The 65,000-nt window shown below is 47.0% G+C and overlaps 5 protein-coding genes across 18 annotated transcripts in view; 3 read left to right on the top strand and 2 right to left on the bottom strand.

The window, feature by feature from the left end:
• Positions 1–6,968, top strand: part of ghitm (growth hormone inducible transmembrane protein) — an 8,959-nt gene extending 1,991 nt beyond the window's left edge. The window contains exons 2-9 of the mRNA XM_079851234.1: positions 2,633–2,766; positions 2,903–3,005; positions 3,418–3,529; positions 4,101–4,242; positions 5,495–5,603; positions 5,966–6,154; positions 6,226–6,397; positions 6,508–6,968. Coding sequence (XP_079707360.1) covers positions 2,647–2,766; positions 2,903–3,005; positions 3,418–3,529; positions 4,101–4,242; positions 5,495–5,603; positions 5,966–6,154; positions 6,226–6,397; positions 6,508–6,592 — 1,032 coding nt within the window. The 5' untranslated portion in view covers positions 2,633–2,646 and the 3' untranslated portion in view covers positions 6,593–6,968. The remainder of the gene's footprint in view (positions 1–2,632; positions 2,767–2,902; positions 3,006–3,417; positions 3,530–4,100; positions 4,243–5,494; positions 5,604–5,965; positions 6,155–6,225; positions 6,398–6,507) is intronic.
• The window catches only part of chst3b (carbohydrate (chondroitin 6) sulfotransferase 3b), a 25,130-nt gene extending 13,736 nt beyond the window's left edge, over positions 1–11,394 (bottom strand). The window contains exon 1 of the mRNA XM_079851233.1: positions 11,339–11,394. The gene's annotated coding sequence lies outside the window, so the exon portion shown is untranslated. The remainder of the gene's footprint in view (positions 1–11,338) is intronic.
• A 5,918-nt stretch (positions 11,395–17,312) lies between these two features.
• Positions 17,313–32,104, top strand: LOC307147232 (cadherin-related family member 1a). Of its 2 annotated transcripts, none has more exons than XM_079851827.1 (17): positions 17,313–17,545; positions 17,947–18,042; positions 18,314–18,459; positions 18,569–18,619; positions 21,675–21,764; positions 21,848–21,934; positions 24,380–24,490; positions 24,663–24,806; positions 24,901–24,979; positions 25,162–25,262; positions 25,360–25,563; positions 28,347–28,499; positions 28,579–28,743; positions 28,940–29,007; positions 29,847–30,075; positions 30,217–30,471; positions 30,717–32,104. In XM_079851827.1, exons 1-17 carry the CDS (start codon positions 17,494–17,496, stop codon positions 31,317–31,319), a joined length of 2,634 nt encoding a protein of 877 aa, XP_079707953.1. In that variant the 5' UTR covers positions 17,313–17,493; the 3' UTR covers positions 31,320–32,104. The 2 variants fall into 2 exon arrangements, with proteins under 2 accessions (XP_079707953.1, XP_079707952.1); XM_079851826.1 differs by having other exon boundaries at positions 17,359–17,545; positions 24,344–24,490.
• Positions 32,105–51,626: 19,522 nt separating this feature from the next.
• lrit1b (leucine-rich repeat, immunoglobulin-like and transmembrane domains 1b) lies at positions 51,627–56,343 on the bottom strand. 13 transcript variants are annotated; one of them, XM_079851928.1, is made up of 5 exons: positions 56,149–56,343; positions 55,338–55,798; positions 54,945–55,250; positions 53,644–54,703; positions 51,627–52,418 (listed from the first exon to the last, which is right to left on the bottom strand). In XM_079851928.1, exons 1-5 carry the CDS (start codon positions 56,256–56,258, stop codon positions 51,995–51,997), a joined length of 2,361 nt encoding a protein of 786 aa, XP_079708054.1. In that variant the 5' UTR covers positions 56,259–56,343; the 3' UTR covers positions 51,627–51,994. The 13 variants fall into 13 exon arrangements, 8 of the variants coding, with proteins under 8 accessions (XP_079708054.1, XP_079708055.1, XP_079708056.1 ...); XR_013819264.1 differs by having other exon boundaries at positions 51,634–52,265; positions 52,981–54,703; XR_013819265.1 differs by having other exon boundaries at positions 51,634–52,469; positions 53,236–54,703.
• Positions 56,344–58,302: 1,959 nt separating this feature from the next.
• rgrb (retinal G protein coupled receptor b) overlaps positions 58,303–65,000 on the top strand; it is an 8,959-nt gene continuing 2,261 nt past the window's right edge. Inside the window, exons 1-4 of the mRNA XM_079851936.1 lie at positions 58,303–58,606; positions 59,320–59,476; positions 59,767–59,888; positions 60,060–60,219. Coding sequence (XP_079708062.1) covers positions 58,531–58,606; positions 59,320–59,476; positions 59,767–59,888; positions 60,060–60,219 — 515 coding nt within the window. The 5' untranslated portion in view covers positions 58,303–58,530. The remainder of the gene's footprint in view (positions 58,607–59,319; positions 59,477–59,766; positions 59,889–60,059; positions 60,220–65,000) is intronic.

The following is a 65,000-nucleotide window of genomic DNA, read 5'->3' as shown; positions in this document are numbered from 1 at the left end:
ATACATTGATTTGAATTTTGCAAAGCACTTTCTGTTTGGAAAGGCAATATGCGGAGTGGGCGTCAACGGTCATGCATATTTAGTGGTTCACACCTGAGGAGACAATGGGGCCTGCATACTTAATTAGCCATTCATTCAGGTGAGTCACTGAGCCACAAGAATGCAAGAGCAACAGTTGGAAGCATCTCAATTCTTTTTTATTTTTCCTCATATTGTGCTTGCAAATTGGCCTATAATATCCAAGGAAAACATGTCTAGTAATTGTGCAGTTAATTCTCATACTGTATTTTCAGTTTTGGAATATTTATCCTCCCCCCAAATTTGTCACTAATAAAACACAATAAAAATTATTTAAAGAAAAGGCTTATATTTACCTTTTAATAGTTTGTTTACATCTACCTTGTAAATATATTTTTTTATTAAAAAGGTTACAATTACAACAACAATTCAAGTGTAATCTTTCTTTGTAAAAACTAAAGTATACATTTTATCATACATATTTCAAAGTTAAGGATTTGATTGATTATTTGATTACTTTATTTTTGACAAAACATACTATATTTAACATTACATTTACATTTACATTTATTCATTTAGCTGACGCTTTTATCCAAAGCGACTTACAATTGCTATATATGTCAGAGGTCGCACGCCTCTGGAGCAACTAGGGGTTAAGTGTCTTGCTCAGGGACACATTGGTGTCTCACAGTGGATTCGAACCCGGGTCTCTCACACCAAAGGCATGTGTCTTATCCATTGCGCCACACCACCCCGCACCACATGAGCAAATATTGGCAAACAAAAGCTTATTTGAGGTGGCAGATATTTTACAGTAAAAATGTATAATCTATCCAAAACTAATCAACGAAATGTTGTCTTTCATATGTCTGTAACATAGGTCTTTCATTTTTTTTATAAGAAATATAAATGTTAATTTGCAGTTTAATACGTTGGTTATACAAATACATTTTATTTCAACATATTTCAGTCGATTTTTACTCAGTATAGCAATACAGTTTGCTAAAACCGAAACATTCATGCACAAACAGAAACGCCTGACTGTAACGTTGTTTTTATGAAATATTAGGGCATATAAATGTTAATTTTCAGTTTAATACGTTGCTTATACAAATAGCCTACATTTTATTTCAACATATTTCTGTCGATTTTTACTCAACTCAGTATAGCAATACAGTTTGCTAAAACATCATCATTCATTCACACAGAGACGCAATTTAAATTTAAACTGTCTTTTTGCGAGCTGTGGTAAACAGCGCGCATCTCTGCCGTTCATTCATTCACAGAAACGCGATTAACTTGAGAAGGAAAAAAAACTTACTACATATTCGGATCCTCTCTCCTGCAATACCCGCACTCTGAGGTAGATTTTCCATTATTATTATTCCTCACAGCGCTGCCAGATGGTGTAAACAGTAGGCTACAATGATATGATTAAACTTGTGTTTTCTCAAGCTGATATGGGGGCGTTCACAGGTTTGCTTGGATTGCCTCAGTAATTTGCGTTTGAATAGCACGCGCTCTCCGTGGGCGGGTTCACATTACATTTGAATGAGCTCTAATTAGCTCGACTGGAATCGCTCTCTTTTAATACAGATTTCACAAGATGAGAATATTTGTTTTTTATATAAATTACCTCATTTAAAAGAAGAGAATTCAAGCTTCATGCCTGTGTGTCTGTATGCCTGTTTGACTGAGTATTCGCTGAGTTACAGTTCATTTTCGGACGCGTTTCAGAATGGTCTTCACTGACAGAGAGAAGGCAGAACTCGCATCACGTTTATTTTTCTTTATTTGGCAAAAAGCACAACACTTTGTTTTTATTGTGAGTATACACAAAAATAATACACATTTAACAGAATCGATTGATGTATGAAACTTGCTTGTAATATCAAAGTCAACAGAGCAAAATTAATTTCTTTTGAACTGAACTGAAAAAAAGCGAGCCTATCGCACCGGCGCGATTGTCGACCTCAGGGGGTTAACCCGGGCCTGATGTCCGCGCGTTTAACCCGGGCCTGATGTCTGTGTGTTTAACCCGGGCCTGATGTGTGTGTGCTTAACCCGGGCCTGATGTCCGCGCGTTTAACCCGGGCCTGATGTGTGTGTGCTTAACCCGGGCCTGATGTCCGCGCGTTTAACCCGGGCCTGATGTGTGTGTGTTTAACCCGGGCCTGATGTCTGTGTGTTTAACCCGGGCCTGATGTGTGTGTGCTTAACCCGGGCCTGATGTCCGCGCGTTTAACCCGGGCCTGATGTCCGCGCGTTTAACCCGGGCCTGATGTCTGTGTGCTTAACCCGGGCCTGATGTCCGCGCGTTTAACCCGGGCCTGATGTGTGTGTGTTTAACCCGGGCCTGATGTCCGCGCGTTTAACCCGGGCCTGATGTGTGTGTGCTTAACCCGGGCCTGATGTCCGCGCGTTTAACCCGGGCCTGATGTCCGCGCGTTTAACCCGGGCCTGATGTCCGCGTGTTTAACCCGGGCCTGATGTCCGCGCGTTTAACCCGGGCCTGATGTCCGCGCGTTTAACCCGGGCCTGATGTCCGCGCGTTTAACCCGGGCCTGATGTCCGCGCGTTTAACCCGGGCCTGATGTGTGTGTGTTTAACACAGGTTAGCGGACAGTGATGCTGGTCTCACGGCTGTCATGCCTGCGCTCGGTCCCTGTGGCCGGGCTCCGGTCAGCCCTTGGTCAGACTCCGTTAGCCCTGCGCAGCTCCTGCCGGCCCCTGATGAGACCCACACAGGTACTGTCCTCACCGAGACTGACATACACACACACACACACACACACACACACACACACACACACACACACACACACACACAGTCCAGAGCCAGTCATGTGGGATCTGTTTTAAATTTTGTGTTGTTCCCGATCAGGGCTATTCCACCAAGACGAGACTGGGGTTCCGGCGGAGCAAGACTTCCAGAGAGCAGTTTCAGGACGCGGCGTTCGAACCCGCTACTGACACCGCTATTAAAAGTGAATTCTGTTCACCTGTTCTTCTATTAGAATTCCTCCACTTTTACTTGTTTTTATTGCCGCTGTTCCCTGGGATAAAACATCTGTCTCAGGAGATCTGATCACAGCTGGAGTCTGTAACACGTTATGACCCTCTCGTCGTTAGGCTCGTTAGAGAGGAGACGCCTGTACAGTTACAGATACAGTTCACACCTGTATTTATAGAGCTTGTGATCGGATCAGCTGAGACGGATGTTAATGCCAGTCTGGGCTGCGTTTCCCAAAAGCATTGTAAGCCTAAGTAGATCGTAGAAGCACTGCCACTAATAAATCTACAATCATCTTTTGAGAAACGAGGCCCTGATCATTCTATAACGAAAGCATCCTTCAAAGCTGTGTGTGCGAGTGTTGCTAGCGTGTCTCTCCTCCACAGTCCACAACATGGGCCGGGTGATCCTGGCCGGAGGAGCCGCTGTGGGACTGGGAGCGTTGTGCTATTACGGCTTCGGGATGTCCAACGAGATGGGAGCCATAGAGAAAGCAGTGTAAGAGTCACTTTCACATTCAGACACTATAAGGGCAGGTTTACATGGTAGCGATGGAGTAAAAATGCTAAAGTTTTTGCTTTGTGTTTTTCATGTACAGAAGACAATATTGTCAAAACGATCTCCTCTCAGACGATCCGCAAAAACGACTCGAAACGCTGTATTGACTGAACGCGTAACACGCATGATGTCACTGGTTTCACAAATTCACGTTTTTGTAGTTTACATGGAGACGATAACGGGATCATTTACTAAAACTTGCAGTTTGAATCCTGTTTTCAAAAGTTTGCTTTTTTAGGCCCCCAAAACGCCGTTGCCGTGTAAATGATTATGCGGCCAAAATAGAAAACATAAACATAACATTAAAAGTTTTCCGTTTTTAGTTGAAAATGATGTCGTGTAGACGGCCCCTAAATGACATGAAGGCCAGAACTGATCTCGCTATGCCAGCAGAAAGATCGGATGAACTTGATGAATGGAGTTCTCGTTGAATCACTGACTGGTGTTTGATTGGTAGCCAGAGCATGAACAGATCTTCCCTTCTCCTGATGAACTGAAGCTGTGTTTACAGGATCTGGCCTCAGTATGTGAAGGACAGGATCCACTCCACATACATGTATTTCTCTGGAAGTGTGTGTGTGACGGCTCTGTCCGCGGTGGCCGTTAGCAGAACGCCGGCGCTCATGGGACTCATGATGAGGGGCTCCTGGATGGTACGCAACAGATCTTATGAATTCAACTTTTTATTCTTTGCCTTTTAAAGTTTCATGAAATCCCTGTTTTAGCCTGGTTGTTCACACCTCCGAGATGGAAAAAGTCTCAAAAAATGTGGAAAAGTGGGAGAGTAGAGGGAGACAACAACCAATAAAACACAGACCTGCAACACTCATTATACAGACACATGAATATTAAAATATGACCTCTGAGAAAGAAAAAAACTGAGTTGAGGGTTAAAACTCTAACCCTATATAACAAGGAGAAACAGAAGATCATTTAAAAGGTCTAATAATAATATTTTCGTTACATTTACGAGCACTGCAGTCTCTGAACAAACGCGTCAGTCTAACAGAAGAAGAAAGGCATAGTTATTTTTTTGTCTGTTCTTTGAATTGTCGGTCTACATCATTGTGTGTGTGTATCAGAGTAACCCACCGTGGCGTCGCGTTCATGATCAGGCGTACGGCTGGATCAGTGTCATACATTTCATTTGATGAAGACGTGCGCGCACACGGTGCTGGTTCATGTTTAGAGCACTAGAGTATATGAAATCTGAAGCGTGCTCGCTCCGGTCCGGATATGAACGATATGATCCGCATTATGAGCGTTGTTGAACCCATCGCGGCGTTACGCGCAGAAACCGCTGTCATGCATGCCGTGCGCGTGTTGTTTGAATTCTCTGCTGTAATGTGATGATCTCATGCGTAATCCAGCGCAGTGATTGGATTGAACGAGCTCTTTCTCATGAATAAATGCAGAGATTATCTCGAGGGTCAGCTGAAGTACCTTCGGAGCGTGTGATTGGCTGAATGTGAGGTAGAATCGTGCCACAGCCAATCACACGCTCCGAAGGCTCGCTTCTACCTCACATTCCCTGACGTCGCCTTGACTTTGCTTTTCAACCCGGAAGAACGAAATTGCTCAGGAAAACGCAAAAATAACCAATTTCCACTTATTGATAACATTTATGAGTGCTTTGTGTTTTCAGTGATGTGCAACCTGTACATCTCTGTTCACATCTCAAAAAAATTACCCTTAAATACATTTCACATGACATCAGTTCTTACTGTCAAGTGTACTCTTATTATGCTATACCTGTTGAAGTATTATAATGAGCCAGCTTGTAGTTTAATATTCATATTGAGAGGAATATTGAAAATTGAAGTGGCGTTTCCTGTATTTTGCTGAAGGGTTAGATTGATAGAACTTCTTGATCAGTGCTGTGACTAACGCATTAATGGTCCGCAGGCTATCGGTGCGACGTTCGCTGCTATGATCGGCGCAGGAATGTTGGTGAGGTCGATCTCGTACGAGAACAGTCCCCTGCCCAAACACCTGGCCTGGGCCCTGCATGCAGGTACAGTGAGCAGAACGGGCCCCTAGAGGGCGCTGTAGTCTGTGTTCAGATCAGTGCTTTCCTTTAGTCGAGCACTGCAGAACATTTCAATACGAGCTCTCACATGAAGTCCTCACTCCTGTGTGGACGAACAGCGCAGCTCTTGTGTCACATGACCCTCCTGAAGTGGTATTGAAGTGTATTCCTTGTATGCCTGTGTCACATGACTCTAATGAAGTGTACTGAAGTGTATGTCACATGACTCTAATGAAGTGTACTGAAGTGTATGTCACATGACTCTAATGAAGTGTACTGAAGAGTATTCCAGTGTGTGTGTCACATGACGCTCCTGAACTGGTTCTGAAGTGTATCCCTGTGTGCAGGAGTGATGGGGGCCGTCGTGGCCCCGCTGACGCTGCTGGGCGGACCCCTGGTGATGCGAGCCGCCTGGTACACCGCAGGCATTGTGGGAGGTTTGTCGACGGTGGCCATGTGCGCTCCCAGCGAGAAGTTCCTGAGCATGGGCGGGCCGCTGGCCGTGGGCTTCGGGCTCGTGTTCGCCTCGTCTCTGGGTACGGCTCTCTCGCGCTGGACTTGTGTTTCCCATGAGCCCGCAGGATCTGACCTCTGCTGTTCTCCACAGGCTCCATGTTCCTGCCGCCCAGCTCCGCGCTCGGGGCCGGGCTCTACTCCGTGGCCGTGTACGGAGGACTGCTGCTGTTCAGCATGTTTCTGCTGTACGACACGCAGAAGGTCATCAAGCGCGCCGAGACACACCCTCTTTATGGCGTTCAGAAATATGACCCCATTAATGCGTGAGTGTTTTCTGTGGAAAGAGGAAGAAAACGTCTCTTTCATGACGTCACACAGTATGACTGTCCACACGCTGTGAACTACGCCACGCTCACGTGTTTTTCTCTTGCAGATGCATGGGCATTTACATGGACACGCTCAACATCTTCATGCGGATGGTGATGATTCTGGCCAACGGCGGAAACAGAAGGAAGTAGTTTATCGAGACAAGACGACATGAGATTGGCCTGGAGAAGAAGATGTAGCTAAAAGTGTTGCTCATTTATTTTGCATTCATTTGTTTAAAAGCAGAAAAAAACCTTTGGATTGTTTTCAGCTGAATTGCATGTCAGGCGTCGGACAGTGATTTAATGTTTCTTCACAGATGCGGGTTAATGCAGATCTTCTTACTCAGTTCCACATTTGGTGTAATTATAACAACAAATATTTTTGTCTATTTATTTGCCAGACTAGCTGACAGCAGACTAGAGAATGGGTTAGCTAGCCCCAACCCTAATGCTCGTCTCACTGATTCTTGTGTTCTAAGAGTTTGGCACTCGGGGTTCAATAAACTTTATTTGCATTTACATTTTACATCTTAATTGTTCAGCGTATTGCTTTGCAACAGACATCAAGCACCACTTTATAAGACAATGTACAATTTGTGTACAAATCTACCCATGAGAATGTCTGTGTCAGAAAATTCAAGAGTTTTAGTGTCAGTACTACATTAAACTACCATATATAATGTTGATTATAATGTATAATAATGCAGTGGGTGAATATTAGTGGTCCTGATAATGCCAAATGTCTGATGTTCCCAGTAAAAGTGGCCGACGTTAGTTGAAATATCTGGTCAGTGAAATAATAATCCTGTAATTTCGACATCAGAATCATCAATATTTCTATTCTGGTGTCACCACAGGGTTTCCAGCACCAACTCCAAGCCTATTCATTTACACACCCAATGTAATACCAAATTTAGCATTTTAATCAATTTGCAGTGCATTACATTAGTATGTGTTTTAACTTTTACCATATGTTTTGGAGTATCGCAATAATATGGTGCCATGAGTTGAGCATCGTGATGTGTGTGGTATCGTTACACCCCTAGTGAGATCTGAAGACATTAGAAATATCACTGAACTTTATAGCAGAATGATGTTGAATCCCCAAACTTCAGATATGATTTCTAACACTAATCTCATGTTAGCTTGCCCTTTCATTGGTTTCTTTGAGACAAATTCAGTGTTTTCTGATCATTTTACCTATCGATTATGACCATTAATCCAGATTATGATGGTATTTTTGGGTCAGATCCGCACAGCGGTGATAGTGAAGGCATGTCCGTGATGTTTGTGAGAGGATCTGCGCATCGACACATTCGTGTTTTATCTGCTCTGACCAGCGGCAGATGACCGTGAGATTAGCGATTAATCCTCCGCCATCTGTGTTCTGATTAAATCCTGAGAGGAGGCCATTGCCAGCGGATGGGAACATCAGCACTGGTTACAGGTGCAACTTACTTTAAAAAAATAAAAGATTAGGAAATATTCAATAGTGATTGCAAGTCACATTCACTGCCAAAACACTTAAACCCCATTAATATGAAGTTATTGTCAGTATCCATAGGTCTGCAAAAAGAAAAAAAGAGTAGCCTCAGAAACAGAAGCTTTGGCATCTGGTGGATTCCTGTGATCATGTGATCGTGCAGTTTCTGTGACAGACCAGCAGAGGGAGTTAGACAATATCAGCTGTTAACACACACTGCTCTCACACACACTGCAGATCCTGCTCTACTCTCTACGACTCTCTCTGATCAACGGTGAGTGTTATAACCACTGTCCACAAGTGTGGCATACAGCTTCAGTGCATCCGGAGAGCATTCACAACACTTCACTTTTTCCACATTTTGTTGTTACAGCCTTATTCCAAAATGGGTTAAATTCATTATTTTTCTCACAATTCTACAAACAATACCCCATAATGACAACGTGAAAGAAGTTTGTTTTGAAATCTTTGCAAATTTATAAAAAAAAATCACATTTTTTTAAATCACATGCACAAGTATTCACAGCCTTTGCCATGACACTCAGAATTGAGCTCAGGTTCATCCAGTTTCCACTGATCATCCTTGAGATGGGTTTCTACAACTGGATTGGAGTCCACCTGTGGTAAATTCAAATGATTGGACATGATTTGGAAAGGTACACAACTGTCTATATAATGTCAGAGCACAAACCAAGCCATGAAGTCCAAGGAATTGTCTATAGACCTCTGAGACAGAATTGTATTGAGGCACAGATCTGGGGAAGGGTACAGACACATTTCTGCAGCGTTGAAGGTCCCCATGAGCACAGTGGCCTCCATCATCCGTAAATGGAAGAAGTGTGGAACCACCAGGACTCTTCCTAGAGCTGAGCGATCGGGGGAGAAGGGCCTCAGTCGGGGAGGAGACCCAGAACCCGATGGTCACTCTGACAGAGCTCCAGCGTTTCTCTGTGATGTCCCGTACTCATAAGTGAGCGGATGTTAAAAAGACCAAAGTTGACAGTAGTGTTACTGATTTTGACAGCCGTGTTAGCCGACCTAGCTAGGCGGACCAACACACTATGATCAGCGCGGCGGCCGGTGTTCCTCGGTGGACGTCGAGTAGTGGACCAGAAGGACTTTATGGAGTTGATTTATCATACCCTCCTGAGACCCAGAAAAAAAAAGTTTGTTGAATTTAGTTTTTTTCCATGTCATCACATTGTTTAGAGCACAAGAAACAAATGGTAAAAAAAACATTTTGCTATGTCCTCTGTAGTGGATGCCAGGACTAAGTTGTTTAAAAAATAAATTGACATGAAATGATGGGATTTTTTTTTCAATCACCAATAAATTTTGGGGTTTCAGGATTTTTTTTTACCAAAATTTGTATAAAGATGATTCTCAACTATGTTATGAAAAATATAACGGAATTAATTGATACACCATCTTTATGCAATATGTGGGTAAAATGGCCATAAATTAATATTCCCATTCAATGCAATGTATCTATACACTGTATCTAATTTGCACATTAATGTGTTCTTGGAGCAACATTTAATTAAATAAGAAGTGTAATAATTGGAGTAATAATTGGCAACATTTTAATAATAAAATCTAATATTTCATAGGAATATTGATGTATAATTTATTTCCATATTCACTTGTTGTGTCTCACAAAATGCCTGATAAACATGATGTAAGTCCTGATGTCCTCTACAGTGGACACGTTAGAAATCAATGCCCTGTTCTGTAGCAGAAAGTATTTTTCTTATTTGAAACCCCTTAACATTTTCCTGAGATGTTGTTTTATGAAATACAATTTGAAAAGTAGTCCAATTTAAATTATAATTACAATATATTATCATATTTCCATAAGAATGCTACATTTGATCACTAAATAAATGTCAGACATTTTTAAAGACCAAGGAGAAGTTGTTTTCATGGTGAAACCTCCAAACATTTGGTCTCTCTGAAAAGCCCTGATTGTGCTCTTTACAGGACACCCAGGTGTGTCATGTGACATGTATGACGTCAGAGAAATTCACTAAAATATAATGTCCACTACAGTGGACAAAAGTCTATTCTTGGGTCCCAGGAGGATATTGAAAGTTCCGACGAGAGCCATGGTGAATGCATTTCCGACGAGGCAAGTATAAAATGTCCGTGTGTGAAAGCAGAGCTGGTGATGGTGGATCGTGTAGATATAGACGGAAGCTCAGCCGTAGAACACTGGAACAGTGCAGTCGATGAGAAACCAAAGACAGGACAGGCGAGCACAAGCCACACATCGCTAATCCACATAGTTAAAGGAATCCCGGGAGCAGCGGCGGCGTTCACTCATCCCGGGACTTCTTGATCTCTGGAGAGATCTGAACATGGCTGTGCACCGACGCTCCCCATCCATCCTGATGGAGCTTGAGAGTTCTGCGAAGAAGAGTGGCAGAAACTGCCCAGGTACAGGTGTGCCACGCATCTTACTCACTAACCCTTCTCAGAAAGCTGTAGTTGGTGCCAAAGATGCTTCAACAAAGTATTGAGCAAAGGCTGGGAATACTTATGTACATGGGATTTTCTTTTTTTTCTTTTTTTTTATAAATTTGTAAAGATTTCAAACAAACTTCTCTCACATTGTCATTATGAGGTATTGTTTGTAGAATTTATTGTAGAATCCATTTTGGAATAAGGCTGTAACAAAATGTGGAAATAATGAAGTGCTGTGAATATTTCCAGATGCACTGTATATATACACCTGAATAACAGAAATATTAACACCAACTATTAACTTAACGCTGCTAAGAAATATCTAGTATGTTTCCCAGTGTGTTGTCACAAACAATAAAGACCTTTAAGTAAATGTAATGTTTTAGAGAAACCAGAAGAAATAAACAGAACAATGCATTTACATGAGAATGAATTGAAATAAAACCAGTCCAGTAAATGAAAGCAATATTCATACAGATGGTCTGTAAAGTAAGGGAAATCAATAGAAAAAGAATAACAATGAAAATAAATAAATAAAAACTTAACTGATCAGTTAAGGTTGTATATGAATAAGGAGTAAGTATAGAATTACTATAATGAAAGTTGGAATAATCAGTGTTTAGGATGATGACACAAAAACCCTAACTCTCACACAAAAAATAGAAAATAGTCCTTCAGGAGCTCTTCAAATAATCCAAGAAAAACGCGATATCCCACAGAGTCACATCCTTGTACTCTGGATATATGATAATCCACAAGCTAACAGTGAGAACTATATAAGTAGAGCCTTAACAACTCATACAGATTCAACACCACAAAATATAAAGTAACATTTAAGGAGAAAACATCTACAAAAAGAAAAGAAATCTAGCATTAGCTAGAGAGCCCACACATACATTATATACATCAAATGAAAACAAATGCACAACATAAGGAGAAACAAAACTTACATGATTGAACTGGAAACAACATTTCTCAATCAGGACTCTAATGAGTGTTGCTGGAGGTGCTAGGATAAAACCAGGATATAACCAGGATATAACCATGCTTCCCTCTTCCAAACAAACTTACTTCTTCTATGCTACTACTAATTTAAATACAAGAGGTTCTAACGCTCATGCTCCCCCTAGTGGTGAGTATGATAAAAAAAAGGGTAATGGCTAACACTGTTAGTGTTTCTTTAGAAATAGTAAATTACACAATGTTCAAATACAAAAGTAGCACAAAGGGTAATTAGAAATGGCACAGAAACAAAAATCACAAATCACAAATAAAACAAACAAAATTTCACTACAAACTCCAAAGCATGATGATCACAAAAATAAAACCACTACAAATTCTTCCCCACTAAGTTAACCATATATAAGAAGATGGGAACTCCACTGTCGTATGAGTCCAGAAGAAAACAGAACAGAGAGAAAACACACAAAACCAAACACACAATAACGTCAGTCACGCTGCCACTTCAACACACACGGCTCAATTAAATATTACACTAATCTCTTCAGACACCAGTGGTCTCAATAAAAGTCAATGACAATCATGCAGCATCTGTAAAAAAAATCTAAAATAATAATAATAATTTAATACAATTCATTAAAAATAAAAAATACACAAAAAAATGACAATTTAATTTTTTTAAATCTCACATGCTTCAGTAAATTAATTAAAATCAGTACCTGTATTTTTAAATAACCCTGCCTAGATCACGTCAAGCTTTATTTCTACAGCTCTGAGTGTTTCACAGCAGCTTTACAGAGACAACAGGAAAATAATCCAACAAAGGGTTTCTGCTGTACAGCGGATCTAGAAGATGATAGCATCAGTCCAGCTTTAGTTCAGTGATGGTTCATTTCTGTTGTAAAAATCATTAGTTATTAATTTAGTTCATTTATTATATATATATGTATATATATATATATATATATATATATATATATATATATATATATATATATATATATATATATATGATGTCATCATCCAGCTCAGTTCAGTCTCATATAATGGTGTTGTCAGGATACAGGCACGGAGACAGAGGTAAGTGAATCCAAACACAGCTTTATTCAAGTTAACAATAGTGCAAGGTGAGTATTTGGTGAGTTCAGGTGCAGATACAATGAAGATCACTCGGTGCTGGGCAGACAGCAGGTAAGCATGTTAACTTCAGGTTGAGTTGATATCAAGCCGTCACAGTTCAGTAATACTTGTCTTTTCTCTTTCAGATGCAGGCGATAGCAAGCAAGCTCAGAGGAAACACTGGAAGCTCGGGAGAACACAGGATCACAGGTAACATGGAATCGAACAGGATTTCTGGAGACATCAGAACAATGACACAGAGGTTAGTGTTTCACAGGTAAGTATACGTTACGTCTCGGAATCTTGATGCATCAGAGGCTCAGGAGACAACGGCTAATGGTCTGTTCCTGTTGGAGGCTTGACAAAGAACTGAGGCTGTGGTGAGTATTTTATAGAGTTTGCTGATGAGGCTGCTGATTGTGAACAGGTGCAGGTGATTATACTCAGGGGAGAGTAATTGCAGGTGCACCAAAGAGGATCCCGGGGAATGCAGTGCAGAGATAGACGGTGAACGTGACATAGCCCCCCCCCCCCTTCCGCTAGGCGCGACCCTTCGGGCGGCCATGGCGGAGAAGACCCTTCGGGCGGCCATGGCGGATATGTTTTTTCAGGTGGCCATGGTGGCACTGGGAACCTCGTCGGAGAGACCTCCGCGGTTCCTCTAGCAGGTATACTGCACCCCCCCCAAAATTTTAATGGGGAACTTGACAGTCACAAAGATTGGCTTTCGGCGTTCGGGACTGGACTCCTTGTACTCAGGGCTGGACAGGACTGGTGCAGGATCAGCGGGCTCTGGCGCAGGATCAACGGGCTCTGAGCTGGGCAGGACCAGTGGATTGGAAAACTCGGGGCTGGACGGGACCAGCATATCAGGAAACTCAGGGCTGGACGGAACCAGCAGGGAAAACGCCCTTGGGAAGACTGGCTCTGGCTCTTGCTCGAAGACCAGCTCTGGCTCGACAGGGCAGGCGACTTTAGTCGGAACTGGACTCGGAACTGGACTCGGAACTGGTTCTGGCTCATCTGGGCCAACGACTGGCTCTGGCTCGGGGGACATGACGCTCTCAGTCGCAGGCTTGGCTGGACTGGCGTGAAGTGCAGGCTCGGCTGGACTGAGGGTGGAAACATGTGGTTCAGGAGAGGATGGAGCTGAGGTAGCCGACAGGGAGGCATGTGCGGCCCAGACACACATAATAGCAGCAACATACAGGGAAAGGGTAGCATCTTCAATTTCGACAGAACAGACATGCAGGACAGACTGCTCAGGGGTGGCCTCCAGAATTTGGGGAATGCAGGAAGTCTTCTTCCTCCTCCGTTTACGAGAGCGAGGGGGCGCTGCAGCGAATGATGGCTCTGGGTCGGCGAGATTGACGTGAAGCACTGGTTTGACTGGGCAGAGGACTGGTTCGGTGGGTTTAGTGAAACGTGGAGCAGACCTGCGAGCTCTCCGGACGGACATCAGAGCGGGGTCAAATAACTTGGACGTTAAGTCGGCACTATTAGAAACTAGTTTTCGGGCTCTGGGCCAGATGATCCCCTCGTCTGGTCCAGGACGAACACGGAGTTCCTGCTCAGTGGGTTTAGCTGAGCTGATGAGATGAGGATCTGGCTGGACGTGAAGGTCTGGCTGGACGTGGAGATCAGGCTGGACGTGGAGATCAGGCTGGACGTGGAGATCAGGCTGGACGTCTCCCACAGTGAGTGAGGAACCACACACCCACAGCGTGCGGTCAATGAATTTGACGAGAGGTAGGTCGAGATCATCCAACAGCAGCATCTGGGCGAGTGGATCGTCTAACCCGCTCCAGAACTGCTGTTGAAGTCCTCATCCCAGCTCCCATCCTGGTAAATGTGAAGGAACACTTCAGCAAATTCCTCCAGAGTTCTACCATTCTGGTCGAACATAGTGGATTCCGTGGGGTTCGCGGAAGCACTGTCTGCGGGCTGTGTGGGATCCATAGCGGTCAAGGTCAAGCCTTCTGTCAGGATACAGGCACGGAGACAGAGGTAAGTGAATCCAAACACAGCTTTATTCAAGTTAACAATAGTGCAAGGTGTGTATTTGGTGAGTTCAGGTGCAGATACAATGAAGATCACTCGGTGCTGGGCAGACAGCAGGTAAGCATGTTAACTTCAGGTTGAGTTGATATCAAGCCGTCACAGTTCAGTAATACTTGTCTTTTCTCTTTCAGATGCAGTCGATAGCAAGCAAGCTCAGAGGAAACACTGGAAGCTCGGGAGAACACAGGATCACAGGTAACATGGAATCGAACAGGATTTCTGGAGACATCAGAACAATGACACAGAGGTTAGTGTTTCACAGGTAAGTATACGTTACGTCTCGGAATCTTGATGCATCAGAGGCTCAGGAGACAACGGCTAATGGTCTGTTCCTGTTGGAGGCTTGACAAAGAACTGAGGCTGTGGTGAGTATTTTATAGAGTTTGCTGATGAGGCTGCTGATTGTGAACAGGTGCAGGTGATTATACTCAGGGGAGAGTAATTGCAGGTGCACCAAAGAGGATCCCGGGGAATGCAGTGCAGAGATAGACGGTGAACGTGACAGGTGTCAGTGCAGATCAATAATAATGTTGAATATTAAGAAATCTGCCCTAAAGACAGCAAATGCACACAGTAAAACTGAGCCGCTTTCGTGCAGCTCTCACAGTCACTGCTATTAAAGTGATGAATACTAGCATACTACTCTTATTTTCTTTCCTATATATTTCTATGGCAACAATGATAAGAATAGTATGTTAGTATGCGGTTCTTAATTCAGAAAGCCTGAAGAGTTAGGTTTCCTCTTCAGTGTCTCGACTGATGGGGTTTGTAGTCCGACACCAGAGTAATGTAGTCTCTAAGCCTAACTCCATTACAGATTATTACATCTCTGAATTCTGACTGGATAAAAACATGAACACATTTAATGAATAATATTACTAGACAGAAGATTAGTTTATTCCAAATATTGATGTTATGTTTGATGTTGATGTTTGATTGATGTTATGAGTAGGATGTCTTTTATTAAATTGCTGTTTCGGCCATTTTAATAAACCATGAGCCATGTTTAAAAAAGAAATAGTCATTCTGCAGAAGGAAGGATTTAAGAACACAGATGGATATAAACTGATCAGATAAAGAGCACAATATTCCTCAGTGAGCTTCGGATGGTCCGGAGAAGAGAAACTGTGGCCTGATTATTCTAATATAGTAACTAAAGGCAGCCCTATGATTCTATATTTTAGGGCATCAGAAAGCATCTCCACCAGTCCCACACTTGCACACGTCGCTGAAACAGTGAATCAGATCAGTGTGTTCAGAGTAAAGCTGGAGAGGTCGTATCTTTCAATGACTCTTCATCATGTAAGAAGAGTTTCGTCTGTGTTCGTCTGTAATGTTTCGTTATAAGCACAAGATTCTGTTCTTCCTGCAACACTCTTTATATAGCGGAGCAATTCTCGTGATGTTCTGCGTGACGTGTGTGTGAACACACACCAAACCCTGATGAACGTCACCTTCACCCTAGAATAGCTCAGTGACAGATGTGTGTATCAGGAGCCGATGCTAATGTTCGTATAGCAGAATGATGATGTATTAAAGGTTCTGTCCTTCCATTTCATTTGGTTCTGAAGTTACAGAACAAACTTTCTGAATCAGAACCCTGTGATATGTCCAGGAGGGGGAAGGGCTTTTGTAATATCCTAAAAAAAACTAACCCCTAACCCCTAACCCTTAACCATAACCCTAACCTTAAACTTAACCCCTAACCCTTAACCATAACCCTAACCTTAAACTTAACCCTTAACCCTTAACCATAACCCTAACCTTAAACTTAACCCTTAACCCTAACCCCTAACCCCTAACCCCTAACTCTGTCCAGGAGAAGAGCAGGTGTTGTGGTTCCTGGCCTTCAATGAATAACTTCAGTGTTAAGTTCAAAATGTGGCTAAACTCTGAACGAATGAAGTGTGTGTGTGTGTGTGTGTGTGTGTGTGTGTGTGTGTGTGTGTGTGTGTGTGTGTGTGTGTTAGGGTCAGACCCGCGGGTGTGTGTTAGGTTCAGACCCATGGGTGTGTGTGTGTGTGTGTGTGTGTGTGTGTGTGTGTGTGTGTGTGTTAGGGTCAGATCCGCGGGTGTGTGTGTGTGTGTGTGTGTGTGTGTGTGTGTGTTTTAGGGTCAGACCCTTGTGTGTGTGTGTGTGTGTGTGTGTGTGTGTGTGTGTGTGTGTGTGTGTGTGTGTGTGTGTGTGTTAGGGTCAGATCCGTGTGTGTGTGTGTGTGTGTGTGTGTGTGTGTGTGTGTGTGTGTGTGTGTGTTAGGGTCAGATCCGCGGGTGTGTGTGTGTTAGGTTCAGACCCACGGGTGTGTGTATGTGTGTGTGTGTGTGTGTGTTAGGCTCAGATCCGTGTGTGTGTGTGTGTGTGTGTGTGTGTGTGTGTGTGTGTGTGTGTGTGTGTGTGTGTGTGTGTGTGTGTGTGTGTGTGTGTGCATGTGTGTGTGTTAGGGTCAGACCCGCGGGTGTGTGTGTGTTAGGTTCAGACCCACGGGTGTGTGTATGTGTGTGTGTGTGTGTGTTAGGGTCAGACCCGCGGGTGTGTGTGTGTTAGGTTCAGACCCACGGGTGTGTGTATGTGTGTGTGTGTGTGTGTGTTAGGGTCAGATCCGCGGGTGTGTGTGTGTGTTAGGGTCAGACCCTTGTGTGTGTGTGTGTGTGTGTGTGTGTGTGTGTGTGTGTTAGTGTCAGATCCGTGTGTGTGTTAGGGTCAGACCCACGGGTGTGTGTGTTAGGGTCAGACACGTGTGTGTGTGTGTGTGTGTGTGTGTGTGTGTGTGTGTGTGTGTGTGTGTGTGTGTGTGTGTGTTGTTCCAGGTCTCAGTCATGAGCTGCAGTGAGTCACAGGATTACTGCGTCTGCTTCTCCTGCGTTCTCTCTCACACACACACACACACACACACTCACACACGCGCGCGCCTCTAAAGACGTCTTCAGATGGGCAGCGGCTGCTTCTTCACTCTCTCTCTACAGAATGAGGAATAAACAGACTTTACTTCTTCTCATCTCACTGTGTGTGTGTCCGGGTGAGTAACTGAGTGTTTGTGTGAGAGACTGTAGTTTAATCAGATCCAGATCACTGAGTGTCTCAATAATCCTTTAAGTATCATGGACTGAGCAGAGCTTGTCCTTTAATATACACCTTTAACTTTAAACATTACAATTTACTGTGGAACTTTTGTTTTACTTTTAGAGTAGTTATCTAAAATGCATGTAATTCTCACTTACTAAGTTTCAGTAGAATTGGTCCAAATGATGATTCTGTGTCAGTGATTTCACTGAATGCTGTTGTCAATCTAACAAAGACACACTACACTGTATTTCTTACCGCAGTCTCAGGTTTCTGGTGTGAACATCCTTGATGTTTAACATTTGAAGTGTATTTCTGTGTTATTTGATGCTGAGTTTGAAGTATCTGTGTTTTCAGGCAAATCTGATTTCGCACCGTATTTCTATGATAATGGATCTGGCAGCAACAACGGAAACATGGCGCTGTTCAGTCTCGCTGAAGACACAGCTGTGGGTTAGTGTTCGAACACACCTCACCTCTGAGTCAGATAGAGGAGAATAACTGAGAGCAGAAGAGCATCTAATGCTGTATACGCACTGACTGAACGCAGAACAGAGATATCATGAGACAAATCTCTGATCACGCTGAATTCATATTTGTGTGCAGAAATTCATTTCTCTAAATCATTTTCATGAAATCAGAAATTTAGCTCATTGTAATGTGATATGAGTGACAGTGGGTTTAGGGTTTAGGTCGCACAGTATGAACACTTGGTTCTCCACAGGGACTCATGTGTACACGCTGAACGGCTCCGACCCGGAAGGGGAACCCGTGACCTATGGCATGACCTTTGATAAGGGATCCAAAGAGTGTTTCAGCGTTGAGCCCAAATCAGGGAATGTGACACTCGTGGAAAGTCTGGACAGAGAGGTGAGTGTGTGTGTCATTACAACGGCACAATATAAGGACATAAATCAGGAAGAATACCAGCTGAAGTCTGAGGTTTGTGTTAATAATTAATCTTGTTTTGATTGTTAAGGTTCAGGATGAGATCGTTGCATGTGTGACCATCACAGATGGAAGAAACAAGGTGAAAAAACTCCATTACAATAAGATTTAATTACAGGCTAACTTCTTACAGTGGAAGCGTGTCATTGTTTGTATGTTCAGCTGTCAGTGGCGTGTCAGTTTCAGTCGCTGTCAGTCAATGGTCAGTTTGACTGTAAAGAGTGAAACACTGTCAGTGTGTTTGACTTCATGAGTACAGACCGATCGCATCTGACCTGAAGAGGTCAAGTCAAGTCATCTTCATTTATATAGCACTTTTAACAATGTAGATTGTTCCAAAGCAGCTTTACAGAGATAATAGGAAATTAAAGTAAAGTGTTTTGGCTTTACAGCAAGTTTGATTGATTCACTTCCGTCGCAACGATCATTAGTTATTAACTTAGGGGCCGCTAACACGACACTGTTCTACCAGAAAACTCTTCAGTTCTTTCTGCGCAAACTTAAAAAACGCGAACCAGTGAGAACGCCGATGGCGCGCACATGCGTATTACGAGTTCAGTCTATAGGGATGTGTGTTTGAATATCTGTGCGCAGGCGTGTGGTCCTTCCCTACAAACAACCCTCAACAAACTACTTGTCTGGCCTTAAATTTTATAATACAGAATTTTTATCGCTTCCACGTAGCCACGCGAACCAGAATTATCCCGACAACGCTTTATCTGTAGAGCGGTAAAGGGAGGGAGGAGGCCTTCATAGAGAAGAGACTAGTGGACATTTCAGGACTGTGTTGACATCGTGTCCAGGCGAGGGTCCTTCATCAGATCTGGATACGGCCTGGATCCGGCGGACTGCGGTAAACCTCGGGATAAACAGAGAGACTAATATTAGCATAGACGCCATTCTTCTTATGATGTAACGAGTACATCAGGATTTATGGGAAGTGTTCCCGGTTCCGGCTGACCTAATCTATGCAGCCTAACATTGAATTATAGAAGTCTATAATGTGTTATGTGTATGCTAGGTCAAAGAGATGTGTGTTTAGTCTAGCTTTGAACTGACAGAGTGTGTCTGCTTCCCGGACAATGGAAGACTGTTCCAGAGTTTTGGTGCTAAATAGGAAAAGGATCTACCGCCAGCAGTCGATTTAGATATTCTAGGTATTATCAACTGGCCGGAGTTTTGAGATCGCAATAGACGTGAAGGACTATAATGCGTTAAGAGCTCGCTCAAGCACTGCGGAGCTAAACCATTTAGTGCTTTGTAAGTGATCAGCAATATTTTAAAATGTATGCGATGTTTAATAGGGAGCCAGTGCAGTGTTGACAGAACTGGGCTAATATGGTCATACTTCCTGGTTCTGGTAAGAACTCGAGCTGCTGCGTTTTGGACCAGCTGTAGTTTGTTTATTAAGCGTGCAGGGCAACCACCCAGTAGAGCATTACAGTAATCTAGCCTTGAGGTCATGAACGCATGAACTAACTGTTCCGCATTTGTCACTGAGAGCATATGGCGTAATTTAGATATATTTTTAAGATGGAAAAATGCGGTTTTACAGACACTAGACACGTGACTTTCAAATGAAAGATTGGTATCAAAGAGCACACACACACACACACCCAGGTTCCTAACCGACGACGAAGACTTAACAGAGCAGCCATCAAGTGTTAGACAGTATTCTAGATTATTATGTGAGGAAGTTTTTTGTCCAATAATTAGAATCTCTGTTTTTCAGAATTTAGAAGTAGGAAATTACTAATCATCCAACTTTTTATATCAGCTATGCATTCCGTTAATTTTGTGAATTGGTAAGTTTCGTCAGGCCGTGAAGAAATATGACCAGCAGCCATATCACCCTGTAGCCCAAGACTGGTTGCCCACTGAAGCTAAGGCGCAACATGGCTGCCGTCGCATCATCCAAGTGGATGCTGCACATTGGTGGTGGTTGAGGAGATTCCCCCATCTATGTACAGCGCTTTGAGGTCTCAGAAAAAGCGCTATATAAATGTAACGAATTAAATATAGAGCTGAGTATCATCAGCATAACAGTGAAAACTAATGCCATGTTTCCTAATGATATCTCCTAATGGTAGCATGTACAGAGTGAACAGCAGCGGTCCTAGTACTGAGCCTTGTGGTACGCCATACTGAACTTGTGATTGATGAGACATCTCTTCATTTACTGCTACAAACTGATAACGGTCAGATAAGTATGATTTAAACCATGCTAGTGCAATTCCACTAATGCCAACATAATTTTCGAGTCTATTTAAAAGAATGTTGTGGTCAATAGTATCAAATGCAGCACTAAGATCCAGTAACACTAATAGAGAGACACAACCACAATCGGATGATAAGAGCAAATCATTTGTGACTCTAACGAGAGCAGTCTCAGTACTATGGTACGGTCTAAATCCTGACTGGAAATCCTCACAGATATAATTTCTTTCTAAAAAGGAACACAGTTGTGAAGACACTGTCTTTTCTAGTATCTTTGACAGAAAAGGCACATTCGAGATCGGCCTGTAATTGACTCATTCTGTACGATCAAGTTGCAGTTTTTTAACAAGCGGTTAAAAAGGTGCGTGTTGGGTAGAAACTGGAGACGTCACAGTGACGAAAGCCATCAAAAGATCAGCAATGACGACAGCGGTTTCACAAATCCATACTTTAATAAAAGTAAAAACCTTTTAATGTTTATTAACATAAAACTGATAAAAATGACATTCTGATGCTGTATTAAGCTTTAGAGAACGTACTGAATGAAAAGTGATCAGGAGTCAAACACACCCTGTGACTGACGCTTTCACAACACTGATGTGTGTGAGCAGCACGGCTTCTGCTTCTGCTTATGTTTATGCTTATGTTTATGTTTATGTTTATCTGCTTCGACTGGAATCTGTTTGGCTGTAGGAATGCTTGGGAAAGAATCGCTCATTTAGGATTTTGTTTAATGCTGTTAGTTGTGCCAAAATTAAAAACTTCACTTCTAAGAAGTGGTATAGCCTTTGATGGATTTCAATTATAATTGTTTATTAATTATTATTTAGTCCCATAGTCCTCTGCATATTATTGTATTTAATGTGCTTTAATGTACATTTTTGACTATGCAAATTTTACTTTATACCGTGTTTCTCCAGGTGGTAGAAAATGTTCGAGTGTTTATCACAGATGTTAATGACGAAAAGCCTGAGTTTTTAAATCTACCCTTTATAGTGGACGTCCCTGAGGTAAGAGTGAAAATCAGCTTGGAAATGAATATATATATATGTGTTATAAAACACAGTCTGCATGATTGTGATCTGTGTTGAAGGACGCTCCCTCAGGCAGCAGCTTCTACAGAGTCCAGGCCGTCGACAGAGACATCGGCTCCGGGGGAAGTGTTTCCTACTTCCTGCAGGTGAAGATAAACTACTTCCTGTGGCGTCAGTGTCACCTTCCCGTTCTAAGGGGAACGAGTTTAAAATAATGACCACTGAGGATGAGGTTCGACTCTGAGTCGAGGACAGTCATGTGGGACGCTGTCGAACAGACCGGGACACTAAAGTGCCGTCAGAAAATGTGCTGCTACTGGATTAAATTTCAATTACATTTATGCAGGTTGAGGCTTAGCCTGGCTTACACCCACCCACACACACACACACACACACACACACACACACACAACCACACGAGCGTCTGGCCTCTAGTGCTGCTTTCCCAGAGGAAAAACTAGAAACTACACACTACAGATACACTACTCATAAACTACACATACACTACACATACACTACTCATATACTACAGATACACTACACATATGCTGATCATGCACTACTCATACACTACAGATACACTACTCATACACTACACATACACTACTCATATACTACAGATACACTACACATATGCTGATCATGCACTACTCATACACTACTCATATACTACAGATACACTACTCATATGCTGATCATGCACTACTCATACACTACAGATACACTACACATACACTACTCATATACTACAGATACACTACACATATGCTGATCATGCACTACACATACACTACTCATATACTACAGATACACTACACATATGCTGATCATGCACTACTCATACACTACAGATACACTACTCATGCACTACACATACACTACTCATACACTACTCATGCACTATACATACACTACAGATAAACTACTCATGCACTACAGATACACTACTCATGCACTACACATACACTACTCATACACTACTCATGCACTATATATACACTACACATACACTACAGATACACTACTCATACACTACAGATACACTACTCATACACTACAGATACACTACTCATGCACTACAGATACACTACTCATACACTACAGATACACTACTCATGCACTACACATACACTACTCATACACTACTCATGCACTATACATACACTACTCATACACTACAGATACACTACTCATACACTACAGATACACTACTCATACACTACAGATACACTACTCATGCACTACAGATACACTACTCATACACTACATATACACTACTCATACACTACAGATACACTACTCATGCACTACAGATACACTACTCATGCACTACAGATACACTACTCATGCACTATACATACACTACTCATACACTACTCATACACTACAGATACACTACTCATACACTACGGATAAACTACTCATGCACTACTCATACACTACTCATACACTACAGATACACTACTCATACACTACGGATAAACTACTCATGCACTACAGATACACTACTCATACACTACAGATACACTACTCATACACTACAGATACACTACTCATGCACTACAGATACACTACTCATGCACTACAGATACACTACTCATGCACTATACATACACTACTCATACACTACTCATACACTACAGATACACTACTCATACACTACGGATAAACTACTCATGCACTACAGATACACTACTCATACACTACAGATACACTACTCATACACTACGGATAAACTACTCATGCACTACAGATACACTACTCATACAATACTCATGCATTACACATACACTACTCATACACTACAGATACAATACTCATAACCTACTCATGTACTACTCATACACTACAGATACACTACACATACACTATACATACACTACACATACACTACACATACACTACAGATACACTACTCATACACTACAGATACACTACTCATACACTACAGATACACTACTCATACACTACTCATGCATTACACATACACTACTCATACACTACAGATACAATACTCATAACCTACTCATACACTACTAATACACTAACAGCGGCAGTCAGAACCTCTGCATGATTAAAAATCTAGATGTTTGGATCTAAACAATGCAGAAAGTGCATCAGTGTTGGTCTGAGAAACCAGATTCTTCATCATGCGTACTTCATGATCATATTGTGTCAGATATCACCTGTGTCACGTTTATCGTCACTGTCACCTGAGTTCTTGCTTGTTGCCTTGGTTTCTAATTAGTTTGGCACCTGTTCCCTGTTCTGCTGGTTATTTACGCCTTCTGTTTTCTCAGTTCTGTGTCCTGCATTAATAGCTGTAGTGGTTATAGCTCTGTGTGTTCATTAAAGCCTCTTGTAAATAGTTTATTCTGCGTCACACATCTCATTCTTGTTGGATTGTCTACACGCACACCTTGACAAGCAGCTTGTAGTGGCGGTTCAGTGTGTGCCATTTGAGTTTTAGTCATCTTTCGGAACAGAATTGTCTGAAACGGTTGAGTTTAAACACAAACTGACTGTAATCTTGAGAGACATGTTATATATTTCAGGAAAGAAATCTTCATCAGTTGTCGTTTCGTTTGCAGTCCAGCAGTAAGTTCACCATCGACGGTCACAGTGGCGTTCTGCGCATCAGACCTGGTGAATCGCTGGATTACGAACTCGCCAGGACTCATTTTGTCACTGTTGTTGCAAAGGTGAGCAGCAAAATCTTAGTTTGGGGTGTTTGCTTTGATCTTTCATAAATGCCTTTATGTTGTAAAAATGAAGTTCAAAGATGAGAAGAATTTCCTCGGAACGTCATTTCCCATGTGGCCATTTAATTGAGTCAGATCACATCATCTGTATGTTTCTGTATGTCTGTTTCAGGATGGAGGAGGTAAATATCATGGGAAATACCAGGTTATGACCTCGACAGCCATCGTAACCATCAATGTCCTTGATACCCAGGATTCTCCTCCAGTGTTTGTTGGGACTCCGTATTTTGGATTTGTCTATGAAGTCTCTGTACCAGTAAGTATGACACTATTTCATATTTACATATATATTTCTACAATCCCTGAGCTTTTATGGCAATGTTCTGTCTTTTTGTCTGTGTTGTGTCCAGGGTTCAGAGATATTCACTGTTTTTGCCAAAGATGGGGACCAGAACAGCCCCAATCCCATCCATTATTCCATTCTCAATGGTCAGCTGCGTTTATTGCCTCAGTGCTGAACATCTGCATTCATGTTATCTAGTTCATTTTATCTACCAAGTTCTGTCTTAATAATGTTAGATTGTGCTAAAGAGCTTCATAGTTTCACTAATACTTTGAAAGTTCATCTAAACCTAATGTACGACGACGGTTTCTTCTTCTATTGGCCAAAGGCAGCGACGGCTTCTTCATCATCAACAGCACCAGTGGGAGTATCAGCCTGACATCATTTCCAGTACAGCTGAGGAATGAGTTATATGAGTTAAAAGTCAAGGTTGGCTGCAGTTATAAAATGAATATCAGTAAAGATTGAGTATGTATTTATAAGTAGTGTCATGCATGACATAAGACTTTCTTCATGTTAAATCAAGGCTTCAGAGGTTGGACCTGACAGTCGGTTTGTTGACTTCGCCGAGACCACAGTCACGATTCGTGTGGTGGACCTGAACAACCACCCGCCCACCTTCTACGGCGAGAGCGGGCCACAGAACCGGTTTGAGCTGACCATGTACGAACACCCGCCGGAGGGAGAGATTCTCCGAGGCCTGAAGATCACGGTCAACGACTCGGACCAGGTGCAACAGTCAACGTTAAACATTAGTTTCATTGCGTTCACCAGGGGTCAGCAGCCATTCACTGCGGCGAGAGACAGACATGCCATTCATTTAGAGAACGTCCCTGCATACCAATCTACATTTTGATGATATATGTGCAGAGCAATGAATTAGGGCTGCAACTCACGATTACTTTGATAATAGATTAGTTGGCCGATTGTTTCTTCAATTAATCGGATTAATAAAAATAAAAAAAGTAAATTAATTTTTTAATTAATTAATTGACAAAACACACTATTCCACATCCTGCCCAATGCTGTCCTTCAAACAAACATGCCAACTGAACGCTATGAAAACATATAGTGAATATATCTATATAAATATATTTATATGCTATATGCAAAGGAGCTATAAAGCAAAAGGACAGTTTAAATCCCTACATTGAAAAAGAAGATAATAATTAAGACAATAAAGAAAAAGAAAAACACAAACTCATTGTTAAAGGGATAGTTCACTTTGAAATTAAATGTTGGTATGTTTTAGCTTACCTCAAGGGCATCCAAGATGTAGGTGTCTTTTTTTCCGCAGTAGTTTCAATTTTGATATTTTTAGGTCAAACCGTTCTTGTCTGTCAGTCAGATAATGCAGGTCTGTGGTCACTGTCTCAAAGAGCATGCACAGAGTCCAAATTAAACAATTCCCCATCGTCCAAATTAAACAATTCCCCATCGTAAGTACACATTGATGGCCTAAGACACGAAACGAGCGGTTTGTGTGAGAAAACGAGCAGTATTTATATCGTTTTTACCTCTTGTACACAGCCACGTCCAAGTGATCTGAGGGCGCGCGCGCATCCTGGTGTGTGCCGGTGCGCAGACTGGTGCATAGATATATACACTAGGGGCCCTATTTTAACGATCTGAAACACAAGTATCAAGCGCAAAACGCAAGTAACTTTGTGGGCGGGTCTTGGGCGCTGTTGCTATTATACCAGCGGGATAAATGACTCTATGCGCGTTGTGCACACGCTACATTGATTATGGCCAAGCATGCGCCCTTAATATAGCATATAACGCAACGCGCCACTGACTTTAAACTAGTTTTTTCCGGTCAGTGGCGGAATTGTTTTCTAAACCTGCAAAATAGCATGAGGGAACGTTTGCGCCGGAACACGCCTCCTCTTTGCGCTGAACCGCCCCGGGGAGCGCAAGTGTATTTCTTAGTTAACCGACGTGCGTCTGTGGAGGGAAAAGTCCGCTTTGCGCGGGTGCAAAATAGGAATGATACATGCGTCGCTGTACAAAGTCAATTGCGCTGGGTGCAAGATAGGGCCCTAGATGTCTACATCTATGTCTACAAACCGCTCGTTTCGTGTCTTAGGCCATCAATGTGTACTTACGATGGGGAATTGTTTAATTTGGACGATGGGGAATTGTTTTAATTTGGACTCTGTGCATGCTCTTTGAGACAGTGACCACAGACCTGCATTATCTGACTGACAGACAAGAACGGTTTGACCTAAAAATATCAAAATTGAAACTACTGCGGAAAAAAAGACACCTACATCTTGGATGCCCTTGAGGTAAGCTAAAACATACCAAAATTTTATTTCAAAGTGAACTAACCCTTTAACAGATAAGAGGAATGTTCTGCAGGAACACACACATTCACTCTGGACACATTAACATGTTTCTGTGTTTTCTTTATCCTGTACAACGTCTTACATTTTTATTCAGTTACACACTCATTCATCATCACTTTACAGTTAACACTCTCATAAAATACTTGAAGTACACGTTGACTTTCAAACCTAAATTTAACTTCCAACAACAGATATTTCAGCAAAATTAATATTTTATGCACTGAATATTAATTGTCTAATTTAGACTTAAATTTAAATCTAATTTTAAAAAAAATCTTAGAATTCTGCACTGATTGATCATATCATGCGGGGATAACATATCAGGTTTAATTTGTGCACACACACACACACACACACGCTCACTCACACATGCGCATACACACACACACACACACACACACACTCTCACACACACACGCTCACTCACATACACGCACACACACACACACACACACACACACTCTCTCACTCACACACACACACACACACACACACACACACACACACACACACACACACACACACTCTCACACACACACGCTCACTCACATACACGCACACACACACACACACACACACACACACACACACACACTCTCTCACTCACACACACACACACACACTCTCACACACACACGCTCACTCACATACACGCACACACACACGCTCACTCACACATGCGCATACACACACACACACACACACACACACACTCTCACACACACACGCTCACTCACATACACGCACACACACACACACACACACACACACACACACACACACACACACACACACTCTCTCACACACACACACACACACACACACACACACACTCTCACACACACACGCTCACTCACATACACGCACACACACACACACACACACACACACACACACACACACTCTCACGCTCACTCACATATACGCACACACACACACACACACACACTCTCTCACTCACACACACACACACACACACACACACTCTCACGCTCACTCACATACACGCACACACACACACTTTTATATTTTAACACTAACCTAACCTGTCTCAATCTTCTTTTTCAGAAGTTTCTTCTAATAAACAGTTTCTGTGGATGTTTTTAGTGTTTTTTCCCAGTATTAATGTAGCGTATTCTGTGACCTCTGCCGTTTCATTCAGGGAGCGAACGCTAAGTTCCGACTGTTTCTGGCGGGACCATCTCGAGTTCTGCGTGTGGTTCCTCAGACGGTTCTCAACGAAGCCCAAGTCACCGTCATCGTGGAAAACTCAACCGCCATCGACTACGAGAAATACCAGTTCTTAACGTTCAAGGTCTGATCCTGATCCTACTTTGCTCCTGATGATCCTTCAGTGTGTGTTCAGAGTCTGAGCGTTCGATGCTGTTTTCCAGCTGTTAGCGGTCGAGATCGACACTCCAGAGCGCTTCAGTGCCACCGCAGACATTGTGATCAATCTTTTGGACACAAATGACAACGTTCCAAAGTTCTCCTCAGAGTTTTACATCGCCAGGATCCCGGAAAACTCCCCAGGAGGATCCAACGTCGTCTCAGTGACCGTGAGCAGCGTGTGAAATGATGTTTAGCCTTTACCAAGACATGAACACTAAGTGCTAAATGTAGGCAACGTTCTCAGCCGGTGATCGAGCAAACGCTCCAGTTCATAATCAGGGCAATGTTTTCAGCTCCAGGTCTTATATTGAGTGTTTTCATGCATTCTGTGTCCACGTTTGATGTGTGTGTGGTGTTTTACAGGCAGCCGACCCCGACTCAGGGCTTTGGGGTGAAGTGAAATACTCCATCTACGGCTCTGGGGCAGATCTGTGAGTTATCGCTCAATACTGAACACTGTGGCTTCATATACGTGATTATATGCTGAGCCAATAACAGAGACGTTCTGCCTTTACATAACATTTGGTTCCGTCATCTGTTTAGATTAAGCTTTTGTTCATAATAGATGTCACTCTTCAAACTTTTGCTTGAGATTTTTGCACTAAAGATACCTAAAATGATGGATTCAATGGCAAATCTGACACAGAATGGGACCAAACTCCACCGTGTGTGATTCAGTGTGTCCGTTAGTTTAGAGAGGTCAGAGAGTGACACAGATGCGCTCGCTCTCCCAGTGTTTATGAGGCCAGTAGAGGACTAAAGGACGAGCACAGAACAGCTTACAGACAGACTCCAGTGAGGGAGCCGGCTAATCTTGTTATGGGATTGGAGGAGTAAAAATAGCATCTCCACACCCCGCTAGTGAGTCAGGCCCAATTAGCACGCGGTTTGACAGCTGGAGGCAGAACACATAGAGATAATGCAAAACCTGCAAATTTATGCCTTGATTCTTCACCATTACAGAAGGCAAATTATAATGGTGTGAGAAATAGCAGGTTTCTGTCTGACTGTTAATTTTCACACTGACAACTAAAAAGCAGCTGCTTAAAATCCAGACTAAATGACAAGTTCTTATAACGGCTTTAACATCAGACACAAACCTGCATGTTTATTTTGGATCTTCTGTATTTTAATCCATCATCACCACATCATTCAGTACAGGATGGTATTCATCTCGTTTTTTGGACACTTCTCATGAGTTAGACATCATTTGAGATGTTAACTACCTCATAGTTTTAAATAAAGTCTTGTGATTATTTGTCTGTTTCAGGTTTCTCATTCACCCCACGTCTGGCATCATTTACACGCAGCCCTGGGCCTCTTTAGATGCTGAAGTCAAGTCAAAATATAATTTCTATGTAAAAGCTGAAGACACTGAGGGGAAATACAGCCTTGCAGAGGTTTTTGTCACTGTGCTCGACCAAAATGACCATCGGCCAGAGTTCAACCAGAACTTCCTGGAAAAGACCATGATCATCGGGGCGCCGGTGCAAATACAGGTTTGTGGCCCCATAGTGGATTAGCCCGAATCTCTCATCATGAACTCCCATGATCCCACAGCCAGCTTAGATGAAGGAGATCGTCACTAATGGTGTAAATGTGAATGCGATGATTGAGACTTGACTCCGGTTTGTGTTCAGGCTGTGGATGAGGACGCAGAGGAACCCAATAACATCATTGAATATTCCATCATGAAAGCCGATCCAGGCGACATCTTCGACATTAACTCGTCCACAGGAGAGATTAAGCTCAAGCCGTACATCAGGTCTATGGAGATCGTGCAGAACATCACCAGACAGAAGGACTGCAGGTGGTCAGTTCTGGTCCAGGCCCGGGATCGAGGCTCTCCGTCCTTCAGCACCACAGCGGTCGTGAACATCGACATCACTGAGCCGGTGAGACCAGGGTCAGGGGTCAGTGTGTGTGCGCTGGGGGAATTCAACGGCTTTGGATGATTATTTATATCTGTGTTTGTGATACAGCACTTTGGGGTATGATGCGAATGCCTTGATACAGGAATCTGGAGTGTGTGTGTGTATATACAGTTGTTTTATCGTACCATGGTACAACTACGGTACTTCTTCATGTTGTGTACATTATTTACAACCCTTTCTTGTAATGTTTCTTTCTCTTTTGACAGAACGGGCTCAGAGGGCCCATGGCCGCGTTCCTAATGCAGAGCCGAGAGAATCCACTGAAAGCTCTTGGTCTGGCGGTCGGCTTCATCTCTGTTATGGTTTTGCTGACAGTTTTGATCTCCACTCTTCTGTTCTTTCGCAACACAAAGTCCAATAGGATCAGGCCAGCGCGGCGCATCATTCGCAGGAGGGCCAAAGAGCCTCAGCACTGGAGCTTCAGGCCAGCGTTTGGACACGACCGTAACCATGATGAGGATGATGAAGACACGAGTGACAAGCTCAAGGGAAACAACGGCAGCTCCAGAACCAAGCGACCCATTCCCAGCGCTCCGGTCCTCCCTCCCCCTCTAGCAGCGACCGGGCCGACCGGGTCTCAGCGTATCCAGCGGGACGTTCCCTCGGTGTCCGGGCCGACCGGGTCTCAGCGTATCCAGCGGGACGTTCCCTCGGTGTCCGGGCCGACCGGGTCTCAGCGGGACGTGCCCTCGGTGTCCGGGTCCATCAGTCGCACAGACGGCACTGGCATCAGCTCCGCTCTCGTGTCGGAGCTGAAAATGAGAATAGAACAGAAAATTATCGAGGCAAATCGAGGTTATTATTACTGACACACTGACGCATTCCACGTGTTTTACGTGTGTATTTGATGGACCAAACGTTTGATGTCACAAGCAGCTCTTTGTGAAGAATGTTTATTTTTGTGTGAAAGTGTTTTTAAAGTTTATCCTGGTTCAGCTAAAGTGTTTCTGTTCTTCTGTACAGTCTTTATAAATATATGATCTGGCTTGTATTCTTAAAAAATAAATAAAAAAAAATCATAAAAATGCTAAGTAACTTGCCCATACTGGTCTATGCACATATGTGTCTGTAAGCAGAAAACAGTTTCAGTAATGTACACCTCCTGCTCTTCATCGCAATCAGTCCTGCTGCTCTCAGACCCGTTTCTGCGTTAGTTCTGGTGATCTCTCTGTAATCTCATAATTAGCTCCATACTGCCATCTTTAGGTTTCATTCCATTCAGTCTAAGCAATCTAGTCATCAATCCCTCTAACAACCCTCTCTGTCCATCGTGACTCTATAGATGTACGTAGATGTATGTCCGACTGTCTGACTGTATTTCTTCTTTGAACAACTTTTGCCTTGAGGATCTTCGGTGAAAGTCTACGACTGTACGGACATCTGAAACCAGACTCTCTCATCTAGTTTTTGCTGTCAAACCGTTTTATTATTATTATTTTTATTGTTTTGTAACGAATTTTTCACTGATATTTTGAAAGTGATTTAAGAGCAGATGAGAATCCATGTACGGCATATCAAAATGTCAAGCGTGTTTATTATGTAAACTCTGTGCTTTAAATCCATTTAGAAATAAAACGTTTTTAAGGTATTGTTTAAAAATGAAAAGAGTCTAATGTCTTCTTCCTACTATTACATTTTTACTGTCAGATTTACATAATCTCATTTATTAAACATTTGTATTCAAGGCAGCTTGAAAAATAAGGTAAAACAAGTGATTTATCATAGAATTTTTTTTTTTTTTTGCAGTGTAATAATATACTAAAGTTGAAGAGTAAATGAGAGCAGTGCAGAAGCTGAAACATTTTTCACATCTATAGATCGTTATACTATTAATTGTAATTGTATGTGGAAAAAAAACATTCATGGGAAAACAAAAGTGCATTTTTGCTTCTATTCAGTCCACACACGAAACACACATCCCAAACTGTGGTGTATGAGATGTAGATGTGCATTAATATAACTGTGCTCTGCTGTTCAGCTCGAAGCAGTGCATTCTGGGGCGGCTCGTACAAACACACATCCCAGCAGGCACTGCCAGCACCAGGCCCAACACACACACTGCGCATCACAAACACCACACACTGCCCGTCACAAACACACACACTACCCGTCACAAACACACACACTGCCCGTCACAAACACACACACTGCCCGTCACACACCACACACTGCCCGTCACAAACACACACACTACCCGTCACAAACACACACACTGCCCGTCACAAATACACACACACTGCCCGTCACAAACACACACACTGCCCGTCACAAATACACACACACTACCCGTCACAAACACCACACACTGCCCGTCACAAACACACACACTGCCTGTCACAAACACCACACACTGCCCGTCACACACCACACACTACCCGTCATAAACACACACACTGCCTGTCACAAACACACACACTGCCCGTCACAAACACCACACACTGCCCGTCACACACCACACACTACCCGTCATAAACACACACACTGCCTGTCACAAACACACACACTGCCCGTCACAAACACACACACACTGCCCGTCACTGCCCGTCACAAACACACACACACTACCCGTCACAAACACACACACTACCCGTCACAAACACACACACTGCCTGTCACAAACACACACACACTGCCCGTCACAAACACACACACTGCCCGTCACAAACACCACACACACTGCCCGTCACAAACACACACACTGCCAGTCACAAACACCACACACTGCCGTCACAAACACACACACTGCCCGTCACAAACACCACACACTGCCCGTCACAAACACCACACACTGCCGTCACAAACACACACACTGCCCGTCACAAACACACACACTGCCGTCACAAACACACACACTGCCCGTCACAAACACACACACTGCCCGTCACAAACACACACACTGCCCCGTCACAAACACCACACACTGCCCGTCACAAACACACACACACTGCCCGTCACAAACACACACACTGCCCGTCACAAACACCACACACTGCCCGTCACAAACACCACACACTGCCCGTCACAAACACCACACACTGCCGTCACAAACACACACACTGCCCGTCACAAACACACACACTGCCGTCACAAACACCACACACTGCCGTCACAAACACACACACTTCCCATCACAAACACACACACTGCCGTCACAAACACCACACACTGCCGTCACAAACACACACACTTCCCGTCACAAACACACACACTGCCGTCACAAACACCACACACTGCCGTCACAAACACACACACTTCCCATCACAAACACACACACTGCCGTCACAAACACACACACTTCCCGTCACAAACACACACACTGCCCGTCACAAACACACACACTGCCCGTCACAAACACACACACTGCCAGTCACAAACACCACACACTGCCCGTCACAAACACCACACACTGCCGTCACAAATACCACACACTGCCGTCACAAACACACACACTTCCCATCACAAACACACACACTGCCGTCACAAACACACACACTGCCCGTCACAAACACACACACTGCCCGTCACAAACACACACACTGCCCGTCACAAACACCACACACTGCCCGTCACAAACACACACACTGCCGTCACAAACACCACACACTGCCGTCACAAACACACACACTTCCCATCACAAACACACACACTGCCGTCACAAACACCACACACTGCCGTCACAAACACACACACTTCCCGTCACAAACACACACACTGCCGTCACAAACACCACACACTGCCGTCACAAACACACACACTTCCCATCACAAACACACACACTGCCGTCACAAACACACACACTTCCCGTCACAAACACACACACTGCCCGTCACAAACACACACACTGCCCGTCACAAACACACACACTGCCAGTCACAAACACCACACACTGCCCGTCACAAACACACACACTGCCGTCACAAATACCACACACTGCCGTCACAAACACACACACTTCCCATCACAAACACACACACTGCCGTCACAAAAACCACACACTGCCGTCACAAACACACACACTTCCCGTCACAAACACATACACTGCCGTCACAAACACACACACACTTCCCGTCACACACACCACACACTGCCCGTCACAAACACAGACACACACTTCCCGTCACAAACACACACACTGCCCGTCACAAACACACACACTACCCGTCACTGCCCGTCACAAACACCACACACTGCCCGTCACAAAAACCACACACTGCCCGTCACAAACACACACACACTGCCCTTCACAAACACACACACTGCCGTCACAAACACACACACACTGCCCTTCACAAACACCACACACTGCCCTTCACAAACACCACACACTGCCCGTCACAAACACCACACTGCCCGTCACAAACACCACACACTGCCCGTCACAAACACCACACACCGCCCGTCACAAACACACACACTGCCCGTCACAAACACACACACTGCCCGTCACATACACCACACACTGCCCGTCACTGCCCGTCACAAACACCACACACTGCCCGTCACAAAAACCACACACTACCCGTCACAAACACACACACTGCCCGTCACAAACACACACTGCCGTCACAAACACCACACACTACCCGTCACAAACACACACACTGCCCGTCACAAACACACACACTGCCGTCACAAACACCACACACTACCCGTCACAAACACACACACTGCCCGTCACAAACACCACACACTGCCCGTCACAAACACATACACTGCCGTCACAAACACACACACACTTCCCGTCACACACACCACACACTGCCGTCACAAACACACACACACACTTCCCGTCACAAACACACACACTGCCCGTCACAAACACACACACTGCCGTGACATACACCACACACTGCCCGTCACACACCACACACTGCCGTCACAAACACACACACACACTTCCCGTCACAAACACACACACTGCCCGTCACAAACACACACACTGCCCGTCACAAACACCACACACTGCCCGTCACAAACACACACACTACCCGTCACAAACACCACACACTGCCCGTCACAAACACCACACACTGCCCGTCACAAACACCACACACTGCCGTCACAAACACACACACACTTCCCGTCACACACACCACACACTGCCGTCACAAACACACACACACACTTCCCGTCACAAACACACACACTGCCCGTCACAAACACACACACTGCCGTCACAAACACCACACACTGCCCGTCACAAAAACCACACACTGCCCGTCACAAACACCACACACTGCCCGTCACAAACACACACACTGCCCGTCACAAACACCACACACTGCCCGTCACAAACACCTCACACTGCCCGTCACAAACACCACACACTGCCCGTCACTGCCCGTCACAAACACCACACACTGCCCGTCACAAAAACCACACACTGCCCGTCACAAACACACACACACTGCCCTTCACAAACACACACACTGCAGTCACAAACACACACACACTGCCCTTCACAAACACCACACACTGCCGTCACAAACACCACACACTGCCGTCACAAACACACACACTGCCCGTCACAAACACACACACTGCCCGTCACAAACACACACACTGCCCGTCACAAACACCACACACTGCCCGTCACAAACACACACACTGCCCGTCACAAACACACACACTGCCCGTCACAAACACCACACACTGCCCGTCACAAACACCACACACTGCCCGTCACAAACACCACACACCACACACTGCCCGTCACAAACACCACACACTGCCGTCACAAACACACACACTGCCGTCACAAACACACACACTGCCCGTCACAAACACACACACTGCCCGTCACAAACACCACACACTGCCCGTCACAAACACCACACACTGCCGTCACAAACACACACACTGCCCGTCACATACACCACACACTGCCCGTCACAAACACCACACACTGCCCGTCACAAACACCACACACTGCCCGTCACAAACACCACACACTGCCGTCACAAACACACACACTGCCCGTCACAAACACCACACACTGCCCTTCACAAACACCACACACTGCCCGTCACAAACACACACACTGCCCGTCACAAACACACACACACTGCCCGTCACAAACACACACACTGCCCGTCACAAACACCACACACTGCCCGTCACAAACACACACACTGCCGTCACAAACACCACACACTGCCGTCACAAACACACACACTTCCCATCACAAACACACACACTGCCGTCACAAACACCACACACTGCCGTCACAAACACACACACTTCCCGTCACAAACACACACACTGCCGTCACAAACACCACACACTGCCGTCACAAACACACACACTTCCCATCACAAACACACACACTGCCGTCACAAACACCACACACTGCCGTCACAAACACACACACTTCCCGTCACAAACACACACACTGCCCGTCACAAACACACACACTGCCCGTCACATACACCACACACTGCCCGTCACAAACACCACACACTGCCCGTCATAAACACCACACACTGCCCGTCACATACACCACACACACTTCCCGTCACACACACCACACACTGCCGTCACAAACACACACACACACTGCCTGTCACAAACACCACACACTGCCCGTCACAAACACACACACACTGCCCGTCACAAACACACACTGCCCGTCACAAACACACACACTGCCCGTCACAAACACACACACTGCCCGTCACAAACACCTCACACTGCCCATCACAAACACACACACTGCCCGTCACTGCCCGTCACAAACACCACACACTGCCCGTCACAAAAACCACACACTGCCCGTCACAAACACACACACACTGCCCTTCACAAACACACACACTGCAGTCACAAACACACACACACTGCCCTTCACAAACACCACACACTGCCCATCACAAACACACACACTGCCGTCACAAAAACCGCACACTACCCGTCACAAACACACACACTGCCCGTCACAAACACCACACACTGCCCGTCACAAACACCACACACTACCCGTCACAAACACACACTGCAGTCACAAACACACACACACTGCCCTTCACAAACACCACACACTGCCCGTCACAAACACACACACACTGCCCGTCACAAACACACACACACTGCCCTTCACAAACACACACACTGCAGTCACAAACACACACACACTGCCCTTCACAAACACCACACACTGCCCGTCACAAACACACACACTGCCGTCACAAAAACCGCACACTACCCGTCACAAACACACACACTGCCCGTCACAAACACATACACTGCCCGTCACAAACACCACACACTGCCGTCACAAACACCACACACTACCCGTCACAAACACACACACTGCCCATCACAAACACACACACTGCCCGTCACAAACACACACACTGCCCGTCACAAACACACACACACACTGCCCGTCACAAACACACACACTGCCCGTCACAAACACACACACTGCCCGTCACAAACACATACACTGCCGTCACAAACACACACACACTTCCCGTCACACACACCACACACTGCCGTCACAAACACACACACACACTTCCCGTCACAAACACCAAACTCTGCCCGTCACAAACCCACACACTGCCCGTCACAAACACCACACACTGCCGTCACAAACACACACACTGCCCGTCACAAACACACACACACTTCCTGTCACAAACACCACACACTGCCGTCACAAACACACACACTGCCCGTCACAAACACACACACACTTCCCGTCACAAACACCACACACTGCCGTCACAAACACCACACACTGCCGTCACAAACACCACACACTACCCGTCACAAACACACACACTGCCCGTCACAAACACCACACACTGCCGTCACAAACACATACACTGCTGTCACAAACACACACACACTTCCCGTCACACACACCACACACTGCCGTCACTGCCCGTCACAAACACCACACACTGCCCGTCACTGCCCGTCACAAACACCACACACTGCCCTTCACAAACACCACACACTGCCCGTCACAAACACCACACACTGCCGTCACAAACACCACACACTACCCGTCACAAACACACACACTGCCCATCACAAACACACACACTGCCGTCACAAACACACACACACACTGCCCGTCACAAACACACACACTGCCCGTCACAAACACACACACTGCCCGTCACAAACACATACACTGCCGTCACAAACACACACACACTTCCCGTCACACACACCACACACTGCCGTCACAAACACACACACACACTTCCCGTCACAAACACCAAACTCTGCCCGTCACAAACCCACACACTGCCCGTCACAAACACCACACACTGCCTGTCACACACACACACACTGCCCGTCACAAACACACACACTACCCGTCATAAACACACACACTGCCTGTCACAAACACACACACTGCCCGTCACAAACACCACACACTGCCCGTCACACACCACACACTACCCGTCATAAACACACACACTGCCTGTCACAAACACACACACTGCCCGTCACAAACACACACACACTGCCCGTCACTGCCCGTCACAAACACACACACACTACCTGTCACAAACACACACACTACCCGTCACAAACACACACACTGCCTGTCACAAACACACACACACTGCCCGTCACAAACACACACACTGCCCGTCACAAACACCACACACTGCCCGTCACAAACACACACACTGCCAGTCACAAACACCACACACTGCCGTCACAAACACACACACTGCCCGTCACAAACACCACACACTGCCCGTCACAAACACCACACACTGCCGTCACAAACACACACACTGCCCGTCACAAACACACACACTGCCGTCACAAACACACACACTGCCCGTCACAAACACACACACTGCCCGTCACAAACACACACACTGCCCGTCACAAACACCACACACTGCCCGTCACAAACACACACACTGCCGTCACAAACACCACACACTGCCGTCACAAACACACACACTTCCCATCACAAACACACACACTGCCGTCACAAACACCACACACTGCCGTCACAAACACACACACTTCCCGTCACAAACACACACACTGCCGTCACAAACACCACACACTGCCGTCACAAACACACACACTTCCCATCACAAACACACACACTGCCGTCACAAACACACACACTTCCCGTCACAAACACACACACTGCCCGTCACAAACACACACACTGCCCGTCACAAACACACACACTGCCAGTCACAAACACCACACACTGCCCGTCACAAACACACACACTGCCGTCACAAATACCACACACTGCCGTCACAAACACACACACTTCCCATCACAAACACACACACTGCCGTCACAAACACACACACTGCCCGTCACAAACACACACACTGCCCGTCACAAACACACACACTGCCCGTCACAAACACCACACACTGCCCGTCACAAACACACACACTGCCGTCACAAATACCACACACTGCCGTCACAAACACACACACTTCCCATCACAAACACACACACTGCCGTCACAAAAACCACACACTGCCGTCACAAACACACACACTTCCCGTCACAAACACATACACTGCCGTCACAAACACACACACACTTCCCGTCACACACACCACACACTGCCCGTCACAAACACAGACACACACTTCCCGTCACAAACACACACACTGCCCGTCACAAACACACACACTACCCGTCACTGCCCGTCACAAACACCACACACTGCCCGTCACAAAAACCACACACTGCCCGTCACAAACACACACACACTGCCCTTCACAAACACACACACTGCCGTCACAAACACACACACACTGCCCTTCACAAACACCACACACTGCCCTTCACAAACACCACACACTGCCCGTCACAAACACCACACTGCCCGTCACAAACACCACACACTGCCCGTCACAAACACCACACACCGCCCGTCACAAACACACACACTGCCCGTCACAAACACACACACTGCCCGTCACATACACCACACACTGCCCGTCACTGCCCGTCACAAACACCACACACTGCCCGTCACAAAAACCACACACTACCCGTCACAAACACACACACTGCCCGTCACAAACACACACTGCCGTCACAAACACCACACACTACCCGTCACAAACACACACACTGCCCGTCACAAACACACACACTGCCGTCACAAACACCACACACTACCCGTCACAAACACACACACTGCCCGTCACAAACACCACACACTGCCCGTCACAAACACATACACTGCCGTCACAAACACACACACACTTCCCGTCACACACACCACACACTGCCGTCACAAACACACACACACACTTCCCGTCACAAACACACACACTGCCCGTCACAAACACACACACTGCCGTCACATACACCACACACTGCCCGTCACACACCACACACTGCCGTCACAAACACACACACACACTTCCCGTCACAAACACACACACTGCCCGTCACAAACACACACACTGCCCGTCACAAACACCACACACTGCCCGTCACAAACACATACACTGCCGTCACAAACACACACACACTTCCCGTCACACACACCACACACTGCCGTCACAAACACACACACACACTTCCCGTCACAAACACACACACTGCCCGTCACAAACACACACACTGCCGTCACAAAAACCACACACTGCCCGTCACAAAAACCACACACTGCCCGTCACAAACACCACACACTGCCCGTCACAAACACACACACTGCCCGTCACAAACACCACACACTGCCCGTCACAAACACCTCACACTGCCCGTCACAAACACCACACACTGCCCGTCACTGCCCGTCACAAACACCACACACTGCCCGTCACAAAAACCACACACTGCCCGTCACAAACACACACACACTGCCCTTCACAAACACACACACTGCAGTCACAAACACACACACACTGCCCTTCACAAACACCACACACTGCCGTCACAAACACCACACACTGCCGTCACAAACACACACACTGCCCGTCACAAACACACACACTGCCCGTCACAAACACACACACTGCCCGTCACAAACACCACACACTGCCCGTCACAAACACACACACTGCCCGTCACAAACACCACACACTGCCCGTCACAAACACACACACTGCCCGTCACAAACACCACACACTGCCCGTCACAAACACCACACACTGCCCGTCACAAACACCACACACCACACACTGCCCGTCACAAACACCACACACTGCCGTCACAAACACACACACTGCCGTCACAAACACACACAGTGCCCGTCACAAACACACACACTGCCCGTCACAAACACCACACACTGCCCGTCACAAACACCACACACTGCCGTCACAAACACACACACTGCCCGTCACATACACCACACACTGCCCGTCACAAACACCACACACTGCCCGTCACAAACACCACACACTGCCCGTCACAAACACCACACACTGCCGTCACAAACACACACACTGCCGTCACAAACACACACACTGCCCGTCACAAACACCACACACTGCCCTTCACAAACACCACACACTGCCCGTCACAAACACACACACTGCCCGTCACAAACACACACACACTGCCCGTCACAAACACACACACTGCCCGTCACAAACACCACACACTGCCCGTCACAAACACACACACTGCCGTCACAAACACCACACACTGCCGTCACAAACACACACACTTCCCATCACAAACACACACACTGCCGTCACAAACACCACACACTGCCGTCACAAACACACACACTTCCCGTCACAAACACACACACTGCCGTCACAAACACCACACACTGCCGTCACAAACACACACACTTCCCATCACAAACACACACACTGCCGTCACAAACACCACACACTGCCGTCACAAACACACACACTTCCCGTCACAAACACACACACTGCCCGTCACAAACACACACACTGCCCGTCACATACACCACACACTGCCCGTCACAAACACCACACACTGCCCGTCATAAACACCACACACTGCCCGTCACATACACCACACACACTTCCCGTCACACACACCACACACTGCCGTCACAAACACACACACACACTGCCTGTCACAAACACCACACACTGCCCGTCACAAACACACACACACTGCCCGTCACAAACACACACTGCCCGTCACAAACACACACACTGCCCGTCACAAACACACACACTGCCCGTCACAAACACCTCACACTGCCCATCACAAACACACACACTGCCCGTCACTGCCCGTCACAAACACCACACACTGCCCGTCACAAAAACCACACACTGCCCGTCACAAACACACACACACTGCCCTTCACAAACACACACACTGCAGTCACAAACACACACACACTGCCCTTCACAAACACCACACACTGCCCGTCACAAACACACACACTGCCGTCACAAAAACCGCACACTACCCGTCACAAACACACACACTGCCCGTCACAAACACCACACACTGCCCGTCACAAACACCACACACTACCCGTCACAAACACACACACTGCAGTCACAAACACACACACACTGCCCTTCACAAACACCACACACTGCCCGTCACAAACACACACACACTGCCCGTCACAAACACACACACACTGCCCTTCACAAACACACACACTGCAGTCACAAACACACACACACTGCCCTTCACAAACACCACACACTGCCCGTCACAAACACACACACTGCCGTCACAAAAACCGCACACTACCCGTCACAAACACACACACTGCCCGTCACAAACACATACACTGCCCGTCACAAACACCACACACTGCCGTCACAAACACCACACACTACCCGTCACAAACACACACACTGCCCATCACAAACACACACACTGCCCATCACAAACACACACACTGCCCGTCACAAACACACACACACACTGCCCGTCACAAACACACACACTGCCCGTCACAAACACACACACTGCCCGTCACAAACACATACACTGCCGTCACAAACACACACACACTTCCCGTCACACACACCACACACTGCCGTCACAAACACACACACACACTTCCCGTCACAAACACCAAACTCTGCCCGTCACAAACCCACACACTGCCCGTCACAAACACCACACACTGCCGTCACAAACACACACACTGCCCGTCACAAACACACACACACTTCCTGTCACAAACACCACACACTGCCGTCACAAACACACACACTGCCCGTCACAAACACACACACACTTCCCGTCACAAACACCACACACTGCCGTCACAAACACCACACACTGCCGTCACAAACACCACACACTACCCGTCACAAACACACACACTGCCCGTCACAAACACCACACACTGCCGTCACAAACACATACACTGCTGTCACAAACACACACACACTTCCCGTCACACACACCACACACTGCCGTCACTGCCCGTCACAAACACCACACACTGCCCGTCACTGCCCGTCACAAACACCACACACTGCCCTTCACAAACACCACACACTGCCCGTCACAAACACCACACACTGCCGTCACAAACACCACACACTACCCGTCACAAACACACACACTGCCCATCACAAACACACACACTGCCGTCACAAACACACACACACACTGCCCGTCACAAACACACACACTGCCCGTCACAAACACACACACTGCCCGTCACAAACACATACACTGCCGTCACAAACACACACACACTTCCCGTCACACACACCACACACTGCCGTCACAAACACACACACACACTTCCCGTCACAAACACCAAACTCTGCCCGTCACAAACCCACACACTGCCCGTCACAAACACCACACACTGCCGTCACAAACACACACACTGCCCGTCACAAACACACACACACTTCCTGTCACAAACACCACACACTGCCGTCACAAACACACACACTGCCCGTCACAAACACACACACACTTCCCGTCACAAACACCACACACTGCCGTCACAAACACCACACACTGCCGTCACAAACACCACACACTACCCGTCACAAACACACACACTGCCCGTCACAAACACCACACACTGCCGTCACAAACACATACACTGCTGTCACAAACACACACACACTTCCCGTCACACACACCACACACTGCCGTCACTGCCCGTCACAAACACCACACACTGCCCGTCACTGCCCGTCACAAACACCACACACTGCCCTTCACAAACACCACACACTGCCCGTCACAAACACCACACACTGCCGTCACAAACACCACACACTGCCCTTCACAAACACCACACACTGCCCGTCACAAACACCACACACTGCCGTCACAAACACCACACACTACCCGTCACAAACACACACACTGCCCATCACAAACACACACACTGCCCGTCACAAACACACACACACTGCCCGTCACAAACACACACACTGCCCGTCACAAACACCACACACTGCCCGTCACAAACACATACACTGCCGTCACAAACACACACACACTTCCCGTCACACACACCACACACTGCCGTCACAAACACAGACACACACTTCCCGTCACAAACACACACACTGCCCGTCACAAACACACACACTACCCGTCACTGCCCGTCACAAACACCACACACTGCCCGTCACAAAAACCACACACTGCCCGTCACAAACACACACACACTGCCCTTCACAAACACACACACTGCCGTCACAAACACACACACACTGCCCTTCACAAACACCACACACTGCCCTTCACAAACACCACACACTGCCCGTCACAAACACCACACTGCCCGTCACAAACACCACACACCGCCCGTCACAAACACACACACTGCCCGTCACAAACACACACACTGCCCGTCACTGCCCGTCACAAACACCACACACTGCCCGTCACAAAAACCACACACTGCCCTTCACAAACACCACACACTGCCGTCACAAACACCACACACTGCCGTCACAAACACACACACTGCCCGTCACAAACACACACACTGCCGTCACAAACACCACACACTACCCGTCACAAACACACACACTGCCCGTCACAAACACCACACACTGCCCGTCACAAACACATACACTGCCGTCACAAACACACACACACTTCCCGTCACACACACCACACACTGCCGTCACAAACACACACACACACACTTCCCGTCACAAACACACACACTGCCCGTCACAAACACACACACTGCCGTCACATACACCACACACTGCCCATCACACACCACACACTGCCGTCACAAACACACACACACACTTCCCGTCACAAACACACACACTGCCCGTCACAAACACACACACTGCCCGTCACAAACACCACACACTGCCCGTCACAAACACATACACTGCCGTCACAAACACACACACACTTCCCGTCACACACACCACACACTGCCGTCACAAACACACACACACACTTCCCGTCACAAACACACACACTGCCCGTCACAAACACCACACACTGCCCGTCACAAACACCACACACTGCCGTCACAAACACACACACACACACTTCCCGTCACAAACACACACACTGCCCGTCACAAACACACACACTGCCGTCACATACACCACACACTGCCCGTCACACACCACACACTGCCGTCACAAACACACACACACACTTCCCGTCACAAACACACACACTGCCGTCACAAACACACACACACTTCCCGTCACACACACCACACACTGCCGTCACAAACACACACACACACACTTCCCGTCACAAACACACACACTGCCCGTCACAAACACACACACTGCCGTCACATACACCACACACTGCCCGTCACACACCACACACTGCCGTCACAAACACACACACACACTTCCCGTCACAAACACACACACTGCCCGTCACAAACACACACACTGCCCGTCACAAACACCACACACTGCCCGTCACAAACACATACACTGCCGTCACAAACACACACACACTTCCCGTCACACACACCACACACTGCCGTCACAAACACACACACACACTTCCCGTCACAAACACACACACTGCCCGTCACAAACACCACACACTGCCGTCACAAACACCACACACTGCCCGTCACAAAAACCACACACTGCCCGTCACAAACACCACACACTGCCCGTCAAAAACACACACACTGCCCGTCACAAACACCACACACTGCCCGTCACAAACACCTCACACTGCCCATCACAAACACACACACTGCCCGTCACTGCCCGTCACAAACACCACACACTGCCCGTCACAAAAACCACACACTGCCCGTCACAAACACACACACACTGCCCGTCACTGCCCGTCACAAACACCACACACTGCCCGTCACAAACACACACACTGCAGTCACAAACACACACACACTGCCCTTCACAAACACCACACACTGCCCGTCACAAACACACACACTGCCCTTCACAAAAACCGCACACTACCCGTCACAAACACATACACTGCCCGTCACAAACACCACACACTGCCGTCACAAACACCACACACTACCCGTCACAAACACACACACTGCCCATCACAAACACACACACTGCCCGTCACAAACACACACACTGCCCGTCACAAACACACACACACACTGCCCGTCACAAACACACACACTGCCCGTCACAAACACACACACTGCCCGTCACAAACACATACACTGCCGTCACAAACACACACACACTTCCCGTCACACACACCACACACTGCCGTCACAAACACACACACACACTTCCCGTCACAAACACCACACACTGCCCGTCACAAACACACACACACTTCCCGTCACACACACACCACACACTGCCGTCACAAACACACACACACTTCCCGTCACACACACCACACACTGCCGTCACAAACACACACACACTTCCCGTCACAAACACCACACACTGCCCGTCACAAACACACACACTGCCCGTCACAAACACACACACACTGCCCGTCACAAACACACACTGCCCGTCACATACACACACTGCCCGTCACAAACACACACACTGCCCGTCACAAACACACACACACTGCCCGTCACAAACACCACACACTGCCGTCACAAACACCACACACTGCCCATCACAAACACACACACTGCCGTCACAAACACACACACACTTCCCGTCACACACACCACACACTGCCGTCACAAACACACACACACTTCCCGTCATAAACACCACACACTGCCCATCACAAACACACACACTGCCCGTCACAAACACACACACTGCCCGTCATAAACACCACACACTGCCTGTCACAAACACACACACTGCCCATCACAAACACACACACTGCCCGTCACAAACACACACACACTGCCCGTCACAAACACACACACTGCCGTCACAAACACCACACACTGCCCGTCACAAACACCACACACTGCCCGTCACAAACACACACACTGCCTGTCACAAACACACACACTGCCGTCACAAACACCACACACTGCCCGTCACAAACACCACACACTGCCCGTCACAAACACCACACACTGCCCGTCACAAACACCACACACTGCCCGTCACAAACACACACACTGCCGTCACAAACACACACACACTTCCCGTCACACACACCACACACTGCCGTCACAAACACACACACACTTCCCGTCACAAACACCACACACTGCCCATCACAAACACACACACTGCCCGTCACAAACACACACACTGCCCATCATAAACACCACACACTGCCCATCATAAACACCACACACTGCCCGTCACACACACACACACTGCCTGTCACAAACACACACACACTGCCGTCACAAACACCACACACTGCCCGTCACAAACACCACACACTGCCAGTCACAAACACACACACTGCCCGTCACAAACACACACACTACCCGTCACAAACACACACACTACCCGTCACAAACACACACACTGCCGTCACAAACACCACACACTGCCCGTCACAAACACACACACTACCCGTCACAAACACACACACACTACCCGTCACAAACACCACACACTGCCCATCACAAACACACACACTGCCGTCACAAACACCACACACTGCCCGTCACAAACACACACACTGCCGTCACAAACACCACACACTGCCCATCACAAACACACACACTGCCCGTCACAAACACCACACACTGCCCGTCACAAACACCACACACTGCCCGTCACAAACACCACACACTGCCGTCACAAACACACACACTGCCGTCACAAACACACACACTACCCGTCACAAACACACACAATACCCGTCACAAACACACACACTGCCCGTCACAAACACACACACTACCCGTCACAAACACACACAATACCCGTCACAAACACACACACTGCCGTCACAAACACCACACACTGCCCGTCACAAACACACACACTACCCGTCACAAACACACACACACTACCCGTCACAAACACCACACACTGCCCATCACAAACACACACACTGCCCGTCACAAACACCACACACTGCCCGTCACAAACACCACTTAGTTTGAGGACAGGAGGTTTCCGGCTCCAAGCATGCCTTCAACTCCACCTCATGGAAGAACTTTCCTGCTCTGGATTCAGGCCCTGAACACACCATATATGAGTTCATCAGGATTATCTCTGGGCTGATAGAGTTGATGAATTCAACAAAGCCTTTGAGTCATGCAGCGCTAGAGCGACACCGGCCCGATCCTCTGCGTTCTGCGGCTGCATGCGGGGCCAGTCAAGGAATGACGGAAATGACAGTAAGCTGATTGAAGGATAAATTGGGCAGGTGGCACAGGGCATGTTCTGGGAGCACGTCTATTCAGTTGTGTTTCAGGTCCAAAATGTCAAGGATCTGAGTGTCCCGAAAAGCAGTCCATGGTATTGAACGCATTTTGTTGCCCTGTATGCATCAGGTTGTGCAGTCCCTCCAGGCTTCTGACATTCGTTAGCGTTATATTGTTAAAATTCAGCTGTAGGAAGGCCAAGGCACTGACCGTAGCGAACACCGCTGGAAGGATTTCAACTAGGTGGGAGTTTTCAATACGGATTTTGATGTAATTCTCAGGAATGTTTTGCGGGATCCTTCCTAGGGGAAGCTCCGTACATAGCAAAGACATGTACGTTAGCAGGAAATAAAGGGACACTTTGGTTTGTGTTTACTGGAAAACATCAATACACATGAAAGACACTTAAAGTTCTACCATAGATAAGTTGAATCGAGCTACACATTGAGTTACTGGGTGAATTAAAGTGTTTCAAGCAGCCTAAAGCAATGACAGTCACACATCTGTTCTGAATGCCTGCCTCAACGTCTAAAGGGCTCATCCCTGCAGGAGCATCGGGTCAGACACAGGGATCGGGTCAGACACAGTGATCGGGTAGGACACAGGGATCGGGTCGGACACAGGGATCGGGTCAGACACAGTGATCGGGTCGGACACAGGGATCGGGTCGGACACAGGGATCGGGTCAGACACAGTGATCGGGTCAGACACAGTGATTGGGTCGGACACAGGTATCGGGTCAGACACAGGGATCGGGTCAGACATAGGGATCGGGTCAGACACAGTGATCGGGTCAGACACAGTGATCGGGTCAGACACAGTGATCAGGTCGGACACAGGGATCGGGTCGGACACAGGGATCGGGTCGGACACAGGGATCGGGTCAGACACAGGGATCGGGTCAGACACAGGGATCGGGTCGGACACAGGGATCCGGTGGACACAGGGATCGGGTCAGACACAGTGATCAGGTCAGACACAGTGATCGGGTCAGACACAGTGATTGGGTCGGACACAGGTATCGGGTCAGACACAGGGATCGGGTCAGACACAGTGATCGGGTCAGACACAGTGATCAGGTCGGACACAGGGATCGGGTCGGACACAGGGATTGGGTCAGACACAGTGATCGGGTCAGACACAGTGATCAGGTCGGACACAGGGATCCGGCAGACACAGTGATCGGGTCAGACACAGGGATCCGGCAGACACAAGGATTGGGTCGGACACAGGGATTGGGTCGGACACAGGGATCGGGTCAGACACAGTGATCAGGTCGGACACAGGGATCCGTCAGACACAAGGATTGGGTCGGACACAGGGATCGGGTCAGACACAGTGATCAGGTCAGACACAGTGATCGGGTCAGACACAGGGATCAGGTCAGACACAGTGATCGGGTCAGACACAGTGATCGGGTCAGACACAGTGATCAGGTCGGACACAGGGATCCGGCAGACACAAGGATTGGGTCGGACACAGGGATCGGGCCGGACTCAGGGATCGGGTCAGACACAGTGATCAGGTCGGACACAGGGATCCGGCAGACACAAGGATTGGGTCGGACACAGGGATCGGGTCAGACACAGTGATCAGGTCAGACACAGTGATCAGGTCGGACACAGGGATCCGGCAGACACAAGGATTGGGTCGGACACAGGGATCGGGTCGGACACAGGGATCGGGTCAGACACAGTGATCAGGTCGGACACAGGGATCCGGCAGACACAAGGATTGGGTCGGACACAGGGATCGGGTCAGACACAGTGATCAGGTCAGACACAGTGATCGGGTCAGACACAGTGATCAGGTCAGACACAGTGATCGGGTCAGACACAGGGATCTGGTCGGACACAGAGATCCCGAGGAAGAGGAAAAGCGCAGACAGAGCTGTGAGGAAGATGGCCAAAGTGTTCTGAAGACGCTTGAGAAGCTCTCTATCTGTGATCCTGCTTCACTTAAGCTCATTACTCTTAATCTATCCTGACACAATGGATCAGGGAGCAAATGATCCTTAGACACAATACTGTGTTATTTTACAGGTGCTTACCAGCAATAAATAATGAACATGATCAAATTAAATGACTTTTGTTCAGTTGCTGTGCAGTAATGAATTACTGAAGACAGTTTTAATAAAACAAGATAAAACAAGTGTTAAGAAATATTAATTCTCTAAATCCCTCTCTCGATCATGTAAATAGATTTAATAGAAAAAAAAAAATAAAAAAAAATAAGAAAAAAATAAACTTGCCTTGCCTAATACAGAATTACATTTGGGATCTCAGACATTAAACACACGGCAGCTCCGTTCACTAGTACTCTCTGGAGTAAATCCTATTATCCTTAATGCTCAAAATTCAGTGGAAGTTTCTAAATATTGCTTTGAGCATTCAGACGAACTAGGAATAGAACAGCTAATATGCTCATACATGTTTTCAGGTGCATAACTTCAGATACCAAGAACCATATTTAAAAAAAAAGGTTTTATTCAGCCATTTTCTTAAACACAAATATTTCAGTACATACAGACATCAACATATTCCTGATTTGACCGATTATAAGTACAGTTTTAGGGTTAAAGTGGAAAACATTCACCCAAGATAACAGTATAAAGAAAAACAAGTAAAAAGAAAAAGTTTAAGCATGTACATCACTAACCCTCACCTGTCGGTCCAAACAGAAAGTCTTACGCTCTCACTTTCTCTATCAGACAGATGGGTATTACATGTTGTATAAAGATATTTCACTGTATTCAATATGCATGATAAATTAATCATTGATAAACTTTCATTGGAAAAGTGCATGACAAAAATAAAAAACAAAGACATTATTTCATTTTCCCTTTTTGAACAGTGAACTTTCCCTAAGCTGGTTAGTTCCCTTTCGGGGCAATATGGTCAATATGCTTTCAAACACATGAAACTGAGTCTGGATCAACATAAGGGCTGTCCTCGTTGGGCTGTCCCTCGGCCCGGGCCGTGGGTCTGGATCAGCAGAAGTACTCATTAGGCTGTCCCTCGGTCCGGACCGTGGGTCTGGATCAGCAGAAGCACTCGTTAGGCTGTCCCTCGGCCCGGGCCGTGGGTCTGGATCAGCAGAAGCACTCGTTAGGCTGTCCCTCGGTCCGGGCCGTGGGTCTGGATCAGCAGAAGCACTCGTTGGGCTGTCCCTCGGCCCGGGCCGTGGGTCTGGATCAGCAGAAGCACTCGTTAGGCTGTCCCTCGGCCCGGGCCGTGGGTCTGGATCAGCAGAAGCACTCGTTAGGCTGTCCCTCGGCCCGGGCCGTGGGTCTGGATCAGCAGAAGCACTCGTTGGGCTGTCCCTCGGCCCGGGCCAGGGGTTTGAATCAACAGAAGTACTCGTTGGGCTGTCCCTCGGTCCGGGCCGTGGGTCTGGATCAGCAGAAGCACTCGTTAGGCTGTCCCTCGGTCCGGACCGTGGGTCTGGATCAGCAGAAGCACTCGTTAGGCTGTCCCTCGGCCCGGGCCAGGGGTTTGAATCAACAGAAGTACTCGTTGGGCTGTCCCTCGGTCCGGGCCGTGGGTCTGGATCAGCAGAAGCACTCGTTAGGCTGTCCCTTGGCCCGGGCCGTGGGTCTGGATCAGCAGAAGCACTCGTTAGGCTGTCCCTCGGTCCGGACCGTGGGTCTGGATCAGCAGAAGCACTCGTTAGGCTGTCCCTCGGTCCAGGCCGTGGGTCTGGATCAGCAGAAGCACTCGTTAGGCTGTTCCTCGGTCCGGGCCGTGGGTCTGGATCAGCAGAAGCACTCGTTAGGCTGTCCCTCGGTCCGGGCCGTGGGTCTGGATCAGCAGAAGCACTCGTTAGGCTGTCCCTCGGCCCGGGCCGTGGGTCTGGATCAGCAGAAGCACTCGTTAGGCTGTCCCTCGGCCCGGGCCGTGGGTCTGGATCAGCAGAAGCACTCGTTGGGCTGTCCCTCGGTCCGGGCCGTGGGTCTGGATCAGCAGAAGCACTCGTTGGGCTGTCCCTCGGCCCGGGCCGTGGGTCTGGATCAGCAGAAGCACTCGTTAGGCTGTCCCTCGGTCCGGGCCGTGGGTCTGGATCAGCAGAAGCACTCGTTAGGCTGTCCCTCGGCCCGGGCAGTGGGTCTGGATCAGCAGAAGCACTCATTAGGCTGTCCCTCGGTCCGGGCCGTGGGTCTGGATCAGCAGAAGCACTCGTTAGGCTGTCCCTCGGTCCGGGCCGTGGGTCTGGATCAGCAGAAGCACTCGTTAGGCTGTCCCTCGGCCCGGGCCGTGGGTCTGGATCAGCAGAAGCACTCGTTAGGCTGTCCCTCGGCCCGGGCCGTGGGTCTGGATCAGCAGAAGCACTCGTTGGGCTGTCCCTCGGTCCAGGCCGTGGGTCTGGATCAGCAGAAGCACTCGTTGGGCTGTCCCTCGGTCCGGACCGTGGGTCTGGATCAGCAGAAGCACTCGTTAGGCTGTCCCTCGGCCCGGGCAGTGGGTCTGGATCAGCAGAAGTACTCGTTGGGCTGTCCCTCGGTCCGGGCCGTGGCTGCCGAGTCCAGGCTGGAGCGGGCCGACAGCAGGCGGTTGGACTCATCCGGGTTCAGTCTGCTGAGGTATTCCCCCTCCAGGCCTTTAGCTTTGGTGCCTGGAGACAGAGTCTCAAACGTCACATAGGAATCCTGAATGTCTTTGGCCTTGCGTCCCAGCAGTTTCTGCAGCCTCTTCTTCAGCGCCCCGCAGCACACGATCAGGGTCAGAGGAACCGCGATGACGCAGGCGACTGTGATCACCACCACGTTAATAAGCTTCTGCGTGCCGCTCGCACTGGCCGCCTCGTCCGTGGAGAAAATCACACACTGCTCTTTCTTAGGGATGAGGCCTTTCACACACACACACGCTATGTACTTGGTTTTGGGCACGAGGCCTTCGATTGTGACGCGATTCTTGCCGGGTCCGACATTAATGCGCCGCATATCTCGCTCACCGAAGACGGCGTACAGAACGCTGAAGGACGTGGTGTTGGTGGCGGTGGGTGCTCGCCAGTTCAGGGATACGGTGTGGTCAGTGTCGCCGATCACTTTGACCGACCGAACGACTCGGCGCTCGGGGACCTGCTGTAGAGAAGAAGCATTGGACTCAAGGTTCCTCAACACATCTTTCTGAAGCTCTTCGGCGCTGTCGGTTTCTGCGCTGGCTGCCGGTGCCGCCGTGGCCTTCGCTTTGGGAGCATCATCAGAAACGCTGTAGCTTTCGACCCGGATGGACGGCGTTTTTTTCGGCCCGTTTAGGGGCTCAATAATGGGCACGGCGGCTGATGTGGCAGGAGGCACGTATCTGGCCACGAGTTTTTCTTGATACGCCGCACGACCAAATCCACCGTTCTTCTTTCCGTGACTTCTTTTGGCGACCGCTTCATCGATTTGCCATGTATCAGAAATGACGAGCGAGATGATGGCATCGGCACTCCCGACAAAGTTCGTGGCTCTGCAAATATATTTCCCTGAATCTCGGTAGGAAACAGCAGGAACGCTGAGAATGGACCAGATGATGCCCTCTTTAGAGACTTCCTGTTGAACTATAGGATAAAAAAAACACACATTGACATTAGTATGAGTTCTGATGTTGCATTTTGCATCCAGCTGTGCAATTACACACAGCGATTACAACTAATTTCTCTTGCATGTTTGCATCTCTCTTATTGCTTAAGCAGCAGATTCCATTTATTTATTTGTTTAGCAGTTAAAGCACGCCTAGGCGCCGCGTTCATTTAGCAGGAGCAATAAACCCAGGCAGACACGAGATGAGAGCGAGCGTACCGGTGCCGTTCATGGGCTTGCCATCGGCCCGGGACCAGGCCAGCTCCGGGATGGGCACTCCGATGGTCCCGCAGCGCAGAAGCACGTTGTTCCCGATGGAGCTGCGGACCCTGGCGACGGCCGTGTGCACGCGGGGAATCTGGCACTTGCGGAGCTCAGCGTCAGAGAAGAGGACTCCTGACAGGCTCTCCGGCTCGGCACAGCGCAGGCCTGTATCGATCAACGCCACCGAGGACGAAGGAAACTTCTGGAACTGCACCAGATCAAACAGACGACAGTCACACTGCCAGGGGTTGTCGTGAAGACCTGCACAAAGAACAGACACTTACATCAATGTTTTTCTATTGGTTAATGACTAAGACTCAAACAGTCAGACTGTAGAAATAAACTCACCCAGTATCATTTTGGAATTCTCTGTATCTGGAGGAGGTTTCAGAGAGAACCATGAAGTCAGAACCTCGCCTGGGACGGTACCAAGACTGTTGCTGGACAGATCCAGATAGGTCAAGTTTTTGATGTAAATGGTTGCTTCGGCTGGGATGCTGCTGATTTTATTGTTGTGCAAATCCAGAAGCCGAAGGTTGGGCATATCTGTCAAACATTCCCATGGAAATGAAGTGAGAACATTCCCATCCATCCGTAGTTCATCCAAGGCATAGAGTCCTCGGAAGCTGTCGGCGCTTAGGGAGGAGAGTGAGTTGAAGGATATCCAGAGGTACTCCAGGTTAATGAGGTAGAGAAAGGTATCGCTGGACACGCGGCTGATGGACGTCTTCTCGATGCGGAGTTTGGAGGTGTCCGAGGGAAAGTTGTTTGGGATGACAGTGAGGTCAGGGCCATTACACAGGACACTCCTATAGAAACACAGCACAGAGATGTGTTTATGACATTATGATCAAACACAAATAAGAATTATCCACTTTTATTTACAATTACAGTAGTCAACAATGATACGCTGTGCACTATTCTGGGTTTACTTTTATTGTGTATTGTTATTATTATTATCATTACACTGTGTGCGATGAACGCCAGAGGCCTGAAGCACTGCGACAGGGGAGATTAAAAAGCACACGCGCATTAATCCAATGACTAAATGAAGAGCAGGCTCAATCTGGCATGTCAATATTCTGCAGACAACGGTCCATATGAACCCTTTCTACAGTAGCATCTGAGTTCAGTAAATGACAGAGTCCATGTAAAATACCTTGACTTGGAGCCGTCGCTCAGTTTGTGGTAGAAGCAGCTGCACTGAGCAGGACAGGATCCGCAGATCGAGGGGAGAAAACACAGCGCCAGCGCTAAACCCCAAAACATCTTCTGTGCCTCCGGTTCTCTCTCGCTGTGATCCTGAGTCTGTTATTCCTGCAGCATCTCTGTGTCTCTCCAGCTTCTGCTCGCTCTGCTCCGAATCCCCAGATAAAAGGGATAGAGCAGATTAGAGGAAGGACTTGGGTATTTTCATTTACACGATTATTCCTTCCTGGAAGCCTATAGGCTGTGCGGTTGCCTTTTGTATATATACAGAACAGAGTCGTCCCTTTTTGATTGGAGGGTTAATTTTAGACCTGGGATTGGACAGAAGTTTGTGAATTCGCAGCATCTTATTGGTGATCGGCTTTATTTTATTTTATTTTTACCACATGTCGAGGAAACCATACAGTGGGGAGAAATTTTTTTTTTTATGATGTTGCTTTTCAAAGATTACAAAATTTTTAAATATTTTGTAATAGGTTTATTAAATGAAAAACATGATACATGCAAGTGTTTTGTTTGTTTGACCTTTGACTTCAAATCCATGCATCAAAACTCCAATTAAATTCAATGATGCACATAAGCAGGAATTTTAACTTCAGCAAATACAGTGTTTGTGGTGCATTAAATTGGAGATAATATGAAATCTGCATTTTAAGGTGATGATACACAGGGCAACTTTTTGAGCAATGCTGCTGGGCAATGTTGCCGTCAACGGGCAACCAGATGAGACACAGGGCCCATGACCAATCTAAATTATCCAGATAGAAATTTATTGCCCATTTTCAATGGGAAAGTGCCCAAGCAACAATCGCTCGACAAGATTGCCCAACAACATTGCTCAAAAAGTTGCCCTGTGTATCATCACCTTTACTGGTTTTCTAATACATCTATTTTACTCACAGATCTGGTTCTGCTATTTTACTCATCAGCGTTCTGGTTAGCTAATGGTTAGCTAACATTATTATCTTTACTGTCTGTTATTAAAACAAAAATGCAGATGGTGATACTTTAAAATATTAACAGTGTCGTGTGTATCTGTCGTGAGGAACACCTGGTGGCAGTGTGGAGTCTTTTTATGTCTCAGACTGAAATACATTCATGTGAATGGTCTTCAGAATATAGAATATTTCGTACAGGGTCTACAAAAATTTTGTATAGCATGATAAATATACAGTAGCCTCTTTTTGTTCCACATTCTGTCCTGTAGAATAATAATGGAAATCCACACTGTTCATTGTATTTAATCTATAAATTAACTCACTTTTATTAAACAGATCCGAGTGTAGGACTGAACTGGTTTCTGATTTCTCAGGTTCACTCAGAATTGCACATTTTAATCATTAATTTAATAGAAACTCTTATCAGAGGAAAACAACAGGGGAAAGTACAAATGCTTCAAATGCTCCAGCTTTGTTCTTTGGAGAGTCTCTGTCAGCTAAAAGACTTTAGTGAGATTATAGTGAACCCATTTCATTCGAGTTTTGTACAGTGTACGCATATTATTTCCCAATGGCATTAACATCTGAATTCTAAGAACAAAGAATTAGTTTCCTAATTACAACCTTTGATTTGAATTCAGCAGCAAAGTGTTTAAGAGTCTTGTTTAAAAGTGTGTCTTCACAAAATACAAACATTGTTGATTGATTTTGACAGGTATTTGATCTCTAGCAAAAAGGTTTAGTTTAGGTTTAGGTTAGGGTTAGTTTAGCTTAATGTTAGGTTTAGATTATATTAGGTTGAGGGATGAAGACGAAGCTGCAGAATATGAATTAAATTTAGGAAGCAAAAATGTCTGCATACTATTTATTCCTTTATGGTGAAAATAAAACTTTTTGAGGATTTGAATTCCACCACGCCCCTTTAAACCTTAGAAATAAATATAATAATATATATAATGGTGGCCATAGCAAATATACACACACACACACACACATACATACATACATACATATATACATATATAGCCTATATATATATATATATATATATACATATATATAAAACATACATATATGACAAGCTCACTGTGATTAACACAAATATTTCGGAACTACAGTAGGCCTATCTGTATTGGGTATTTGATGTTTGAGCGTGTATAGTGTTCATTAGTAAATCATGAGTGTGTGATTGTTTGTTCTTCGCTCTTCTCGGACGCATGACTGAGGAGAATGAGCGCAGCAGCTTTTATTTCACAAACTTCTGCGGCATTAAAAATTAAAACATTCCTGCGGGGATTTCAGAGGCTTTAAATCTCACACGCGCTTTCACAAGGAAAGAGACACAGATATAAAGTCTGCCACTGTTAGCGGACAGCAGCGAGAAACTGTTGAAAATGGCTTCATACACGTTACCGGAGGGTTTCAGTGATTTTGACATGTTCGCCTTCGGATCCGCGCTGCTGGTCGGCGGTGAGTGACGCTGATCAATCAATCAATCAATCAATCGATGGATCCATTCATCTATGCTGGATAGCTCTTCAACGATGAATGTATTGACAAACATAACTGATAACTGCATGACGCAGTTCAGGATTGCCATTGTGTTTGATTGATTAGTGAAGGCTGGTTTATCGATTAATGAGAGCTGGTCTTGTTGATCTACAGAGTCCTCTGCTAGTGTTGTTTGCTTATGGAGTTCACAAAACCTGTGTATATATTTAAACAAATCTATTGATAACTTATTTTAAAAAAGAAAGTTAGGCTACATAAATAAACTTTTCTGAAAGTTTCTGAATTAAAAAAATAGTCAGTACAGTGATGGTATCTGATCATAAGCTGAGCTGTATGATGACATCACTGTTTTCTGCAGAACTGCTTTATAGATTAAATGAATTTATTCAATAATTGATGATCTTTACAGAGATACACTGAACTGACTTGAGCTGAACAACAGCCGAAATGCATAATTTTCCTGTTATCTCTGTAAAGCTGCTTTGAAACAATCAGTATTGTATAAAGCGCTTTAGAAATAAAGCTGACTTGACATGGTTATTATTGGTACTTTTTCTTTAGTGTGTACTTGTAAGTCTTCTAACAGCATTATATGTTATTTTTCTCTGTTTATTGCTGTGCACACCGTTGTGAATTCCGTATGCTCTGAATATCTGAATGTTTTCTTTCAGGCCTTCTCGGCTTCTTCCTTAATGTGATCTCAGTGATGGCGTTCCTCCGAGTGCGAGAGATGCAGACGCCCAATAACTTCTTCATCTTTAACCTGGCCGTGGCGGATCTGAGCCTCAATATTAACGGGCTGGTGGCTGCGTACGCCAGTTATCTGAGGTAAGACCAGCTGAACCTTTTCTTTTTTCTTTTTTTTTACCAGGTTTAAAAAACTCATTGAGATTAAAATCTCTTTTACAAGAGTGACCTGACCAAAATGGCAGCTACAGTAACATAGACATACAAATACACATCAAAACACAAGAACTACTGCATCATTTCAGAACTGAACGTTTACAAAGTTTAATTTGCTTCTGAAAGTTGTATCTCTCTCTCTCTCTCTCTCTCTCTCTCATTGTATGTATGTTGAAATACCAGTGTGTATTTGTGTTTTTTCTGACCTCTTACAGATACTGGCCGTTCGGGTCCGAAGGCTGTCAGATTCACGCGTTTCAGGGAATGGTGTCGATTCTCGCCTCCATCAGTTTTCTGGGTGCCATTGCTTGGGACAGGTATCATCAGTACTGCACCAGTGAGTAAATCCAAACATCTTCCAGTTCCACCCAGAAAAGCGTTACTGAATTATCCTTCAGTGTTCATGGTGCCTCATTTCCTTAAGCCTTGCATTCAGTGTTTGTAATGGTTCAGTGTGTTCAGTGACCCGCTGTTAGTCGGTAGATGAGTGAATGGAGTGTGTTTGCAGAGCAGAAGATGTTTTGGAGCACATCTGGAACCATGAGCGCCCTCGTCTGGATCCTGGCCGTGTTCTGGGCCGCTCTGCCACTGCCTGCTATTGGCTGGGGAGTGTTTGACTTTGAGCCAATGAGAACCTGCTGCACACTGGACTACACACTCGGAGACAGGTAACACCTCACACACCTCACACACCTGACTCCATCTCACACACCTGACTCCAACACCTCACACACCTGACTCCATCTCACACACATGACTCCATCTCACACACATGACTCCAACACCTCACACACCTGACTCCATCTCACACACATGACTCCAACAACCTCACACACCTGACTCCAGGCTTGTTCGACTTCATGCAGCTCTGCGCAGACCGATCGGCGGCTGACTTAAAGCAGTGCATGCCGGTTAGAAATTTTGTCCGACTTGATACAGAGCCTACACCACGTGACTGTGACGTATGCCATCAAATTACAGCGAGAGCGATTCGAGAGTAGCCGGAGAACTCAGCCAGCGCAGCTTCTCAAGAGCGGCTGCACGAGGGCTGATGACGACACAGCTGTTCCATGATTGGCCGGATTCACCGCATGACAGCGATCACGTGTGTTTCGTGTTTATTCAAACACCTTTAGTTCCTCTAAAGCTCACAAATCAGTTTTTTATAACAGTAAACACTCTTTTCATGTCGTTGCGATGTTATATTGTGTCATTGCTTATGTTGAACTTTATTCTTGTTCAAACAGATGCTGTATGAAGCAGTACATAAAGTATTGAATGAAAATGTCTCTGAAACATCTGTGTATTATTTGGCAAATATTGCATTTATTTCACTTCAGCTGTGGTAAAGTATGCAAACACCACGTGAGCGGTCACTACGGGAACCAGAAAGTGTCCGACTTCACGTCTCCGTTTGCAGCTCCTCCCGCCGGCACGCAGCGACTCTCGCCGATCGGTTACAGCCAGCCGCGGCCGATGCCGAACACACCTTCCATCTCACACACCTCACACACCTGACTCACACACCTGACTCCAACACCTCACACACCTGGCTCCATCTCACACACCTGACTCCACCTCACACACCTGACTCCCACACCTGACTCCAACACCTCACACACCTGACTCCCACACCTGACTCCAACACCTCACACACCTGAATCCATCTCACACACCTCACACACTTGACTCCACCTCACACACCTGACTCACACACCTGAATCCATCTCACACACCTCACACACCTGACTCACACACCTGACTCCACCTCACACACCTGACTCCACCTCACACACCTGGCTCCATCTCACACACCTGACTCCACCTCACACACCTGACTCCAACACCTCACACACCTGAATCCATCTCACACACCTCACACACTTGACTCCACCTCACACACCTGACTCCCACACCTGACTCCAACACCTCACACACCTGAATCCATCTCACACACCTCACACACCTGACTCACACACCTGACTCCACCTCACACACCTGACTCCACCTCACACACCTGACTCCATCTCACACACCTGACTCCACCACCTCACACACCTGACTCCACCACCTCACACACCTGACTCCAACACCTCACACACCTGACTCCACCACCTCACACACCTGACTCCACCTCACACACCTGACTCCTACACCTCACACACCTGACTCTTACACCTCACACACCTGACTCCTACACCTCACACACCTGACTCCAACACCTCACACACCTGACTCCTACACCTCACACACCTGACTCCACCTCACACACCTGACTCCACCTCACACACCTGACTCCACCTCACACACCTGACTCCACCTCACACACCTGACTCCACCACCTCACACACCTGACTCCACCTCACACACCTGACTCCTACACCTCACACACCTGACTCTTACACCTCACACACCTGACTCCTACACCTCACACACCTGACTCCAACACCTCACACACCTGACTCCAACACCTCACACACCTGACTCCACCTCACACACCTGACTCCCACACCTCACACACCTGGCTCCATCTCACACACCTGACTCCACCTCACACACCTGACTCCCACACCTGACTCCAACACCTCACACACCTGACTCCCACACCTGACTCCAACACCTCACACACCTGAATCCATCTCACACACCTCACACACTTGACTCCACCTCACACACCTGACTCACACACCTGAATCCATCTCACACACCTCACACACCTGACTCACACACCTGACTCCACCTCACACACCTGACTCCACCTCACACACCTGACTCCACCTCACACACCTGACTCCACCTCACACACCTGACTCCACCACCTCACACACCTGACTCCACCTCACACACCTGACTCCTACACCTCACACACCTGACTCTTACACCTCACACACCTGACTCCTACACCTCACACACCTGACTCCAACACCTCACACACCTGACTCCAACACCTCACACACCTGACTCCACCTCACACACCTGACTCCAACACCTCACACACCTGGCTCCATCTCACACACCTGACTCCACCTCACACACCTGACTCCCACACCTGACTCCAACACCTCACACACCTGACTCCCACACCTGACTCCAACACCTCACACACCTGAATCCATCTCACACACCTCACACACTTGACTCCACCTCACACACCTGACTCACACACCTGAATCCATCTCACACACCTCACACACCTGACTCACACACCTGACTCCACCTCACACACCTGACTCCACCTCACACACCTGGCTCCATCTCACACACCTGACTCCACCTCACACACCTGACTCCAACACCTCACACACCTGAATCCATCTCACACACCTCACACACTTGACTCCACCTCACACACCTGACTCCCACACCTGACTCCAACACCTCACACACCTGAATCCATCTCACACACCTCACACACCTGACTCACACACCTGACTCCACCTCACACACCTGACTCCACCTCACACACCTGACTCCATCTCACACACCTGACTCCACCACCTCACACACCTGACTCCACCACCTCACACACCTGACTCCAACACCTCACACACCTGACTCCACCACCTCACACACCTGACTCCACCTCACACACCTGACTCCTACACCTCACACACCTGACTCTTACACCTCACACACCTGACTCCTACACCTCACACACCTGACTCCAACACCTCACACACCTGACTCCTACACCTCACACACCTGACTCCACCTCACACACCTGACTCCACCTCACACACCTGACTCCACCTCACACACCTGACTCCACCTCACACACCTGACTCCACCACCTCACACACCTGACTCCACCTCACACACCTGACTCCTACACCTCACACACCTGACTCTTACACCTCACACACCTGACTCCTACACCTCACACACCTGACTCCAACACCTCACACACCTGACTCCAACACCTCACACACCTGAATCCATCTCACACACCTCACACACCTGACTCACACACCTGACTCCCACACCTCACACACCTGGCTCCATCTCACACACCTGACTCCACCTCACACACCTGACTCCCACACCTGACTCCAACACCTCACACACCTGAATCCATCTCACACACCTGACTCACACACCTGACTCCACCTCACACACCTGACTCCAACACCTCACACACCTGACTCCAAAACCTCACACACCTGACTCCAACACCTCACACACCTGACTCCAAAACCTCACACACCTGACTCCAACACCTCCAACACCTCACACACCTGACTCCATCTCACACACCTGACTCCAACACCTCACACACCTGACTCCATCACCTCACACACCTGACTCCTTCACTTCACACACCTGACTCCTACACCTCACACACCTGACTCCATCACCTCACACACCTAACTCCACCTCACACACCTGACTCCAACACCTCACACACCTGACTCCAACACCTCAACACCTCACACACCTGACTCCAACACCTCACACACCTGACTCCAACACCTCACACACCTGACTCCATCTCACACACCTGACTCCAACACCTCACACACCTGACTCCAACACCTCAACACCTCACACACCTGACTCCAACACCTCACACACCTGACTCCAACACCTCACACACCTGACTCCATCTCACACACCTGACTCCAACACCTCACACACCTGACTCCAACACCTCACACACCTGACTCCATCTCACACACCTGACTCCAACACCTCACACACCTGACTCCATCTCACACACCTGACTCCAACACCTCACACACCTGACTCCAACACCTCACACACCTGACTCCATCTCACACACCTGACTCCACCTCACACACCTGACTCCATCTCACACACCTGACTCCAACACCTCACACACCTGACTCCAACACCTCACACACCTGACTCCATCTCACACACCTGACTCCATCTCAAACACCTGACTCACACACCTGACTCCAACACCTCACACACCTGACTCCAACACCTCACACACCTGACTCCATCTCACACACCTGACTCCATCTCAAACACCTGACTCCTACACCTCACACACCTGACTCCATCACCTCACACACCTGACTCCATCTCACACACCTGACTCCAACACCTCACACACCTGACTCCAACACCTCACACACCTGACTCCAACACCTCACACACCTGACTCCAACACCTCACACACCTGACTCCATCTCAAACACCTGACTCCTACACCTCACACACCTGACTCCATCTCACACACCTGACTCCAACACCTCACACACCTGACTCCAACACCTCACACACCTGACTCCAACACCTCACACACCTGACTCCATCTCACACACCTGACTCCATCTCACACACCTGACTCCATCTCAAACACCTGACTCCTACACCTCACACACCTGACTCCATCACCTCACACACCTGACTCCATCTCACACACCTGACTCCAACACCTCACACACCTGACTCCTACACCTCACACACCTGACTCCATCTC

Source organism: Squalius cephalus, assembly GCF_949319135.1.
Source record: "Squalius cephalus genome assembly, chromosome: 19".
Lineage (NCBI taxonomy): Eukaryota > Metazoa > Chordata > Actinopteri > Cypriniformes > Leuciscidae > Squalius > Squalius cephalus.
This window is presented reverse-complemented; position numbering and strand designations above follow the sequence as displayed.

Bases quoted from the DNA above. Each gene is read 5' to 3' on its own strand.
- LOC307147232 (XM_079851826.1), top strand. From the start codon at position 17,494: ATGAGGAATAAACAGACTTTACTTCTTCTCATCTCACTGTGTGTGTGT. The intron at 17,546-17,946 runs GTGAGTAACTGA...CTGTGTTTTCAG, and splicing joins CTCACTGTGTGTGTGTCCGG to GCAAATCTGATTTCGCACCG. The intron at 30,076-30,216 runs GTTTGTGGCCCC...GTTTGTGTTCAG, and splicing joins GGGCGCCGGTGCAAATACAG to GCTGTGGATGAGGACGCAGA.
- lrit1b (XM_079851928.1), bottom strand. From the start codon at position 56,258: ATGTTTTGGGGTTTAGCGCTGGCGCTGTGTTTTCTCCCCTCGATCTGC. The intron at 55,251-55,337 runs GTGAGTTTATTT...TTCTTTGTGCAG, and splicing joins GAATTCCAAAATGATACTGG to GTCTTCACGACAACCCCTGG. The intron at 52,419-53,643 runs GTACTTCTGCTG...CAGCCTAACGAG, and splicing joins ACCGAGGGACAGCCCAACGA to TGCTTCTGCTGATCCAGACC.